Consider the following 69,801-nt stretch of genomic DNA (forward strand, 5'->3'; position numbering starts at 1 on the left):
AGACTATTTTTTAATTACGTAAAATTTTAAATATTATTTAAAAATGCAACAAAATTTCTAAAATTTAGAAAAAATGAAAGAAAAAAAATTACTCATATATAAAGCCTAAAAACTTAAAAAGTATAATAACTTACTTTAAATTCAAAATTTTGATAAAGATCGATCTCTCTCTTCCCCCTCTCAAAATTCAAAACTTAAAAATTCTTACATAAACAATGTTCTTATTTTTTCTTTACTTCTTTTCCCCCTCTCTCTGAAGCTCTCAGCAACTAGTGTTGCTGCTTCACTGCAGCAGCAACAGTAGAGGTTGTTGAATCTACTCGATGTAGGAAGAGAAAGAGAGAGGGAATGAGAGGAATTAGAAACTAAAAATAAACAATAAAAAAACTCATCCGAGGTCACTGGAGGTCAAGGTCATCGGATTTTTGTCGAAGAATATTGCTGGAGGTTGAGGTCGCTAGTGGAAGAAGTGAGAAAAAAAAAGAAAAGAGAGAAAAAGGGAAAGAAAGAAAAGAGAAAGAGAGGCAAATGGAGGGGTGGCGTCGTATCCCACCAGTTTTCGAGCGGACTGGTCGATACGGCCGATCTCGTCCAAAACAACTAAAACTAGGAACTATGAGAGAAATGGTTCTGTACTCATCTATTTTGTTTCATCTTCTACTTCATATGATGTCGCTAATTCTTCTTCTTCTATTGCTGCTTCTTTTTCTCTCTCTTCATTCTTTTTTTTCAATATAAGTCTCTCTAATTACTATTTAGTTAATAAAATAAGAAATCAATTGGAGATAATTGTGATATAGTTAGGATTAGTTAAATAACTAAAAATATGAATATGTATGATTATTATTTATTCTATGTAAATTTTAATGATGAAATATTAAAGTTTGCAATGTATAGAAAGAGTATAAAAAAAATAATGAAAGTTATTATATTTGCGAAAGTTGTTAATATGTTTTTTCTTCTTTTGTTATTTATTTTATTCCTTAATTGTTCTTTTTTTTTATACAAGTCTATCTAATAACTCTTTAATTAATAAAATAAGAGATTAACCGGAGATAGTGGTGAGATGATAAAGAGACTAATCTTAATTATTTCATCACTATCTCTAATTAATCTCTTATTTTATTAATTAAAAAGTGATTAGAGAGATTTACATAGAAAAAAAGAGAATGCTTAAAAGATAGAAACAGAAAAAGCAACAATAAAAAAGAAGAAGAATAAGTAGCAGCATAAAAGGAAGAAGAAACAGAATAAGAAGAAGAAAAGGGTTTTAGCATAGTTTTAAAAAAATATTCAGATAATCATTTGACATCCAAATTAAAACTGATTGGATTAAATAGGTAGCATTATGATTTACGACTTTTGCATTAAAAGTTTCTTTATATTAACAATCTATCTACCGTGGAACAAATAATTATAAAGTCAAAATTTTGTACTTAAATACATAATTTCGTACTTAAATGTAGGATTTTAATTATGCATAGTTTTGAAAAAAATATTAAAAAGATAATCATTTGACGTCTAAAATTTTTGAAACTATCTGGATAAATCGCTGACATCATAATGATTCATTTAGTTAGGATCTTTTCTTATTGCATTAGGTGTTTATTTTTATTAAAATAAAATTCCTATAGGTCGCGTTTGAACGCAGGTGGGGTCGCATTCAAACGCCCTTGTGAATGTCTGCATCAGATTCGCAAATATAAAGAATGCATATTGTGCGTTCGAATGCGGTCTAGCGAGTTCGAATGCCTGTATCGCATTCGCACATCCAAAGATGGAGCTTTTTGAGTGCGTTCGAATACGGTCGGGCGGGTTCGAACGCGATCGACGGGAATCCTCTAGAATTAGGGTTTCATATTGTTTTAGGATTTGTTGGCTAGCCTCTATAAATATGTGGAAGACAGCTAACTTCATTAGGCTATTCGATTATTGATTTCTTGCCTCCTATCTTCTCTCTAGACTTCTCCCTCCTCTCTCTTCACCATCCTTCTACACTTACAGTTGGTAAAGTTTCTCCTCGCTTCTAATCTCTCTCGTCTGTCGAGTCACCCTTTTCTTTGGGATCTCAACGACTTCGTTCCCTTCGTCTACTTCTTTTAATCACTTACACAATCCACCATCATCTCTATAACCCTAACATCTACTTCACCCGTCACCACCACCATCACCCATGTTATTCCATATTTTCATCTCTGTTACAGTTCTAATCTGCGAAGGGTGTAAATACAAAAGTTGTAGATCAGGAAGTTACGGATCCAACCCAATTAGTTTCGTAATTGTCTGACTACCGGAGAATATCTGACGAATATTTTCCCATGGTTGCGCGGACTGATTCTTATAATACATTCAGATCTTAAAGGAATCTTAGCGTAGCCTATCTTTGGTTCTAGATCTTATCAATTGGTATCAGAGCCTATCATTTGGTATCAGAGTCTATCATTTGGTATCAGAGCTTATTAATTGGTATCAGAGCCTACTGTTTGGTATGAGAGCTTATAAAATTGGTATTAGAGCAGGCGAACCTCAGACCTCCATTAATGGTTGAAACAAGGAAGATGACATAACAAGGAAACCTATGGAGAGCACACCGACAAGAAAAGACTCAATCCACAATGACCTTAACCGTGAGGCCGATTCCTTTGGAGCGACCACGACAGGACCGAGTCAACCAACGTCCATGGGTGTGAATATAGATGAACTTATGGGTATGTTCTAAACATTGTTACATAGAGTTGACAACATGCAAAAAGATCATAATGAATTCAAGGAATATGTCGTGAATCGATTGGGTTCGTCATCTCCTCGACGACAAATGGAGTTTCAAGAAGGACCAACGGTGGGACCCCATCGAACCGATACCCCACAGGTCCAAGTGCGTCATATGAGTGTCAATGATCCCCTCCTACCTATGCCTTCACATCATTCCCCACTTCCGTTACAAAACCTAAGATCGGCGGTGGTGGAAACCGAGAGGTGTGCGGCACTGGTGCGCTTCATCGATGAGGAGGATTAGCACTTTGAGGATGAGGTTGATCTCTATGGAGATGGTGATGAACGTGCTCGAGGATTTAGAGAGGGTGATCAACCTGCACAAAGGTTTATACCTGAACTAAAGATCTTTCGCGAACCCGACAAAGTTATTCGGGGGAGAACCGCACGTTTGGACTTTCCAAAATTTCAAGGCGGTGATCGAACGGATTGGGTGTTTCAAGTTGAACAATATTTTGATTGTCAAGTTACAACAGAAGATGCAAAAGCCCAGATGGCAAGCTTTCACTTCCAAGGAATGGCATTACATTGGTATAGATTGGTTATTCGTGGTGGTGGATTTATTGTCACGCCTCGATCCGAGAACATGATGGCCGTAAATCTCTAGGATTAAACCCGGAGAAAACACAAAGGCCCAAATAGTAATCAAATACTAAAATAGATTGACACAGTGAAAACGATACTCAATTTTTAGAGTCCTCATTAAGCGGCTTCTTAAATTTCTACAAAATAATAAGTCCTCATGAGCTAGATGCCCAGCAAGTAACCCACTCTATTAATAATATGTCTAATGACAAATATCAACATGTGATACATATAGTAGCAGAAAAAAAAATCATAATAATAATATATAAGCCGTCTTGAAAAATAAATAATTTTCTTGTCTCTTATATTGAATTTCAAAATCCATGTATACTAAATTAGAATTATAAATTATTCATATTAACTCCTTTTGAATAAATCAATATAAAATTAATCTCTACTGAAAGTGTATTTTCATGGAAATCAAATCATAAATTATTTATATTAACACAATCCGAATAAATCAGCATAAAACGAATCTCCACTAAAGTGTATCATCATGGAAATCGAATTATAAATGAGTTATAATATCTCATTTTAAATAAATTAATATAAAACAAATCAATCTCTATTGAAAATGTACTATCATGAAAATCGAATTATAAATCATTCATAATATCTCAATTTGAATAAATCAATATAAAAGCAATCGATCTCTGCCAAGTGTATTATCATGGAAACCCATCAAAACTAATAAAATGCCATATTGTCTCATTAATGGGTACTCTGATCCGTGGCCACATCGCACTACCTAGTCACCATCGGGATAGCGCCCGGGACTTTTCTAGATAGTCAATCCGTCTAGGGTCACAGTAGGTACTATACAGTGCCCTACTGACTTTTTCACTATCCATTGAGAAAGATTAGAGTCACCAGGACAAAAGTCCAGGAATCTTTTCCCTAATCCCGCTAGAGTCACTTGGTAGCACGTCGCAACGTTACATTCCAAAAATCTTTTCCCTGGACTTATCTTCTTGAAAACAAATTGGGTTCCAGATCTCACTTTTATCAGTATTCAACTATATTGATTCATTTTGAATCTCAAGTATCAATTTTCTCAATCATCAAAATTCTCAATTCTTCAAATACAATATATACACAAATAATCCATAAATTCAAATACTACTATTTTCTCTAATATATATATATAATATAAATCATTCTTAATAAGTCAGAAAACACGAATAAATAATAATCTAATATTTAATCTTGCAAAATTTCATGTCTCAAAAATAATATTTTACTTTTGATCATATTCTAAACAAATAAAAATCTCTTATATTTTATTTATAGAAAATAAAATATACTAGCATAAAGATCTCCTCTATTATTTTGTGAAAATGAAATATAATAATAAATTTTTTTTACAAATCCGAAATTCCTTTAAATTGAAGTAATTCTAATTTATATATTATTTTCTAGAAAAAAAAATAATATTAATTATTCTCAGGAATACGAAATCCATATAAATTGAAAATTTCCTAATTTATATCTTATTTTCTACAATAGAAATAGATATTAATTATTTTCAGAAATCTAAAATTCATTTAAATTGAATATTCCTAATTTATTTCTTATTTTCTGCAATAAAAATAAATACTTTGAAATCTAAAAAATAATAAAACAATAAAATTCTTGTTTTTTTCCAAGAACGATAAATATGAATTTTCTATAAAATATAAAATCTTAATATTTCCAATTCTTTATTGAAAATCGTTAAAACAACGAATTTCTTAACATCCGGTATAATTGACATCATCATATTGTAAAGTTTCTTATTCTTATAAAATTAAATACGATAAGAATAAACATAAAGATATTTATAATTCATCAATTCTATTTTTATATAATAAAAATTTTAAAAAATATGAGTGGGAATTTGCCTTGATCGTTCAATCCAAAATAATTTGATTTTTCCATCTTAATGTATTCGATTGCCTTCTCTTTCCTTTTCTTCATAAAATTTTTTTCCATCTATTTTCTATTTTTTTCCTCTCTAATCTCCCTCAAGAATAATATCATTTTTTCTTCTTTTTTTCCAGTGCCGGCCTTAACTTCTCTCTAACCATCTAGAACTTTCTTCTAAGCTTAAAAAGAATATATAATAAGAGTCCTATTAGAATAAGGAGTCTAATATCTTAAAGATATATCTAAAAATTTAATTTAATTTAATAAAAATTTTAAAATATAAAAGATAGAATAAATTTCTCATTATCTAAACTGTATATTTCTATTTATTTTATTTATTTATGTTCCAAAATTTTGGGTTGTTACATTCTACCCTCCTTAAAATAAGTTTCGTCCTCGAAACTTCGAACTTTAATAGATAATCATAATCAATAAATTTCTATAGTATCGATGCTTCAGCTAGTTCGGACATTCTAATAATTATATCAAATTTCTAAATCTTCATTTAACTCGTTACTTTCATTTAACTAAATATCTAGATGATAGCCGAGCTTTTATCTTTATCTTCTGATGAAACTTACAATTTAAAATTTGTTTCATAATATAGAATCCTTTTTTTTTTCTATTGCTCACTCAAAATTTTCTTTTTATCAATACAAAGGTCAAAATTTGATCAACTAATTAACATAGAGCTTCTATATGATTTCATGAAATTTAAATTGTTATGATTGCAATCCAATAATTTCAAAAGATACTATCATCAAATATACATCTTACTAATTCAGTTCCTCTAGAAGTTTCTCATAATTTTCAGCATTCGAATCATAATTGATCGCCTACATAATTGATCGCCTATCACAAAGAAGAGGAAATTTTAGATCTACTAATAATAATATCAATACTATCTCTTTCCGTGTATCATGATTGATATCTTAAACATAAATCCTTGTATCATCTCCTTAACAATAAATAAACTTAATATTCTCTTCCAAGTATAAGTCATCTACAAATTAAGCTAAATAAATTTCAACTAAAATATCTTCTCATTTTGACGTTATATTTATAAATCAAAATTCTAATGACTCTTCTATGATAGAAAATTATCAGATTATTTTATTCTCACCAAAATTCTCATTTTGACGTTATATTTATAAATCAAAATTCTAATGACTCTTCTATGATAGAAAATTATCAGATTATTTTATTCTCACCAAAATTCACATCAACATCCAAATGATTAAATAATATACTTTATTAAGTAATCAATATAGGCTAAAAAAATCTTACATGTGCTTCTTTCAAATCATTGATATTACATGACTAATATAATTCATCTTTTGCCTCCAAATCATTGATATTGTATGACCAATATAATTTATCTTTCCAAAATAAAAATTAAATCATCTAAAATTTTTCCACTATAAAATACCTTTAAAGATATCGAGTTATGCTATTATCTAATTTCTCCTAATATTCTTATCGATCAAGTCTATATAAGAATTGCCAAAATCATACTAAACCAAAAGGTTAAATATAATCACTTTCTATTGCACATTCACATTATTATTATTATTATTATTATTATTATTATTATTATTATTTTATTATTTTATTATTTTATTATTATTATTTTCAATACTAAATCTCAAAATCATGATACAATCTTAATATTAGAAATTTCATCTATATAATATTCTCATTCAAGTATCATTCTCCCTAATTTTTATAATTTTCTTATTCTATAATCCCAATGTGTTAATCATTTTATAGAGAAAATTCCAAAATATAATAATCTAAACATAAGTTCAAGTATCTCCGAACTATCATAGTCAAATCTCATTTATTTGTTCCATCCAAAATATAAGATTCAAGTCCTCAAATATAATTCCATTAGATGAATTTATAAAGTAATAATCCAAAATCAATTTCAATTATTTTCAAACATCAAAAATCAAATCTCGATCCTTTTCTAGAAGTGACTAGATCTTTAATTGAATACTATGACACCAAGAATTCATTGTTAAATATGATGCATCGGGTGTTGGCAAAAGAGCTGTACTAATGCAAAAAGGACATCCCATTACCTATCTTAGTAAGGCTTTATCACAAAAATCTTAGCAATTATTGACTTATGAGAGAGAGATGTTGGCAATTCTATATGCGATGACAAAGTGGAGGCCTTATTTGATTGGTAGGCGATTCATTATCCGAACCGATCAAAGAAGCTTTCCATACTTTATGTGACAGCGCATACACACTCCGGCACAGCAGCGATGGGTCACAAAATTACTAGGTATGATTATAAAATTCAATACAAGAAGGGAACAGAAAATAGAGTGGCGGATGCACTATTGCGCCAACCCGATACCGCTGAGCTTGCAGCCTATTCATCTCCTACCTTTCCTTTCCTTGACGACTTGAGGTATGCATGTACATCTGACCTAGATATTTTGAGATTATTGCAAGAAGTGATGGATGATCTGGAGCACCATCCCGAGTTGGAGAATCGAAGCGGTTTGTTATTGGACCGCGGATGCATTCGGGTGCTCGCAAATAATAAATTGTGGAAGAAATTGTTGGAGCATTTTCATCATACTCTAGAGGCTGATCATGAGGGTGTCTTAAAGACTTGTAGGATGATATCTCAGAGTTGCACGTGGCTAGGATTGAGATAGATGTGAGTAGTTTTGTCTGTGCTTGCGAAGTCTGTCAAAAGGCTAAAGTAACCACATTGAAATCGGCCAGATTACTACAGCCTTTACCTATACCGGACCGTGTTTGGGAGGACATTTCTACGGACTTCATAGAGAGTCTTTCGATGGTACGTGGTTATTCTGTTATCTTTGTGGTGGTTGACAGATTGAGCAAGTATGCGCACTTTTTAACATTGTCACATCCATTTTCAGCCAAGTCGGTGGCTGAAATTTTTGTTAGAGATGTTGCTCGTTTACATACCATGTCACGCACGATTGTCTCGGATCTTGATCATGTATTTATGAGCGGCTTTTGGACTGAGTTTTTAAGATTGTAGGGGATTCGATTAAACTTCAGTTCGGCTTACCATCCATAGACGGACGGCTAAACCGTGGTGGTTAATTGAGGCATTGATCTGTATTTGAGGTGCTTTGTGAGAAAGATGCCGAGAAGATGGTTGGAGTTCTTACCATGGGCGGAGTGGTCTTATAACACCGCCTACCATAGCAGCATTAGCATGACTCCATTTGAGGTGGTGTATGGACGCACGGCTTTGACGTTACGCACTTATGATCCGGTGGTATCGGTAGATAGGACGGAGGTAGACTTAGCATTGATGAATAGAGATGCCACATTGAGAAGGTTGTGTACTCATCTTAAACTTGCTCAAAATTGTATGAAGCAAGTTTATGATCATAGCCATAGAGAGCAGTAGTTCAACATCGGCAGTTGGGTGTTTGTAAGGGTGCAACTGTATCAATAAGTGACCTTGCGTCCAATGCGTAACCAAAAGTTAGCACATCGCTACTTTGGTCCGTTTTGGGTGTTGGAGCATATTGGTCCGATTGCATATTATTTGGAGCTGCTGGAGGGGTCGAGAGTGCATCCCATCTTTCATGTTTCATTGTTTCGGGAACACATTGGAGATCATAAAATTGTTGGATTGGTTCTATCGGAGCCATTGGAGGAGATAGAGATCGCAGAGGCAGTTCGAGTACTTGCTAGACGCCGACGACGACATGGGTACTAGATTAGAGATGGAGATTCTAGTTGAGTGGCTTGACAAGCCATCTAATGAGGCGACATGGGAGTTGGAGACTGATATCTTAGAGCGTTTCCCTGACTTTTCACCTTGAGGGCAAGGTAGGGGAAGTATGGTGGGCTGATACACTTAGTTAAGATCTTTTCTTATTGCATTAGGAGTTTACTTTTATTAAAATAAAATTCCTGTTGGTCGTGTTCGAACGCAGGTAGGGTCGCGTTCGAACACCCTTGTGAACACCTGCATCAGGTTCACAAATACAGAGAACGCATATTGTGTGTTCGAACGCGGTCGGGCAAGTTCGAACGCCCGCGTTCGAATGACTGTATCACGTTCGCACATCCAGAGATGGAGCTTTTTGAGTGCATTCAAACGCGATCGGATGGGTTCGAACGCGATCGATGGGAATTCTCTAGAATTAGGGTTTCATATTGTTTTAGGATTTGTTGGCTAGCCTCTATAAATATGTGGAAGACAGCCAACTTTATTATGTTATTGGATTATTGATTTTTTGCCTCCTATATTCTCTCTAGACTTCTCCTTCCTCTATCTTTACCATCCTTCTACATCTATAGTTGGTAAAGTTTCTCCTCGCTTCTAATCTCTCTTATCTATCGAGTCACCCATTTTCTTTGGGATCTCGACCACTTCGTTCCCTTCGTCTACTTCTCTTAATCACTTACATAATCCACCCTCATCTCTATACCTATCCATAACCCTAACATCTACTTCACCCGTCACCACTACCATCACCCACGTTATTCCGTGCTTTTGTCTCTACTATAGTTTGAATCTGCAAAGGACGTAAATACGAAAGTTGTAGATCAGGAAGTTACGGATCCAATCCAATTAGTTTCATAATTTTCTGACTACCGGAGAATATCTGACGAACAGTTTACCACGATTACGTGTACTGATTCCTATAATACATTCAGTTCTTGAAGGAATCTTAGTGTAGCCTATCTTTGGTTTCAGATCTTATCAATTGGTATCAGAACTTATCACATAATCTATAACTTTTTTATTAAGAGTTTTTTAGATTATGAATCTATCTACGGTAGAACGGATAATTCCTAGTTTAAGTATGAAATTTTATGTTGAAGTATGAAATTCTAATTGTAATTTAACTAATCATAATTATATCATTGCTATCTGCAATTAATCTCTTACTTTATTAATTAAAGAGCAATTAGAAAGACTTGTATAGAAAAAAAAGTAAGGGATAGAAGAAGAAACAATAATATAAGAAGAAAAAATATATTAACAGCTTTCATTAATTTCTAATTGTTTTCGTTGTTTTTTCCATACATTGCAATATTTAAATACTTGCCATTACAACTTATATAAAAACAAATAATAATCATGTAAAGTCGTGTTTTTGGTTATTTAACTATCATACTTATCTTACACTATCTCCGATTAATATCTTACTTTATTAATTAAAAAGCGATTAGAGAGACTTGTATAGAAAAGAAAATAACGATTAAGGAATAGAAGAAGAAGAAAACATATTAATAATTTTCGCAAATAATTTTCATTGTTTTTATTGTACACTTTCTATTAACCGTAGAATTTATATATTCACAATTAAAATTTATATAGAATCAAATAATAATTATGTAGAATTATATTTTATATTACAACTATCTTCAATTAATCTCTTATTTTATTAATTAAAGAGCGATTAAAGATTAAGAGAGAAAAAGGAGTAGTAATAGAAGAAGAAGAATTAGCAGCAACATATGAAGTAGAAGATGAAGAAAAAGAAGAAGAAGAAGAAAAAGATGAGTACGATGTTATTTCTCTTCTTATAGTGTCCCGTTAATGCTTAATGAGTCACTAAATGACAGAAATGACAAAGTTGGAAAACAAATAATGAAAAAGCCTCAAGTACAAAGAAAATCATAAATTATCCTGTCTCGCAAAATCGAAAACCAAGTTGGTTTTTGGTGCAAATAATCCTTGTTTTATTTACAAGTTAATTTTTAAAATTTTAAACTCTTGTACAGTTCTATTCAATTTTTAGCTATTTAAGTTTAATTTAGCTTAAATAGTTTTTAGCTTGACTTAGGCTCGGTCTGGCTTGAATAAAGCTCGACAATAGGCTCAAGCTCGGGCTTGGCCCAAATTGAGCTGAGCCGACCTAGTGGGCTCAAAATTAATTAAGCTGAGCCTAAACTGGAGCCCTCTCGTTCAAAGTCAGCTTGTTGATGTGGGCATCATCTATAATTTGACCAAAATAAAATTACTTGAGTCCAATTTTAGTCTAATGATCTAATTAGGCTCAACTTATTTTCACATTTAATTTATTGAGTTAATTTTTAATTCAAATAATCAATTGAATTAGTCAATTAATAGATATGGTAGCCTATACGCGGGGGATGTCTGTATTGAGTTATTACCTAAATTGGGTTAGTCAATTTAAGTAAGACTTAATCAATTAGGATCCTATCAGGAAATGAATTCCTATTAAAATCTCAATTGATAGTTATGGTAAGCTTATATGTGAGGGATGTCCACATTGATTAATTACCTAAATTGGGTTAGTCAATTTAGGTAAGATGATTATTTAGAGTCCTATGAGAAAATAAGTTCCTATTAGAATCAGCTAGAATTAAAGTTGTTAACCTTTTTAAGGGTTATTGCATGAGAAACAAGCAACGATTTGGAACAAGATTTATTTGAAATCTCTTATTTTCTCTCATGCGGTCTTCTTCTTCTTCCTTTTTCTTTCTCTCCCTTTCTCCTACTTTGTCTTAAGATTCTTCTCTAATCTCTTCTACTTCCTCTCTAAACCTCTCTCCTTCAATCTCTACCTTTTCGTTGGTTACTACTGCTATCCAAAAGATTCCAGTAGTGAAAGAGAATCTTTGGGTGCCCGGACGTGAAGAGAAGGACTTGGTTTCAAAGTAAAAGCACTACTATTCTATTTATTGATAAACTTAAACTCTAAAGTCTTTCTTTACACCATATTTTAGGCCTTTCTACTATCAACATACCTATTTGAAAGTTGAGGAAGTTACTGCCCTATTTGAGTGGTTTTCTCTCCTTCCATTTAGTAGTTATCATTTTAATCAATTAACTTCTTATTAGTTATTGCTTACTATATTTTAGGCCTTTCTACTATCAACATACCTATTTGAAAGTTGAGGAAGTTACTGCCCTATTTGAGTGGTTTTCTCTCCTTCCATTTAGTAGTTATCATTTTAATCAATTAACTTCTTATCAGTTATTACTTACTATATTTTTCTTTAGTTACTTGTTTAGATCGATTATTCTCCAAAACATCGCATTCATACTAGATTTGCATCACTTGTTTACACCCCTACTTATAACTACGGGCTGAATTAGTAAAGAAAACCACTTAACTACCCAAATCCCTAATTTAACAATTCACATTTTCCCTCTCAATAGTGGTGATCTCTCCTCTTCACAATGGTGGTCCTTTTCTCGATGGTAGTTGTCTCTCTCCCTCTCTTCCAGTCTCTTTCGTTTTCCGTCTTATTCATCAGCCTCTGGCCATCGTGGCAACAGACAAAGGTTGAACCCAAAAGATTCATAATCAACATATCCACCTATAGTAGTTTAGTCGCAGGGGCAGAGGTAAAGGCATCCTTTTGAGCCACGGGAGGCTAACTATTCCGAGGCTAGGTTTTTTGTAGTGAATCTTTCTCTCATTCGAAGCCCTCTACACCTTTCCCACTTTTCTCTCTTCCTCTTTTCTGTGGCACCACTCCTCTCTACACACACTGCTACCTCTACCTCCACCTCCACCTCCATCTCCACATCCTACCTTTCTCCTATCATTCTCTCTTTCCTTCTCTGGTGGACAGCCACATACTAGCGTATCAGGTATCCTCTCTGCCAGTCTCCATCACCTCCAACCTCTACACGATGCATCACATCAGAGAGTGTTAGTGTAATTATGTGAATTATGTTATCATAATAAGGTAACTTGCTGTGATTTGATCATTTGAATTAATGTAAATGCGTAATCATTTGTGAATCAGTGTAATTTGATTGTGATCATGTTCTTTTACTAGATTGACATATATTATTTTGAACTAAGTATGGTTTTTTGGGAGGATCTTTCTTGTATTGTTTGAAAAATAATCATCATGGAGAAATCATGTATTTATATTCGTAATGTTGTTTAAATTTTTGCCAAATATAATCTTCTTTGTATTGTTGATGTAGGGAGATGGAAAGATTATTAACTTGAATGCAACGACCACAACCTTGGAGCCGGAGTCCAGCATTACTGGAGGTCTTTCTATTCGTAACAGGGAGAAAATACTATATAAACCTACTGATGGGAAATCTGTTTTAGGTATATTTTTGTAATCCTTATTATCCCGGTGTTTTTTATCCACTATATGTTTTTATTAGAGGGTGTGATGAATTAGTTATATACTGTATTTGGTCGACTCCAAGCTCCAAAATTAGCAAAACTATATAGTCAATGTTAGATACAATTAAACATAATTAATATTATAAAATTCTACTAATATGTAAAAGATGCAAAGGAAACACATTAAATAAACCAAAAGAAAAAAAAATGTACGAATTTGTTGTAGGCCTACTTTAATTTTGTTTTGGGGGCATTGTAAAATATTGGAAGTCATGCAGGTGCTACAAGTGTTCTGATCTGAGAAATTCATACTTGATTATAATTTAGTGGATAATCAAAATTAAGAACTGCAAAGATCCATGTATCGTATTTGATTCCAATTGTTTCAGTAGCTAGGCATCTACAATTTTCAACACTCAATCTAGTCTTTATGCTATCTGGCTACGCCTAGGCCCTATGCTGGTTTGGATTATGCGGGTGATAGAGAGACTGTGCCCTGGTGTCACCTTATGTTGCGCATGCACAACTTTCTAAGGCACCAGTGAATCATAGCTTAGCAGTTTAGACAATGGACATGTAATGACTAGCTAGTTGAGCATTTAAAAATGTAAGATTGTGGTAACCTTCTTATATATTTTGTTTTGGTTTAAGTTTCATGCATCCACATGATCTTGTTGAGTGATCAATATAATCCAAATAAGTTAAAAAGAATTTTCCCTTTTCATTTTCCCTCTTTTAGTGTTTGATTTTGTCTGAACCATGTATACACCAACATGTGAATATACTTATTGTGAACCATGTATGCACCACCATGTGTCCAACTATCACTTATACATACTTTGCTATACCGGCATGCTTGCATACGATGAGTTCTATAGTTAATTGATTGTTGCTGTAATAGTATTAGTCAAGATTCTCAGTATCGGGATCGATATCGGCTGTCCAGAAAAATAATACGTATCAACCGTATTGGCCGCTCATATCAAATCAGACTATTTTTAATTACGTAAATTTCTAAATATTATTTTAAAATGAAGAATTTTTTTAAAAAATTTAGAAAAAATGAGAGGAAAATAAGAAAATAAAAGTTACTCAAATATGAAGCCTAAAAACTTAAAAAATATATTAACTTAAAATTCAAAATTTTGATGAATACGGAGCTCTCTCTCCCTCTCTTCTCTCAAAATTCAAAAGTTACTTAAAAAATACTCATATAGATCAGATTCTCATTTTTTTCTTTACTTCTTTTAATCTCTCTCTCTCTATCTCTTAGACTCTCAGCAACTAGTGGTGCTGCTTCAGCAACCATCAGTGTATTTGCTGCTGCCCTCATTAATAATAACATCACAAACCCGCTGATTGATAATGCATTTTATCTTGCAAATATTATGTAGTTGCTTAGGTAGGATCTTCCTTTGGAGCATAGAATAATTTTTGGACAATCAAAGAAACTTTTTCGTTCTCATATGTTTTACGAGCCTCATCATCTTCATATTGCTCTTCTTCAAACAAACCATCATTGCCAGTGAGATTGACTAGTCATCATTTAGGACATTAATTTGAACAATGTTCTTACTTCTACACATCGATGACACTTTATAGGATTTGTAGCGATATATATAGGTTCCACCTAGCGTTGTTCTCAGTTGGTTTTAATTGTAATGTTGCCGAATTCTGTAAGGTAGTTTGTTGAGAGGCATATTTGCACTATTTGGTTTCTCGGTGGACTAGATTGAGTAAATGGATGGAGTGAAGTACATACTTGATTTGATGATGGATCCATTGAAGTTATCTTATAAGAGAATATATTGTAGCGCATATTTTTCCCACTTGATTGATCTAATTGATCCTTTATCTATGTAGCCATTTTGTATTGCATCATTACGAGTGAATATTGGTTGAAGCAAAATTCGATCATAAATCATTGGACTAATCCCTTTGATAAATCCCGCTGCATGTTGAGCTTCTGTGTCAGATAAATGGTTCCGTGCAGAGTCGATACAATTTGATGACATAGTCACAAATGGAACCTATAATTTTGATATTGTTGGAAAAGCTATTGACCATAGTTGACATGAAGGAAACTGGAACGCAACAATTGCTTCATTCGAGTTCAATATCTGATTTGTGGCTTGTTTAGTCACACACGAGTCGTCTGTAGTTGATCCTACCATGCATATGCTTCTCCCTTTGGCTTGTATGCTATCAATTTAACTTTCGTTTTACTCTTTGATCTCTATGTAATCAAAATGCTCTACCTTTGAATTCTAGTCAAGAAAATCTTTGATATATAATTGACCATATAAATGACGAAGAATCTATCGTTATGTAAAAATCCCTATTATGTTCTTGTGAATCACAATGTGCTCTCCCCATCCTTGGATTACGCTCAAGAAAGATAACTTCTATTTCCTCATTGCTAGAAATTTCATCATAGGCTAGACGACAAGCATGGGTGGTGAGTCTCCTACCCAACTCGTTTCTAAAGAAGGCTTGATGTTGGCTTTGTTGATCACTAGTTGTGCAATTGCCACCTGCAACTCATCTACTGAAAGTTGAAGGTTGAGGAAGTCAGTCATATTCACAACCTAAGTTGTTGCTAGTTTATTAGAAGCCATCGAGTATCATGTGCTTTAGGTTGGTGCTTCCAACAATTTTGCTGCGATTCAAGCAATGTTGACCATGACAAGATCTCCCTTAGACAAAGATGACTCTGATACCAATTTGGCGCAGCTGATGTTGAAATTTTGTGATCACTGCCACAAAATAGAAGAAAGGATAGAGGACAAGAAAATAAGTAAAATAGAATTGACAATCAATTTCATCAAAAATAATGTGTTCTCGATCATGCACCATCCCTCTTTAAATAGAGAACAATCTTTAAAGCAAATAGAACTAAAACTACTAGGAATCCATCCAGGGAAACTGAATAACTAGGAAAGACACGCAAAATAGGAAAACCCTTAGAGATTAGGAATCCTATATGAATTAGGTAGTTTGGTCACTTAGCAACTTGACGTGAATAAGTTATGTTGATTCTAGCATTTGCACCTTTAATTCTAGACATTTTCTTTTTTCCTGGAGTAATTAGTTAAGTTATGATATTTGGCACTTGGAATTAATCCTAGAGTATTAATGTGAACCCATCTTGCTCAAGCAAGTGGCCTCAAGACATTTATTTATATTACATGCTGACCTATCATTCTGATCCTTTTGAACTAGTGCATGGCAAAACATGATACCCTATGCTTGTGTATGACATTCTACGCTATTTTACATAATTGTCATTGAAAACTTTCAAACGTAATAGTTTCCACTACATTTTTTAAAATGTCATAATTGCTACTAGAATCATTGTACTCTTTCAAAATTGTCATCATTATAAACTTGAAAGGTATACTCAAATGGTGTTCTTAAATGGGGGTTGTTAGTCTAAATGATCTATCAAAATAATGAAAATCTTTTTCCTTGAAGTTAGGAATGTTATATAAATATTAATCAGATTAAAAATGTATTATGATACTGGATCTTGATCCAGATCCTCCTATAATATCATACTGTGTAGCATTAGATAGTTTTGACTTGTCCAAATGGCTTATACGGTGGTAATTTTGTATCTAGTCTTTGACCATATCAATTAAATTTGAACTGTGGTTAATCAGATCAACTTCGCAGACTGAATTTCTGTGGCAGTTTGATATCATCCATATCTTGGATGATATAGTGGCAAATGGGATGTTTGAAAAGCTTTCAATATCAATAATGTAAATAACTCTAATATTAATTGTGCTATGGCCTATTCATTATTTTCTATGTTATGTAACATTGCTATTATGAGAAAGTACTTTGAACGATAATGAATTCTTGAAGAATTGGTTTGTATTTATGGGCCTAATCTTTTTTTGCAGAATTGTTATCATGGATGAAGCACATGAGAGATCATTGGATACTGATGTATTGTTTGGTATATTGAAGAAGGTAGTTGCCCGGCAACGCGACTTTAAGCTTATTGTGACATTCTGCAACTATAAATGGACAGAACTTCTCCAACTTCTTTGGAAAGTTAGATATGGTTGTTTGCTCAAGAAAGTTTGCAGCTTATGCTTGTCCTATCATTTTCTGTATTATATGTTACTAACTCCTTTTAAATTCTCTTTTCTTCTGCAGTGTGCCTATATTTCATATTCCCGGCAGGACATTTCCTGTAAACATCTTGTACAGCAAAACACCTTGTGAAGATTACGTGGAAGCTGCAGAGAAGCAGGCCATGAACATTCACATTACTAGTCCTCCCGGTGATAATCTGATCTTTATGACAGGGCAGGAAGAGATAGAAGCTGCGTGCTATGCTATTGCAGAGCGTATGGAACAGCTGATCTCATCTGCTCGTAAGGCAATCCCAAAGCTCTCTATACTGCCGATCTACTCACAGTTGCCAGCTGACCAAGCTATAATTTTCCAGAAAGCTGAAGATGGTGCTCGTAAATGCATTGTGGCAACCAATATTGCTGAGACATCACTCACAGTGGATGGCATCTTTTATGTCATAGACGCTGGATATGGTAAGATGAAGGTATACAATCCAAGGATGGGCATGGATGCTATCCAAGTGTTTCCAGTCAGCCGAGCAGCTGCAGACCAATGTGCTAGACGAGCAGGAAGAACTGGCCCTGGGAATGTAATAGGCTGTTTGGAGAGTCGGCCTACCAAAATGAGATGCTACCAAATCCAGTTCCAGAGATCCAAAGAACCAATCTGGGAAATGTTGTATTGTTACTCAAGTCCCTAAAGGTTGAAAACTTTTTGGATTTTGACTTCATGGACCCACCTCCGCAGGAAAATATTCTCAACTCTATGTACCAGCTCTGGGTGCTGGGTGCCTTGAATAATGTTGGTGCCTCACAGAGATTGGCTGGAAAATGGTGGAGTTCCCATTGGATCCAACACAGGCCAAGATGTTATTGATGGGGGAACAGCTTGATTGCATCAACGAAGTGCTGACAATTGTCTCTATGCTTTCAGTGCCATCAGTGTTTTTCCGACCAAAGGATCGAGTAGCGGAGAGTGATGCAGCTAGGGGAGAAATTCTTCGTCCCAGAACCGGACCACTTAACACTCCTTAATGTTTACCAGCAATGGAAGGCAAACCAATATCGCAGAGATTGGTGCAATGATCACTTTTTGCACGTTAAAGGGCTCCGAAAGGCAAGAGAAGTAATGGTCCCAGCTGCTAGACATACTGAAGTCCCTGAAGATTCCTCTGACTTCATGTGGGATGGAATGGGATATAGTGCGGAAGGCAATTTGTTCTGCATATTTCCACAATGCTGCGAGGTTGAAAGGTGTTGGTGAGTATGTAAATTGCCGGAATGGAATGCCATGTCACCTGCATCCCAGCAGTGCCCTCTATGACTCGGATACACTCCAGACTATGTCGTTTATCACGAGCTTATTCTAACAATTAAGGAGTACATGCAATGTGTCACCGCGGTTGAGCCGCATTGGCTTGCAGAATTAGGCCCAAAGTTCTTCTCTGTTAAGGATTCAGGACACATCTTTGCTTGAACATAAGAAGAAACAAAAAGAAGAAAAGACAGCAATGGATGAGGAAATGGAGAATCTGAGAAAAGAGCAAGCTGAAGCTGAAAGGATAAGTAGGAAGAGAGAACATGAGAAGAGAGTGAAGCAGCAGCAACAAATCGCGATGCCAGGTTTGAAGAAGGGATGTACGACGTATCTTACACCCAAAAAGTTGGGTTTGTAGATAACTTGATTGCCTTCGGTTCCATTGTACAATATAAGATCAGGATAAAAAGATCCATATTAATAGAGTCGCAGATGTCATTAACTCTTGTTGCATAAAATATCTGTATCTTTATAATTTTTTGCTCTAATGTGATGCGATCACATAAGAAGAAAAAACAAACAAGAGTCTGTAGAATGGAGAGATGTTCAAGATCAACTGATGGCTTATAAGAAATTGTACCATAAAATTTAGCTGCGTTGACTGTAATATAACTTGAGGAGTCGAAGGAAACACAGGAGATGGATTTTGATCTAACTTGAGTAAAACAGGTAAAAGAAGTTTATGTTTCGGAGTGCAAAGTGCACCAAAGTGTTTTAACCTTATTGGATGTTTCAGAGTGCAATGAGTAAAACTCTATATTGTTGACCAAATTCTCTTTACTGATATACTTGGGTATTCTTGTGCTTTGCATGATTACTCATCTCTACCTCTCCAGTACGTAGTTACTTTAATAAAAGATATTTCTCTTTGTATTAAGTTAAAGAGTGTGGTTGATTTTAATAAATAAAGTTTCAGCATCTCCGAGGAGGGGCCTCAAAATATAGAGCCAAGACTCCATGCACGGCGCTCTATATTTATTATGTAATTAATATAATATATATATTTATATATTATATTTTAAATTATTTAATAAGTTATTTTAATATTATTACTTTTAATAAAAATATATGATTAGAAAACTCTGGTCGATATCTTTATAACAAGACTAATATTCATTAGTTTCATAAATAATTTTAAATTATTATTTTTAATTAAAAACATTGAAATTATATTACACGAAATAAAAATAAAATAATTTAAATAATTTAATATTAGACTCATTTTAAAAATCTCGATTAGAAATTTTAATGGTACTATTTTTATTAAAAATTAATTAGCAAAACTAATTATATATTTATTTTAATTAATTAAATTATTTAATAAAAAATATAGACGAAATTTAAATTTTTGGATTAAGCTTTTGTAGGATAAAATTGATATTTTTAAAAGTTAAATAGTATTGGAGCTGGGCTCCGAGGGCTCCAAATTTGGAGCTAAGTGGCTCCAAGTTTGGAGCCCCATTTCGAGCCTGGTTGAAACTTCACCGGGCTTCAAATTTAGAGTTTTAGAACTTGGTTACTCTATTTTGTCAAAAAATTAGAAAGAAAAAAAAACAAAAACTTTAGCATTGGAGTGAAACTTTTGGTGAGAAAACGTAACCTCGCTCTATTTTCTCCGGAACAAGAGGAGAAAGAAGTTCAGATATAATATCTCTCCCAATCTTTCTTTATTTCCTTTTTCTCAATTTCTTATCCCGACTTATCTACGGCATCAATCGTGCAATACTGGTAGCGGCAACCCACAAACACATCCAAATGGTAAGCCAGTTGTCACATGCTAAAAAAGAATCATAGTTTGACTAGATTCTGAAGATATGAAAAATCAAACGTTAAAGTCAAATTCTAAATCCAAATAAAATTACAAAATTCTAATCCTAAGAGGTTTAAAAAACTGATTATAAATCATATTTAAAAAAGTAAAATCAAGTAGGAAATAAAATTTGAATACTATTTAAACTAAAAAACCGAACTCAAGTCAGTGACAATGTGTATAAGGATCAAATTTCTTTTAGCAAAGCATTAGTAGTAAAGATTTTGATGCCTTCTAAGGATGTACTAAAATAGCTCAAAGCACAACAAGACCATCGTTTTCTCTTAAGAGATTTTGTTATGAGTAGGATTGTGTCAAGTTGGTCTAAAGTTCTTACTAAAAAGGAGCTTAGAAAACAATACTAAAAAAACACCTAGACATACATGTATGTATCTAAATCTTAGGTAATGATATCACTCATTTGTTTAAGTAAAAAGCAAAAGAAATATTAAAAAATAAAAGTAAAGATGAACGTCAAAATTTTAACGTGAAAAAACTATGGATCCAAACTCAGATCACAACCAATCACTAAAATAATAGAAGTTACAAGACTGATTTATAAAACAACCCGTGGATCCCCACGACTTTGTTCCTTTCAGTCTTGCTCGCTAGAATCCATGATTCACCACTTCTCGTGATTGTTATCCAATCTCAGTAGCCCTCGAAATTGATCTTTCGTCTAAATAGCCCTTAAGACAAAAGTTTAATGCCTTGTTTCTTTTCTGGTGGGATATGAAGACGGAAGCATGAGGACTGAGATGAATAGCCCATCCGAAGAGTCGGACCTTGTTGGTTGAAAAAATGATGTAGTCTTAAAAATTCTTCTTCAAATTGCTTCACCAACATACCTAGAGTTAGGGATTTATAATGCTTTTATAATGTATCCAAGATAGAGTCAATTCCAACTCATATTCGTAATCACGAAAGTCCAAAAATTGCATATTTCACAAGTGCGTTCGAACGGCCTGACTTGATCTCAGGTGCGTTCAAACGGGCCCAAAGTGCATTCGAACGCGGTGGTTTGATTTTCATAGGTCGCGTTTGAACGCTAAAAAATACTCCTCTATATATGTGAATGCGCTGTGAATGTATGTAGAGTGCATTTGAACGGCCTTTGCCTACATTCGAACGCGCGCAAAAACAACACTCTCTGTCTATGCGAATGTCTGTACTCGCATTCGAACAGCCCGAACGTGTTCTCTATATGTGCGAACACATGTGTTCGCGTTCGAACGGCCTGAATGTGTGAACTCCTGAGAGCGCGTTCGAACGCGGTGTGAATGCGAATATTTTTCTCTTTTGATCTTGCAATTCTTCAATCCAAACACTTTCTAGACTTATACAAATGCTCATGTACATGTATAAAAACATTTAGAATATTTTGTACATAATTGCCAACACTAAAAACCTAACAAATACTACATCAAATGTCTAAGAAACTAAATTCAATGTTTATATCTTTCACATTTGCCTTGCTGCTGAATTTTTTCTTATTAGATCTATAACTTTATTATCTAAAGAAGATGACAGTGTCTTTAGTTGGGCCAAAAGATATAAGGTTGTAGTAGGTATTACTCAAAAGCATAATTATCTGCATGGCAATGGCAATAATCAACCTGCTATTCATAAAGATGTGAAGTCATGCAACATTCTCTTAACCAGAGAATTCAAGCCAAAGGTAATTACCCTAAAAATATTTTGATTTCTAAATCTTCTAACTACATGATCGCTTGCCAACAATTCCCATATAACAATTCTCTTGGACATTTGGGTTAGTGAGATATTTTATGATTTTTAATAACATTAGCCTCTATAGTGATGCAAATAAATTCTCCATCTTTTGTACAATTTTCAAACTCTTTTTTTTCTCAACTAATTACCTTATATTTTTTTCCTCTCTTCTTTATTTCTTCTCCACTTCTCCGTCTTCTATCTGTTCCCAATAGAAAATAAATTTTTAATAGTTAATCTATTTTGGCTTATAATTGCGTTTGAACTCCCAAATAACAATAATATGGGTTGGCAATGAAACTTGGAACTTTAGGTAAGCTCAAATTTCATTACGAAATAAGTTAAAAAGAAATTAAAAATCACAAGCAGAAAGATACAACACCCGAGAATTATTGAAAAAGATTTTTCGTAAATGGCGTTGATGCTTTTCTATATTTGATGGGAAAGAGGAAGTATTTACATACAACACTGGTTTAATTTTAAAAACTAATTAAGAAAACCCATTAAACTATTAACTTACTCTCCCACGGTAAAAGCTGATAGGATGCGGATACGGGTCAATCAAGTGTAAATCTATATTTTGGGTCCAGATATAAATATATAAATAATAAAATTTAAAATTATATTCCAACTAAAATGATACAAATAATTTTCACTGGTATAATTTCTCACTCATTCCACTGGTTCTATATAACCACATTTCGGTGAGACATGGCAAACCGATTTATTAATCTTGCCAGGGCTCCATGAGCAACCTGATTAAGAGTTGGAGGATCCTTTTTTATTAAATTTAAATATATAACTATATATAGATTAATCACCTAACTATATGCATTTTAGTTGTTATTACTAGTTTTAAACTTATGATGCATCTATCAATTTATATAAAAATTTGTCTTATCTAAATTTTCTTAATAGTTAAACATATAGTTTTATGAAAATATATTAAAAAACTTTACAAATCAACATTAATCTAGCGATCAGTTAATGTGCAACCCACTTAAAAAAAGACCAAAGAAGTCTCTCCTACTTTAAATCTAATCTTATGATTCACTATATAAACAATAATAAAACATATAAAATAAACAAAAATATGGGTTTGGGGTGTTTGGGAGAGTGGTTTAATTTCCCCCTCGCTCCCCTTATTCTACCTGTACTTCTTGAGATTCTTATCATAATTTGTAGCAGTCTTCCTCCATCACCATTGCAAAGTACTGCAAAAAGAAATTGCCTCAGGATTGCTTAATTTTTGCCTTGATTAAAATGGCAAGCTTATTTTTAAGAGAGAAGATATGTAGTCTGCCAAGTTTTTAATGTAAATGCGGTATCGATTGTGAATTGGTGTAATTTGATTGTATCATGGGTTGCTTACTATATCTACATATTATTAATTTGAATTAAACTTGGTTTTTTTAAGAAGATTTTTCTTGAATTGTTTGCAAATAATTATCACAGAGAAATTACGTATTTATATTTTTTATGTTGTTTAAGTTATTGCAATGTATTTATATAATCTCCATTTTTATTAATTTTAAATATAAAATTATATATAGATTAAGCACCTAATTATACGCATTTTAGTTCTTAATACTAGTTTTAAACTTCTATGCATAAATTTATATAAAAATTTGTCTAATCTAAAATTTCTTATATATAATTAATGAGCATATAGTTTTATGAAAATATAATAAAAACTTTACGCATCAACATTAATGTAGCGATTACTTAATGTGGACCCCACTTAAAAGAGTCTTATGTAGGTGAGAGAAGTCTATCTTACTCTAAATCTAATCTTATCTACGAGTTATTATATAACTATAATTATACATATAGAATAAACAAAAATATGGTTGGGTGTGTGAGAGGGTTCAATTGCCCCCTCACTCTCGTCTCCGATCTACCCCTAGTTCTTGATACTCTTATTAAAATTTGTAGCAGTTGAAGAAATTGCCTCAGGATTGCTTAATTTTTGCCGCGGTTAATGACATGCGTATTTTTAAGAGAGACGATATGTAGTCAACAAGTTTTTGATTTTTGATTTGGTTTCTCTATGAATATGATTTATTTCTTTGCCTTATGTTTATCTATATTAATGTAAATGTAGTAATCATTTGTGATGTATCATGTTTTGGTTACTACATCTACACATATATTAGTTTGAAATAAATTTAATTTCTTAAGAGGATTTTTTTTAAATTATTTGTAAATAATCACCACGAAGAAATCACTTATGTCTATTTTTTATGCCACTTAACATACCGAGTGTACCATTACTGAAAGTCAAGGGAAAATATACTTTAGGTATGCTTTTGTAATTTTTATTATCCTGTTATTTTTGTACGATTTAGTTCAACCACAAGCTCCAATTAAACATACTCTAACGGGTTTTATTTGTCAATATTGGATACAATTAAACATACTCAATTTATAAAATTTAAGCACGGCTAAGTATCCATATCCAAAATGTATCGATGGGCCGGATATGTACACGAAATATTTTTAGAGTATCCTTAATTAAAATAATTAATTTTTATTTTCGGATACGGGGGTGTATGCGACGGGATACAATTTTAGATACATTTTAGATTTATTTAGATAATCAGGGGTTAATTTTATAAAAAGATGGTAGCTCCTCTAAATATTATTTTTAATTTTTTTAGCTTTATAATAAAACGACCGTTCAATGTTGAGCATTTTATAAAATAAATTTTTTATTATTTTTATCTAAAGATCAAAATCAAATGCTAAACCTATTAACCTTTTGCATAGGAGTAAAGTGTCATAAACCTATTTTAGAATAAAGTTTTTTGTCGTCTATTTGATCAAAAGTTTGATTATTTGGACATGAATATGAAGTTTCACGGTAGTCAAACTGCTCACAATGCATTTGGTTCTCTAACAGACCGCTTATGAGATGCAGGCAGTTGCATAGACATAGAGGAGGCTTATGAGTGCAGGATAAATTCATAATATTTAATTACACTTTTACCCCCATGTATTTTGATCTAGTACTATTTTGCTCCATTGTACTATAAAGCATATAAGTATCTTAAGACTTTTAAAAAGCTACAATTAAACCCATCTATTAATCTGAGTTAAAACTCACACGACAAGTACATAAACAATATGTTATTTTCAAATAAACTAAATTACCCTTATGAAGTAAAAAAAAAATTTCAGACAATTTTACACTATCTCCTTCGAAACTAGAAAACCTTTCCCTCTTCTTTCCCAGGCCATCTCCTTCCCTAAGTCCTAAATTTTTTTATTTGGAATTGCAGACAATCCAGCTGATATGTTGACAAAAGTAGTGACAAAAATCAATTTCCAACATTGCTTGGATTTGATCAATGTCACTCACTATTGACCAAGTCTTAGTTTGGGTCTTAGGATGCGAATTCATAGGCGAAGCACCCTTTGGAGGATTAAGTCACTTTGGGATGGTGGAGAGTGATTTGTTATGAGTTTTTTTTGCCAAGGTGGATAATTATTAAAAATTAGCTCAAATTCAGTTTTTAGTAAATTTTAGCATGTATCAGCATTTGTGTACCAATGCGTTCGAACGAGCTCTGGGGTCATTCGAACGCAGGTTCCAGATAGAGATTGGGTGATGCAGGTGTTCGAACAGCATAACCATGTTTGAACGCAAATCTCAACCCGCGAGCAGTTTTGATGCAAGCATTCGAATAGTCCAGTCACGTTCGAATGCAAGTCTCAACTCGAGAGCAACTTTGATGCAGGCGTTCGAATGGGACCCTCCCGTGTTCGAACGCAATGCAGAAAAGCCCAAATCTAAACCTACCTATAAATACTGAAGTGTGTTTTTAAAGCTTGGTAGTTGGAAGAATATTTAGGTTGAGCCACCATTGTATTGAGAGTGATTAGAGTTGTTAAACTCTTTGTAAGTGAGGGATTTGCAAAGTAAAACAGATTGCTCCGCCCGTAGATATAGGCACATTGCCGAATCATGTAAATATTGTCTCACTCTCTCTCTCTCTCTCTCTATTGTCTCTGCTACTTTCATTCTAGAGATTACTTATATTAGGGTATTTAATCCGTGATTAGAACTTGTCTATTGCTATTCTATCACCATTAATACCTCCTTGGAGTTTTTCCCAAAACTTGGATTAGTTTTTCATTAATATTCCTCTTTGTTATATTTGGGGTGAAAGTTTTGCTTCCACTTCCTTCACCCATTTGGTTATTTGCACAACACCCCAATGCTGGTGACAACATCACCAGATGCACGCTTGGTTTCTTCATGGCTGGGGTGGTCATACACCTCATTCTATAGGTAAGAAGGTGGTCTCTTTGCCAAAAGCTAACATTTTCTTTTCTTCTTGAAGATGATCAACATTTTAAACTTTAGATTGAGAGTATGAAGAATTATACATGTTTGAATACAGCTTCTCCTTGGGACAATGTTTCTCCTTCTCCTGCTCCAAGACGTGCCACTGGCTCTTCAAAAGAAGCTCCACATTCACGCCTAGGTGGAAGATACCATCAGCTAACCTTTTCAGCTTCAATAAATTCCAAGGTTTTGTGGCATTACGCTTCACCTTTAAACATAATATGGAGGAAGGACTTTCTCCTTCTAAAATGTGTTTTAACTTGAATAAGCACTGGCTTTTATAGGATATTAAAGATGAAAGGAGCTCTTTAACTACTGATAAAACTTATGAGCTAACAGAGGAAATACTGCAGGAGATGGACTATAATGCTGACTGTGCATGGTATTTCATTTTCTAGTTTTTAATATTTTATTTTACTTTAAAACAAAATATGTCTGATATATCTTTCACTGAACCAAGCTGTTTCAGATGGACTTATGATGTTTTGTTCGGATGTCTCTTATGTGTTACATAATTATTCTGAATCTTCTCAAAGAGAACTTGATTGTTTTATTGAAAACAATGGGTGACTTCTTTGACAATGAAATGAACCATAATGTGGAGTTACCATGATTTCTATATACCATAGTTTTTGTAATGAAAAATTGAAAATCTTATTCAGAAATTAGAGTTGTAATGATCTGTGATGTACCAAGTTATACTTTATGCTTTATGTTATAATATATAATGCTCTCATCAATGCTGGGAAAAGATTTTCATGTCACTTTATGATTATTGCTTAGGTACCATACGGAAAAGCGATGGTAATATTTCTTATTTTGGTGTTGAGCCGTAAAAAAAGACAGAATTAGCAATAAAGCTGATAATTATTTTCTTTTCCTCCTTTCTGTATCTATTTGTGGCTTGCTAGTTGGCTAGATATTCTTAATGTTCCACTAATTTTTGAAGCAACCTAGGTTGCTTCATACATGATGACTCTGCCAAATTGAGTCTTTAATGTGGCAATTGGTTTGTATTTATACACAAACTCGCATATATAAACACGCACATACGTGTAATTGATTTCTATACTTGATTTGAAGATGCTCTTGCAAAAGGGTCACAATGTATGTTAAAATTGGTTAGGGTGGCACATGCACGTCATGTTAACATGCAAAATATTGCAGTCTTATAGTGGTCAGCGTTATCTCACTGAAGTGGTACACTAATCCCCAAAAAAAGTAACGGTGGGACATAATGGGTAGGACAGTAAATCTATGAGACCAAAATACTTTAGTAGCACGCTAATGTCTTATGACTTAACTTTCAAATATAACGACCTGAGAATCTTTATCATGTTCATAAAAAAAAAATTGCTATTCACTGCAAAATGCTTATTTTAGTATCTATTCTTAATAGCTAGATAACATCTGGTTACTTAACAACATTGAGATGTGGATAACACTTTTAAAGACATCATCATAAGAATAAGACTATATTCTCTAAATTTCAATGTACATTTGTGGTCAGGTGGAGGTTTCGATGTAAATTTGGTTCTTACATCCGTCTTAGTAAAGTTGATGATATGTCTAATATGGATGGCAGTGCTGGGCTGGCATACCGACACATGGCACGAGAGGTGCCGTACAACAACCATCCTAATAGTTTCGCCGCTCGCCGTCGAGCTACCCGTTGCCGATCGTCGTCGCCGTCACCCAAGCACATCGGGTGCCCTCTCTCTCTCTCTCTCTCTCTCTCTCTCTCTCTCTCTCTCTCTCTCTCTCTCTCTCTCTCTCTCTCTCTCTCTCGATCTCGATCTCATCTTCTCCCTCAGGCTAGGGCACCCGATGTGCTCGGGCGACGGCCATCGGCGAGCGACGATCGACGACGACGAAGGTGAGTATCTCGATTTTTTTTCTTCTACTCTTACGGCACGGCAGGCAAGTGCCGCAGCATGTGCTGGCCGGCACGGTCCGTGCCTATTGCACGGCCATCGTTGATGTCTAATCCTTTGGAACTTTGGAGTTATGAAAAACATTTCTGATGTATCTTTATTGATTGCAGACATGCAAAGATGGTACTCTAATGACCCTTGCACAGAGCAAGAAGTTATCACAGTTGACTGCTGATAATGCGCAATGGGAAGACCGGCAGTTGTCGAGATCTGGAATGTAAGAGGAACTGAGATCCAGACAAAATTTGAAGACGAGGATGAGGGGAAAGTAATTCTTCTTGTTCATGGTATGTTGGTAGTTTTTTTTCCTCTTTAATCATTAATATGGCTATCATATGAGTTACAAACTTTTTATTCCATAGCATGTCACAACTTTCATCAGCAGAATATGCATAGTTGCTAAGTGTGCTGAAAGAAGAACAATATAATTCTGATGAAAAAATGCTGGGACATTTTTGTTTGGTTATAGTTATTTATTTTTCTCTTTCCTTCTGAAAGATAATGAGTAAGTTGTGGTCTTGTGGGATGCAAAGTTTGTTATTTCTGATTTCAGTATTCCATGACTTGACAATTACTTAAACAGAATCTTGTGGAAGTTTCAAAACGTTAAGTTGTAATGATGATATTTAGGCTTTTCCTGAGTTAATAAATTAGTTTCCTTAGCTCAATAGGTAAATGGTTTGTGTATATATTATAACAATGCTGCAAAGATGGTAAATTAAGAGAAGTTTCAACTTTTTTATCATCTTTAAGAATATAAGTGAGGTTATGGACACTGTTTCTTCTGAAAACTAACGTCTCACCTTTCAGCTTCTTTTTATCTCCCTAAGCATTTTTTTTTTTTGTGTGTGTGTTTGCTTGTCTGCTTTGATGGCTTGTAATGACTTCTTGCCCTTTCTTGAAATGAGCTATTTTGTATTATTTACTACTGAAAATGTAAAAGAGATGGAAAAAGAATCTTTGTTATCCATTAGAAAAGGACTGACTATAGAGTAGCATTTTCTTTTTTGTGTGCTTTGGTTGCCTGAAATGACTTCTCATCTTTTTCTTGGAGCAAAGGGAATTCTCACTTGATTAGCGGTTAATATATTCTTTTTTGGAAATGCTAATAATCTATATAAATGAAGATTTGATCTAACCGAACATTTTCTGTTATATTTTGTTTGACTGGAAATCAATTTTAATCAAGTGCTCTGGGGTTTTAGACTTTTAGTTGTGAGCTTAACTGTTTGTAGTACAAGGATAAATTAAGCATCTCTTCGATAATGTGCATCAAACTTTTATGGAAATTAAAATTTTGGGATTCAGGCTTCTGTTTGAACACGACCATTAACTGTATTGTATAGCATTTGAACAGGGTCGCCCATAACGCTCGATATAGAGTTTCGGTTTGGACCTAGGCTTCAAATACCTACATGGGCCCCTTTTGTTCTTCATCTTCCAATCTCTTGCACAAGCTATTGGATATCTAGATGTCTCATTAGATGTTCTTAATTGTGCTAATGGAAGCAACAAACTGTCCCTAAATTACATTTATTGGAACTTGCGACAAGCTAGGTGCTGGTGTCAGTGGTTTGCACACAAACTGGAACTCGTCTGAAATTTGTATGTGTAGAACTTAGATATATAAATAAGAGATCCTGGAGTGATTCTCAAGTGGGCTTGGCATTTTTAGTATATTCTCTTCAAGTGGTGGTTTTTGTGTCAATCTCATCACATTGGGATTTGAGATATCAATAGGCAATATAAAAAGGGAAGTTTGACTTGTTTAACTTGGAAGGAGCTTGTTGTAATCAGATTAGTAGGGGTGAAACATTTAATGAGTAGAAATTTGCTTGAGTTTAAGAGTATCTAAATGCATTCTTATAAAAGATGAAATGTATGGAATCAAATCCTGATTTGATGATTAAAACATAATAGGTTTGGCTTGCATAATGTAGAGTATCATTTCTCTTCCTCTTAAGATCTGAAAATTAAAATATAATAGGTTTGGCTTGCATATTGTAATGTCATTTCTCTTCCTGTGATGATTTGATGGTTAATGACTCATATATATCTATTATCAAGGTTTTGCTAATTCCTAATATTTCGTAGTCTGAGGGGAGCTTGGTGGAAAGTATCAGTCTTGCTATTTTGAGGACCATGTTTAATATCCTGATAAGAGAATTACAATGTAAGAGGAGTAGAGGGCTGACGAAAAAGATAAAACGTGGTCTTGAATCAAGTTTTGATGAAAGAGTCGGAAACGTGATAAAGTAGGCTTTGGCTTGCATATCATAATGTCATATGTCTTGCTTTTAAGTAGATATATATATATATTTATAATCCACCTATTCACAGGTTCCATGATTTTGCTAAAGGCAAAGGATCCTAGGGGGTGGAGATCCTGAGCACTTGTGTTGCCACAATTCTATGGAATAGAGTTTCTAGTTCTCAGTTAAGCTTATCTCCTTTCGAGAAGTTCAATGAGATTTTGTAATCTGAAGCTCGAGCAAGTGCTGTTGTGTAAAATGGAAATGTAATATACATCCTATTAGTGATTCGATATCTAGATTACTTGAAAATAATATCTTACTACATAGGGTCCGACCAATGTGGGGTCTAGGAGACAATGTGTACATAGTCTTGTCTTCATTATCAAACAGATAGTTTTGACTAATGTGATGCAGACCGACTTGGGGGGGGTAAAAGCTCGGCGGCATAAGGTGGAGGATGATAGAGTGGAGGTTTAATAGTTGATGAAGGTGGCTCGGTGGCTTGCAAATGCAATAAATGGTTAAATGATTGACCTACGAGCAAAAATGAGAATCTTACGGGAAATAGAGATGACTAAAACAAATAGAGGTGAAAAGATGAAGAGATGAAAGAGAGGGCTAATGCCAAGAGAAATAGAAGAAAATGTAGTTTATTCAATAATTCAAAGAATGCTTAGGATATAAACCATAAAGCTCTATTTATATGAATAAAACAAACGGTCCTAAAATTGATAAGAAACAAATTAATTTCAAAATCTCCCTCGGATTGGATCGCCATTGCGCTCCAAATAATGTTTTTATGTAAAGAAATTCTAAAAATGGAAAGCGTAGATCATGATGTCATCGGTCTAATCCATCTGATTTCATACTTTTTGGACGTCATATGAATTATGCCAATTATTTTTCTGGAATTGCGCAGACTGTAAATTCTTGCAATTCAAGGCCATAGACTAATTTTCGACTTGGATTCATATCAGACTTGGATCCTATCAGAATGCCTTCTATATATCTGAATTATATGCATTAGCAAATTAAGTTAATATGGATACATTAGTACCTTGACATCATGGATGGTACCGGCACGTGACACTAGGAGTGCTGTATGGCACCCCTCCTAATAGCTTTGCCGCTTGTCATCGACCTCGTTGTCAAGCTACTCGTTGATGATCACCGGTTGCCTTCACCGTCACCGTCACCTGAGCTTTGTCAGATGCCCTATCCTAGGAGAGAAAAAGATTAAGAGCGAGAGATGGGGGGTTAAAAATTTAAGTTGTGATGCATCACTTACCAATAAAATCATCAGCAGCTTATATACCCATGTACATTTTTTATTTCCATGGCACAAAAAATACATATAATATTATGGAAAAAACCTATTTTCTTGGTAACTCGAATAAAAGAAAATTGGAAATTCAGTATATTTTAACATCTGACTAGAGAGACTTGTGCAACTCTTAAATTTCCTCACTGGCTATCTATGATTTGTTTTGGTCATGGATTATCATAGTTTGACACAGAATGAACCTTTTAGACATGAATTATTTACTTCTAACAACACAAAGCCTCATTGCCTGTATGGAAGGATTACAGATACAAAGCAAGTTGAACTTGTAATACCACTAAAAGATCCCACATTAGATATGATTATAATATCACGCAAGGGTTTTACTTTGGTTAGGAAACAGGTACTCATAGCATCATAATTGTTGAAACTTTTATGAAGCAATAATGTTTGATAAAGTTTACATTTGATTTGATGTTCTTTTTTACACTTCAAAATTATCAGGTTGATACAAATATAGTAGTAGCAGGTGAAGAGGGTGAAGTTGATTTTAAAGAGCTTGGTGAAGTTGATTATCAGGTTAACCCACACCATTCTCTTTTCTGTGGAGCTTGGGGTTAATCAAATAAAAATTACATAACTTATTTTTTGCGCCCTCCAACATATCTGATGTGGGATGAGACTTTGTATCTGTTAGATAATAATATTGGAAGTAAATATATCATACCTACCTAGTAGGTTCATTATGTGCCAAACTATGATAATCCATGACCAAATTAAATCCTAAACAACACAAATATCTCTAAGTCACATTAAAATAAAAAATGGACATAGTCATATTAGCTGCTGATGAATATAGTATTTCCATTCATACGATATATATAGTATTTTCTCTTTATTAGAAATAGAAAGAGCACAGTAATGCTGGACTTAGGCTCCGAGGTTGTTGTCATTGCATTTAAATCAATAATATTTTTATCTCCCTACATCAATAATATAAAAAATATGATATTTTAGAGAGCAAAAAAAATTTAATCAATGTAAAAAATAGAAAATATGTGATTTCTCTATAGTGATTATTTGCAAACAATTTATGGTGATTATTTGTTGGATGGTGAATAAGGCGAGAGAGACTGACGGAGAAAGACCACTAAGAGAGAGACCACCGTAGTCAAGAGGAGAGATGTCATGGTCGGTCGAGAAGGGAATTGTTGAATTGGGATTTAGGTTTAGGGATTTGGGTAATTCGGTCTTATTAATTAGCTTAATTACACTTTGTCCCACTATATTTTGACCTAGTATCATTTTGTCCTCCTGTACTATAAAAATGTATAAATAACTTCTATATTTGAAAAACTACAACCACTTAGATACCGTTAATGATACGCTAAAATTATCTTTCTATCGGTTTTATTTGTTGATAACTTAAAAGTACCTATCTACCCTTATCTTTTTTTATTTTTCTCATTCTATAACTCATAAATTGGAGAAGAGACAGTACTGCTAGAAAGACTCGCTGGACTCGTCATTGTATTTAAGTCAATTATCTTTCCATCTCTTTACATCAACAAGATAGATGTGGTTATATTTTAGAGGGCAAAAAATTTAAGAAACTTTAAAAAATATAAAATATGTGATTTCTCTATGGTGATTATTTGCAAATAATTCATAAAAGTCTTCCTAAAAAAACCAAATTTAATTCAAACTAATATATGTAGATGTAGTAACGAAAACATTGTGTGAGCTAGCCCAAATCATTCTCTCCTCTATCTCTAATACAATTTTACAATATTGAGTATGATTAATTATGTCCAACATTGACCATATAATTTTTGTATTTTTTAGAGGAAAAAAATTTAAACAACATAAAAATATAAATTACGTGGTTTTTTCGTGGTAATTATTTCCAAACAATTTATTAAAAATCCTCTTAAGAAGACCAGATTTAATTAAACTAATAATATATGTGTAGATATAATAACCAAAATATTTTATCGATTGTGTCGGTGCTTTCTAGCATATTAGTACAATTTTATAATTTTGAGTATGTTATGTTGTTTTCGAAACGCCAATGAAAAGATATAGTAAATAAAAAATAATGAGATAATAAAGATTACAAAAGCATACCTAAAATCGGTTTGGGGCTGAGATAGACTTTGGGCAGAATATAGAGGTCAATTCTAAACGATCTAATTGTTGGATGAACTTGAAATTTAGATATGTTCTCTCTCTCATAGAGAGCTTTCCAATAAACCCAAGATCGTAAGAATCAGATAGGTAGATAGTGAGACGTTGATCAAAACATGGACACTGGTCGGAGATGGCAGACTAGCTCTAGGTGATCTCTAAAGTTTTTTGGGGATTCCGTGGCCGAAGATAGTAGAAGGTAGGTTTAGGGAAGGAAGTATATTTATTGTTTAGGTTTACCGATCAAACTTAATACCAAAAGATGCCCCTTTTGATCACGTCAAATGCAATGTCTTAAGCTGCATATTGAATTGTTCAGCGTTTTATATAGAAGTTGAATGTTAAATTAATTAGCAGTTTATTCTTTTGTTAAATTATTGAACAATTCGGTGTTTTAATTTTAAATCTAATAGTTTTATCGTGTCTCCTCTATGTCCACCGCTCCCTCTCCAATGCCGATACTTTTCGCATCTGCCATTAAATTCTCACCTTCCAAGGCGTCCATGAAATTCTCCTATGGCAATGCCTTTTTTCTTGCCAGCCCCCAAATGTATTGATGCCCTTATTCTCGTAATGGACTCGGTCTTTATTCTCACCACCTATTGCTTCGAGCCATATTTTAGTGAAATAAAAATTGTCTTCAAAATCTTTGCCAAATCTCAAAATCAAAGCACAGTTAAAGCAAGAAGCACACTCGTTGATCTTCTGTCTACTCTTTGTTTTCATCCTCCGAGAGCCAAAGCCCGGCCTCATGAAGCCAAACAAAGTGTAAGAAGAAAATTTTTTATGTGAAATTCTCAGATTTGATTTGATTTTTTTTAAATCACCTTTCCGTTCCTCGATCTTTTTCAAATTGTAAGGAGCGGGAGAGAAGATAGAAGACAAGGCTAAGTACTTGGTGGTTGATAAGAAGTATTTTGTGTATATTCGATGTGGTCAGAGATGGAGAAAGATGAGGTTGAATGTATTAGAAGAATTGATGGCAATGGTAAAGCTCATTGGTGAATGGGGAAGGAAACTATATGATATTCTCAAGGGGACCAAAGAATCTCAACCTCTAACGCTAACCTATTTGCGATAACAAATAACATAAACTAAAAGCATATAATTTTATAGAGGATTCGGAAGCACATAGTATACCCTATGACAAACTATTTTAGTATACCCTAAAGGCATCAAAATCTTTAAGAAAGTTGACCCTTGTGCATATTGTCACCGACTTGAGTTTATAAAAATATGATTTATAATCAGTTTTTAAAACCTTGTAGTATTAGACTTTTCTAATTTTATTTGGATTAAGAATTTGACTTTGACGTTTGACTTTTCATATCTTAAAAACCTAGTCAAAAGATGCCATAGATAAGTCTGGATAAGAAATTGTGATACACGTACTTGGGAAAGGAAACAAAGATAGAAAGATTGAGAGTGATATACCGTATCTGAGTTCTGATTAAGAGAAAATAGAGGGAGGTAAAGTTGGCTTTCTCACCAAAAGCTCCTCTCCAATGCCAAAGGACGCTTTGGTGCATAACAAAGCTTAAAATAAGTCATAACTCATAAACACCTCATGTGACTGTTTTTCAATTGAAAGAAAAAGGGACAACAAGGTGACAGAAGGTGTTAACTGCAGAGTTCTTTTATTTTTTTTATTTTTTGGAAAAATTAGTCTTAAGATGAACCACACCAAGAGAAACATGTTTTACTGAAGCAACTACGTACCGGAGAGGTGGAGCTGAGTAATCATGCAAAGCACAAAAATACCCAAGAGAATTTGGTCAACAATATAGAGTTTTACTCTTTGCACTCTGAAACATCCAATAAGCTCAAAACACTGGTGCATTTTGCACTCTGAAACATAAACTTATTTTACCTGTTTTACTCAAGTTATATCAAATCCATCTCCGGTGTTTCCTTCTACTCTTCAAGTTATATTACAGTCAACGCAGCTAAATTTTATGGTACAATTTCTTATAAGCCCTCAGTTGATTTTGAACATCTCTCCATTCTATAGACTCTTGTTTGTTTTTTCTTCTTATGTGATCGCATCACATTAGAGCAAAAAATTATAAAGATACAGATATTTTATGCAACAAGAGTAAATGGCATCTGTAACTCTATTAATACGGATCTTCTCATCCTGATCTTATATTGTACAATGGAAAAAAGGACAATCAAGTTATCTACAAACCAAACTTTTTGGGTCTAAGGTAAGTAGTAGATCCCTTCTTCAAACCTGGCATCGAGACTTGCTGCTGTTGCTTCACTCTCTTCTCATGTTCTCTCTTCCTACTTATCCTTTCAGCTTCAGCTTGCTCTTTCCTCAGATTCTCCATTTCCTCTTCCATTGCTGTCTTTTCTTCTTTTTGTTTCTTCTTATGTTCAAGCAAAGATGTGTCCGAATCCTTAACAGAGAAGAACATTGGGCCTAATTCTGCAAGCCAATGCGGCTCAACAGCGGTGACACATTGCATGTACTCCTTGGTTGTTAGAATAAGCTCGTGATAAACGACATAGTCTGGAGTGTATCCGAGTCCATAGAGGGCACTGCTGGGATGCAGGTGACATGGCATCCCATTCCGGCAATTCACATACTCACCGACACCTTTCAACCTAGCAGCATTGTGAAAATATGCAGAACAAATTGCCTTCCGCACTACATCCCATTCCATCCCACATGAAGTCAGAGGAATCTTCAGGGACTTCAGTATGTCTAGCAGCTGAGACCTTACTTCTCTTGCCTTTCGAAGCCCTTTAACATGTAAAAGTGATCATTGCACCAATCTCCGCGATATTGGTTTGCCTTCCATTGCTGGTAAACATTAAGAAGTGTTAAGTGGTCCGATTCTGGGACGAAGAATTTCTCCCTTGCTGCATCACTCTCCTCAACTCGATCCTTTGGCCGGAAAAACACTGATGGCACTGAAAGCATAGAGACAATGGTCAGCACTTCATTGATGCAATCGAGCTGTTCCCCCATCAATAACATCTTGGCGAGTGTTGGATCCAACGGGAACTCCACCATTTTCCAGCCAATCTCCGTGAGGGCACCAACATTATTCAAGGCACCCAGCACCCAGAGCTGGTACATAGAGTTGAGAATGTTTTCCTGTGGAGGTGGGTCCATGAAGTCAAAATCCAAAAGGTTTTCAACCTTTAGAGACTTGAGTAACAATACGACATTTCCCAGATTGGTCCTTTGGATCTCTGGAACAGGATTGGGTAGCATCTCATTTTGGTAGGCCGACTCTGTAAACAGCCTATAACATGTCCCGGGGCCAGTTCTTCCTGCCCGCCCAGCACGTTGGTCTGCAGCTGCTCGGCTGACTGGAAACACTTGGAGAGCATCCATGCCCATCCTTGGATTGTAGACCTTCATCTTACCATATCCAGTGTCTATGACATAAAAGATGCCATCCACTGTGAGTGATGTCTCAGCAATATTGGTTGCCACAATGCATTTGCGAGCACCATCTTCAGCTTTCTGGAAAATTTTAGCTTGCAGGTCAGCTGGCAACTGAGAGTAGATCGGCAGTATAGAGAGCTTTGGGACTGCCTTACGAGCAGATGAGATCAGTTGTTCCATACGCTCTGCGAGAGCATAGCATGTAGCTTCTATCTCTTCCTGCCCTGTCATAAAGATCAGAATATCACCCGGAGGACTAGTAATGTGAATGGTCATGGCTTGCTTCACTGCAGCTTCCACGTAATCTTCACAAGGTGTTTTGCTGTACAAGATGTTTACCGGAAATGTCCTGCCAGGAATATGAAATATAGGCACACTGCAGAAGGAAAGAGAATTTAAAAGGAGTTAATGACATATACCACAGAAAATGATAGGACAAGCATAGGGTCCAAAACTTTCTTCTGCAAACAGCCATATCTAACCTTCCAAAAAAGTTGGAGAATTTCTGTGCATTTAAAGTTGCAGATGTCACAATGAGCTTAAAGTCACGTCGCCGGGCAACTACCTTCTTCAATATACCAAACAACACATCGGTATTCAATGATCTCTCATGTGCTTCATCCATGATAACAATTCTGTAAAAAGAAAAATTAGGTCCATAAATACACCCAATACTTTAAGAATTTATTGTCGTTCAAAATACTTTCTCATAATAGAATGTTACGTAACATAGAAAATAATGAATAAGTCGTAGCACAATTAATACTACAGTCATTTACATTATTGACATTGAAAGCTTTTCAAACATCCCATTTGCCACTATATCACCCAAGATATCAAATTGCCACAGAAATTCAGTCTGCGAACTTGATCTAGTTAACCAAAGTTCAAATTTAATTGAGATGGTCAAAGGCCAGTTTACCATACCACTTTACAAGCCATTTGGAACAATAAAGTCAAAACTACCTAATGCTACTCAGTATCATATTATAGGAGGATCTGGATCAAGATTCAAGTATCATAATATTTTTTAATCTCCATATTAAAATTTATATATCATTCCTAACTTCAAGAAAAAATGATTTTCATCTTTTTTAGATCATGAAGACTAACAGCCCCCATTTAGGATCATATTTTTAATATACCTTTTAAGTTTACAATGATAGTATTTTTGAAAGAGTACAATGATTCTAGTGATGATTATGACATTTTCTTAGAATGTTGTCGAAACTATGACATTTTAAAGTTATCAACGCCAAACAAGCGTAGGGTATCATGCATGGATCCTAGTTTCGGCAGATCCTGATACCCAATCCGTTTCGAGTCGGGATTAGCCATATCGGCTAATCCTGAGACAGGTACGAGTAAAAGAGAAAGAAAGGGGTAGAGCGAGAGAGAAAGAGAGGGAAAGAGAGAGAGGGGGAAGGAGGGAGAGAGGGAAAGAGAGTGAAAGAAAGGGAGGAAGATAATTTGTGGGTTGCCGTCATACGAGGGAGAGGGAAGAAGAGAGGGGGAGAGAGAGATGTGGAGAAAAAATAAAAAATAAAAAACTATGCTGGAGAGAGAGAGTTGGTAGTCAGTGTGGGTGAGTGAGAGGGAGAGGGAGACGAAGGAGATGGTTAATAAGAGAGAGAGAGAGAGAGAGAGAGAGAGAGAGAGAGTGGGAGAGCAAGTTAGTGGGGGAGTGAGTTTGATAAGAGAGAGAGTTAGTAGAGAAGAATTTGATAAGAGAGAGCGTTAGTAGGAGAGAATTTGACAAGAAAGAAAATTAGTGGGAGAATGTATGGAAAGAATTTTTTTTTTTGTGAGAGAGGGAGCATGAGAGTGACAAAAAATGGGATAGATATAGATGAGAAAATAGTATTTATTTTTAGTTTTTAAACTTTATATATAAATAATTTATATTTATATCTTATTATTATTATTATTTCTAAAAAATATAGAATTTTTTTGTGTTTTAAAAATTATTTTAAATACAAGCCAATACGATCGATATTGCCTGCCAATACAGTTGATATATATCGTTTTTTTGGACAGCTGACCTAAGTCCTAATTCTGATACTTAAAACATTGGTCTAATACTAAATTATGACAAAAACTTGCCATGCAATAGTTCAAAAGGATCAAAAGGATAGGTCGGCATGTAATAGAAATAAATGTTTAGAGGCCACTTGCTTGAGCAAAAAAAGTTCGCACTAATACTCAAGGATAAAATCCTAGCAAGGTTTCAAAACTAGATATAGGGATCAGAATCGACTATTAGAAAAACTGATACATATCTACCATATTGGTCATATCAGCGACCCATATCGGATTGGATTATTTTTAGTTACGTAGAATTGTAAATATTATTTATAATGCATGAAAATTTCTACACATTTATAAAAATAATAGCAAATTAAGAAAATAAAAATTAGTCACATATGAACCCTAAAAACTTTTTAAAAAATTCACTCAAAACTATAATAAATTTTATTGAATTTAACAAATTCTTATACTCTTAAGTTACTACTGTAGAACAAAAGTAGTAAGAAAAGAGGAGTTAAAAAGTGGGTGAGAAAAAAAAACACACCCCCAAGTTCACCAAAATATAGAGTAGCCAAAGGGGATCACTAGATTGGCTGGCAAATAAACTCGATGAAATGTGAGGGTGAGAGGAGAGTATGTAACAAAAAACAGGTAAATAATAAAAAATTTGAAAAGAAGGTCGTTAAGGACATCAAATTACTAATGCCTCCTATGTTAGATACATTTTAGATTCAACTTGAATGTTTGAAAAAAAAATAGTTTAGCCGATACGGCCAAAACCAGCCAATTCTAGATCGAAACCAGCCACCAAGCTGGTTTCGGGTCCAAATCGGCCGATTTTGTGATCTATGATTCCTAGTGCCAAACATCATAACTAAAGTAATTACTCCAAGAAAAAGGAAAATGTATAGAATTAACAATGCATCCTAGAATCAATGTGATTTATTAGCGTCAAGCTGACAATACTTTTCGCAATAAACAAGTTGAAAAGTGACCAAACTACCTAATTCATATAGGATCCCTAATCATTTTCTTATTTTGTGGTTCTTTCATAGTTATTTAGTTTCCCTGAATGGATTCCTAGTAGTTTTACAAATCTATTTTTGATAAAACTGATTGTTAGTTTTATTTTACTTATTTTCTTCTCATCTATCATCTCTTCTATTTTGTGACGGTGACCATAAAATTTCTCCATCAGCTGTCCCAAATTGGTATTAGAGTCCTCTATGTCTTAGGGAGATCTTGTCATGGTCAACATTGCTTGGATCGCAGCAAACTTCTTGTACGCGCCAACCAAAATCACATAATACTCAATGGCTTCTAATGAAACTAGCTACAACTTAGGTTGTGAATATGACTGTCTTCCTCAACGTTCAACCCTCAGTAGATGAATTGCAAGTGGCAATTGCACAACCAGTAAACACCAAAGCCAACACCGAGCCTTCCTTAGAAACGAGTTGGTTAGGAGACTCACCACCAACCCTTGTCTACCACCCTATGATGAAAATTCTAGCAATGAGGAAATAGAAGATGCCTTTCTTGAGCATAATCCAAGAAGGACGGGGAGAGCACATTGTGATTCGCAAGAACATATAGGGATTTTCACATGACGGTACATCATTCATCTTTTATATGGTCAATTATATATCAAAGATTTTCTTGACTTGAATTCAAAGGTGGAGCAATTTGATTACATAGAGATCAAAGAGAAAAGAAAGTTAAACTGATAGCATACAAGCAAACTGATAGCATACAAGCTAAAGGGAGGAGCATATGCATGGTAGAATTACAGATGACTTGTGTGCGACTAAACAATCCACAAATCAGATATCGAACTCGAATAAAGCAATTGTTGCAATCCAGTTTCTTTCATGTCAACTACGATCATAGCTTTTCCAACAATATCAAAATTGTAGATTCCATTTGTTGGCTATATTATCAAATTGTATCGACTCTGCACAGAACAATTTATCTGACACAGAAGCTCAACATGTAGGGAGATTCATCGAAGGGATTAGTCCAATAATTTATGATCGAATTTTGCTTCAACCTATCTTCACTCTTAATGATTTAGTACAATGGCTACAGAGGTAAAAGGATCAATTAGATCAATCAAGTAGGAGAACTATGCGCTACAATATATTCTCTTCTAAGATAACTTCAATGGATCCATCATCAAATCAGGTATGTATTTCACTCCATCCATTTACTCGATCTAGTCCACCGAGAAACCCAATAGTGCAATCAAATATGCCTCTCAACATACTACCTTTCAGAATCGGCAACATTACTACTAAAACCGACTGAGAACAGCATTGGGTGGAACCTATATATCACCACAAATCCCATGAAGTCTCATTTATGTGTAGAAGTAAGAACATTGCTCAAATTAACGCCCTAAATGACGACTAGTCAATCTCACTGCCAATGATGGTTTGATCGAACAGCAATATGAAGATGATGAGGCACATAAAATATATGAGAATGAAAGAGTTTCTTTGATCGTCCAAAAACTATTCTATGTTCCAAAGCAAGATCCTCCCAAGCAACTACATAATATTTGCAAGATACGATGAATTATCAATCAGCGGGTTTGTGATGTTATTATTGATGAGGGTAGCAATGAAAATATTGTCTTAGAGTGATGGTTGACAAATTAAATCTACCCACTCAAGATCATCCAGACCCTTATTTATAGATAGATCAATAATGTTGGCAAGACAAAAGTGACCAAACAATGTCTTATCACTTTCTCCATCGACCAATTTCTTTAATGTGGTCATCAAAGATGTTTGCAATATATTTATTGGTCGCCCATGGCAATACAACGTCAACTCTCGGATAAGATCTTTACTTTTAACAAATATGGAGTGAAAATTATTCTCACCCCGAATGAGATACATGTACCAATTGCACACAAGTGAATGAAGCTTTTCTCTTGGTCAATAACATGAGCATGTGTCACAACAAATTAAAGAAGTCATGACTTTGATCATAAGAGAATAAGGTAGAACAACCCAAGGTAATTCCATTCCTTGATGAATTTTGTTCTTTGATACCTGATGAACTTCATAAAGATTTGCCCTCGGAGCAAGACAAACAACACCATATTAATCTCATTACTAAAGCAAGTTCAAATCTACCAAAACAAAAGGATATAGCCCTTGCCTAAGCTGAGTTATAATAACATGAAAAGCCGATCAACGAGAAAGTTACCATTTGAGATCATCTTTGGCAGTCAGCAAATCATCTAGTGGATATTGTTCTTTTATTAATAGCAGCAGATAAATCATCAATCTACTTTATATCAAATCAATGGGTAGTTTAGTATTTTTTTATTCTTACCTTCACTTTATATCACATTAAAGATAATTATTATACTCAAGGTTCTAAAACTCGGTATTGTAATCGGGATCGACCATTAAAAGAAAACGATATGTATCGATCATATCGGCTGTATTGGTCGTATCCGTCACCGCCCGTATCGGCCCGGACTATTTTAATTACGTAAAATTATAAATATTATTTAAATACAGAAAATTTTCTAAAAATTTATAAAAAAATAATACAAAAATAAGAAATAAATATTAGTCACATATGAACTTTAAAAACTAAAGAAAAAACTCACTCAAACTATAATGAATTTTGACTTAAATTAGATAAATTTTTATATTGGTAAATTATTACTGCAGAACAACATAAAGAGAGATCTCTCTTCGTTGTTATACTATAGTAGTAAGAAAAGAGAAGTCAAAAGTGGGTGAGAAAAAAAAATGAGAAAAAAAATATACAAAAAAAAAACTCATCCAAATTCATTGGAACGGCTACCAAATGAACTCAGTGATGTGTGAGAGTGAAAAGAGAGTGTGTAAGAGATAGAGAGTAAAAACTAAAAATTTGAAAAGAAAGCAGTTGATGACATCAATAATTAATGTCTCCTATGTTAGATATATTTTAGATTCGACCTGAATTTTAAAAAAATATGAATTTTAGCCGATATTGTTGTTTTCAACCGATACGGCCGAAACTGGCCAAAACCAGTATGATCGGGATTGATTATAGCCGATCCCGATCCGACTCAAAATCGTCCAATTTTGGGATCTATAATTATACCCTTATTTCAAAATAGAAGTGAGCATAGGAACAATTATTCCTTAAAGAGATCCCTAATTTTGGTAATAACTATAACCCTATTCCAGCTGTGAACGAGGCATAAAATTTTGCATAAATCATCAAAAACTCATCAACATTACTAGAATCTCATCTAAATGTGTGGGGCTCTTTAAAGCCAAAGTCCCCAGTAAGTTGTTGAAATTTTCACTCCCATCCTAATCATACTGGAGTAGTATATACATAAACAGACCACGAGATCAAACTGTAAACATCAAGTATAAAATTTCTCCACTATATTGAGTGACTTGATTCCAACCCATTAGAAAAGAACAGCAGGAAAGGGACGTTAAGCTGATCAAGTAGATATAAAGAAGATGAGATATCACTGTCTGTTCAACTTTATTGACAACATTACTGTCATAACTGCATAAAATACTTTAGGACTTTGTGTTGTTTCAGCCTTTCAGAAGTAAGAAAAGAAAGAATAGCATACCGGTATTTATCAAGATCAGCATCCTTCAGTGTTTCACGTAGAAGCACTCCATCTGTCATATACTAGAGAAAATTGGAGGCACAGTCAAAAGATACATCAGGAAAGCTTGTAAAGTATGTTAAAATTTCACATTGCCAAAACCAAGTATTAATACATCAATTCTAATATGACAATTAACCATGGAAACACGAGCTTTAATAAACATGAAATCCTTCAATATAATAATAATTATTATCCTTCAGCTTTTTTATGTTTCTTGAAACTCTATGAAGGAAAGAGCTCTAATCTGTCTAATAAGATATTCATGCAAACTGTTTGAAACCATTGTGATCATTCTTCCTACCTGAAGCAAGTGGAAATAGACCACAAAGTGCAGATAATGTAGAATATGCAAGTCACAAGACAAAATTACAATCTACAAGTTACAAAAATCTGAGATGAATAATCACCTTTATAATAGTATTTGGACCAGTAACATCCTCAAATCGAATAGCATACCCAACTTTATCACCTAACTCTGTCTCCATCTCCTCGCTGACACGTTTAGCAACGCTCATAGCTGCCACACGTCGTGGTTGTGTACAACCGACAAGGCCACTATATGTATATCCATCTTCATGTAGATACTGTTAAAACTCTAAAAGTCAGATACAAAATAAATACGGGATAATCAATAAATCATAATTAGATAGTAGAAAACTGACCTGTGTTAGTTGGGTTGTCTTCCCAGAACCCGTTTCTCCAACAACAACAATTACCTGATTTTCACGTACCACCTAGATAATAGTATGAGAATCTGAAGTTAGGCTAAAAGTTGCAACCAAGCACTTGCATTCCGATAAATGAGCACAAAAACTGCAATAGGCCAATGAGATGACAAATATAGAATCCAGCTCAAGAACACTACTATCTAATATTCTGCACAAGAAAGAGTTAATTATTAACTTGAATCGAGTCTTTCATTTTAAGCAACATGAAGAGTACAGTCTGCAAGAATCATAGATGGAAAAGGATAAAAAAAAGTATAAAAATAACATATAGTATAGACACAGATTTCATGGAAATAATGCCAAGTTCGGTTTTAAATCTTTTTGGGGATGAGGATGGTGATCTTTCGAGTGAGCGCACAACACTATTTTGTGCTCCTCTTGAAGTCCTACACTAGCAGATCTGGAAGCATAGGAACAATGCTCTGTTTAATAACATAAAAGTTTCTTCCCGAAAGGTTTGGGACCTTTGGGTAAAGTCCTGAAATCTAACCTATCCATATTTCAATTGTATATCGTTGCTCATACACCCACTACTGCTAGGCCTCATTCATTGGCAGCCACTACCACTTAAGTGGGTCAAGAGAACAGGTCCTTCATTTGGCCAGGAGTGGATTTTGCAGCTCAGCAAGCTAATTTGCAGGAAATCAGTGTAACTCTCGCAACATAAGCTGGGTTTCTACATAGACTTATTATGGTTACGAAGAATAATTGTCACCAAGATTTGGATCGAGATGGATTTTTTGTTGTTGGTCAATATTCTCAATGAAGTTCACAAACCTCTATAGTTTATTGACTCCACTGTTGATAATATATGTCTTCTTATCAAATAACACAAAAATTGTAAAATTTGTCATGTTTCTTGAGAAGCCAACAAATCTACTGATTAATATATTATACATGTATAAAAATGAAAAGCATCATAAGCGTAATACATCAATTGTTGAATCAGCAATAGCAAATTTCAGCATTTCTTTTATGGAGTCCTCATAGTTTGACACAAGAAGCAGATCAATGGATTGGCAAATTCATTTCCTATTCTTCACAAAAGTTTTCTCAGTTAATCGTTTTTTCTAGCTTTACCAATATAAGCACTCAACAGATGCATCATAAAATATCCATGCGCATCTTCAAGAAAGATATCGAAAATATAAAGAGAACAACAAAGAGAATAAAACTCAAAAGTGTTATGCATTTAAGGCAAGTCTCTAAGGGAAATGCTAACCTGCAACAATTCCTCACATATAATATATTGGGAGATATTACCAAATATACAAATAAAATCACACAAAAAAAAAAACATATACAGAGAACAGCAAAGAGAACAGCAAAGAGAATAAAAGTCAAAAAGTATAATGAATGCAAGACAAGTCTCTAAGTGCCAACCTGCAACAATTCCTCACGCACAGAGTATATTGGGAGATATTGCCTTTGCTGTGCAAGAGATTTTGACTTGGCAAACTCACTGACAGCTTCACCTTTGACTTTCATATGTTGTGCAAATTTTGCTTCCTCTTTAAAATCAACTTCACCCTCTTCACCTACTACTGCAGTATCTGCATCAACCTGATAGTTTTGAAGTGTTAAAAAGAACATCAGTCTAAATGTGAACTTTAGCAAACATTATTGCTTCATAAAAGTTTCAGCAATTATGACGCTATGATTACCTGTTCGGCCGTCTTCTCGACACCTAAAATATCACCAAGTTTTGATCCCGCAAGCTCCCAAAAGCGTTGACGTGACTTATTCATACTTTGCTTTTCATGAATTTCCTTAACCAAAGTAGAACCCTTGCGTGATATTATAGCCATATCTGATGTGGGATCTTTTAGTGGCATTACAGGTTCCGCTTGCTTTGTATATACAACCCGTCCATCTAGGAAAGGAGGCTTTGTATCTGCAAGACAATAACATAAGAAGTAAGTATATGATGCCTAGAAGGTTCATTCTGTGTCAAACTATGATTAATTAATACATGACCAAAAAAAAAATCCTATATAACAATGCTAGAAGACAAACAAATAAATACTAACAAAGGACGTCTAATATATAACCCTTCCATCTAGTAAAGGATGCTTTGTATCTATAAGACAATAATGTTGGAAGTAAATATATCATGCCTAGAAGGTTCATTCTGTGTCAAACTATGATTAATCCATGACCAAAACAAATCCTAGATAACAATGCTAGAAGACAAACAAATAAATACTACCAAAGCAACTAGACGTCATATAGCACATTTAGATTCTCATCATGCAATTGCTTAGCATAATAAGCCAGTCAGGAAATTTAAAAGTTGCATAATTCTCTTTAAGTCAGATGCCAAACAATACTGGATTTCCAATTTTCTTTTATTCAAGTTACCAAAAAGATAGGCTCTTTCCATAATAGTATAGGTACTGTCTGGCCCGTGGAAATCAAAAATGGACATAGTCATATAAGCTGCTGCTGATTTTATTTACCAATAAATCAACAGTGGAAGGAGGTGATGGAGACTATATTACGATATGTCAAGGTACTAATGCAACCATATTAACTTAATTTGCTAAAGCATATAATTCAAATATATAGAGGGCATTCTAATATGATTTAAGTCTGATTTAAGTCTGAGCTGGAGATTAGTCTAAGCCCCTGAATTACAGGAATTTACAATCTGGGCAGTCCCAAAAAAATAATCAGCAAATATTTATACAATGACCAAAAAATATGAAACCAGATGGATTAGATCGATGACGCCATGATCTACGGTTTTCCTATTCAGACATTCTCCAAATTAAAACTCTATCTGGAGCAAAATGATGATCCAATCCAAGGGAGATTTATGAACTGTTTAGATAAGCTAAATAGTTTGTTTTATAAGGTTTTAGGACTCTTTATTCTATTTAAATAAATAGAGCCTTATGATTTGTATATTAAGCATACTTTAAATTATTGGAAAAACTACTGTTTCTTCTATTTCTCTCGGCATTAGCCTCCTCTCTCATCTCTAACTTCTCCTCCTCCATCTCTCCTTGTCTTAGCCATCTTTACTTCCGTACAGTTCCCGTCTTTGCTTTTATTAGAACTATAAGCTAATCACAGCCTTCACCTATCTACCGCATCTGCAAGCCGCTAAACCATCTTCTGTCAAACCACCTCCATCAACTACTCAGCTTACACTCCATCATCATCTCCACTCTACACCAAGCCTCCATCACTAATCGTATCAATTTGGTATCAAAATCGAGTACCCCCAAATCGGTTTGCATCACATTATGGGAGTGACACAAAGACTGCCACTTGAAGAGAATATACATCAAATGCCAAGCCCAATTGAGAACCACTCCAGAATCTCTAATTTGTATATCTTCTAAGTTCTACATATACAATCGGACAAGTTCCAGTTTGTGTGCAAACCACTAACACCAGCGCCAAGCTTGTTGCAAGTTCCAATTAAATGCAATTTAGGGACAGTTTGTTGCTTCCATTAGCACAATTAACAACATCTAACTAGACATCTAAATATCCAATAGATGGTGTGAAAGATTGGAAGATGAAGAACAAAAGGGGCTCATGTAAGTATCTGAAGCCTAGGTCCAAACAGAACTCTATATGGAGCGTTCAAACAGAATACAATATGCACGATCCCGTTTAAACACTATATAATACAGTACACGGTCATGTTTAAACAGAAACCTGAATCCCAAAATTTCAGTTTCCAAGTACTACAAGCAGTTAAGCTCACAACTAAAAGTTTAAAACCCATAGCACTTGATTAAAAATGATTTACAGTCAAACAAAATACAACATAAAATGTCCGGTTAGATCAAATCTTTATATATAGACTGTTTGCATTTCCAGAAAAAGAATATAGCAACGATATATGATACAGCTAATCAAGTGAGAATTCCCGTTTCTACAAGAAAGGACGAGAAGTCATTTCAAGCAGTCAAAGCACACACACACAGAGAAAAAAGAAGATGCTACTCTACAGACCTTTTCTAATGGATAACAAAGATTCTTTTTCCATCTCTTTTACATTTTCAGTAGTACATTAATACAAAATAGCTCATTCTCAGTAGTACATTAATCTTGTTCACCGAGGATTTAACGAGTATAGAGTTGACTTTTGATGAAAGAGTTAATGGCAAGAGTAGTGTACATATATCAAGTCAGACAGCAGTACACCAATAGAACACCGTCTCTATTTGATAGGATCTCTACAAATGGAAGAAAGTTATTCCATCATCTATACCTGACAAGGAAAGCCATAGGGAGATGAAAAAGAAGCTGGCCTCCAATGACTCAACCTGAACTAGGTAGTCCAGACACTCTTAACAGACATGACCCTTCCATTCTATAATAAATTGAATGCCCCAACAATTGAGATTTGATAAAATACATCTGACAAATAGCAAAGGTTATGTTTATGACTACCACTACTTGCTTTCATTGTTCTTTTCAACTAACTACCGAAAGGTGAAAAGTTAGTTTTCAGGAGAACCAGTGTTAATAACCTCATTTATATTCTTAAAGATGCTAAAAAAAATAAAAACTTGTCATTTTACGATCTTTGGTACAATTCTTTAATCGCCACTAACATGCAGCATTGTCATAATATATACACAAACCATCTGCCTATCGAGCTAAGAAAACTAATTTACTAACACAGGAAAAGACTAAATATCATCATTACAACTGAAATTTTTGAAATTTCCACAAGATCAAGCTTAAGTACTTGTCAAGTCATGGAATACTGAAAACAGAAATCAAAATACTTTGCATCCTACAAGGCCACACAACCTACTCATTATATTTCAGAAGGAAAGAGAAAAATAAATAACTATGACCAAACAAATTCCCAGCATCTTGTAGTCAGAATTATTGTTCTTCTTTCGACACACTTAGCAACCATGCATATTCCACTGATAAAAGTTGTGACATGCTATGGAATAAAAAGTTTGCAACACATATGAAAGCCATATTAATGATTAAAGAGGGAAAAAAATACCAACATACCATGAACAAGAAGAATTACTTTCCGCTCATCTTCATCTTGAAATTCTGTCTGGACCTCAGTTCCTCTTACAGCTCCAGATCTCAACAACTGCCGGTCTTCCCATTGCGCATTATCAGCAGTCAACTGTGATAACTTCTTGCTCTGCGCAAGGGTCATTAGAGTACCATCCTTGCGTGTCTGCAATCAACAAAGATACATCAGAAATGTTTTCATAACTCCAAAGATCCAAAGGATTAGACATATCATCAACTTTACTATGTAAGACGTATATAAGAACCAAATTTACATCCAAACTCCACCTGCCACAAATGTACATTGAAATTTAGAGAATATATTCTTATGATGATGTCTTTAAATGCGTTATCCACATCGCAATGTTGCCAAGTAACCTGATATTATCTATAGCTATATCTATTAAAAATATATATTAAAATAAGCATTTTGCAGTTACTGGCAATTTTTCTTGATGAACATGCTAAAGATTCTCAGGTCATAGGACATTAATGTGCTACTGAAGAAATTTGGTATCATAGATTTACTGTCCAATCCAGCAATGACCCACCATTACTTTTTTTTGGGATTACTCGCATCAGAATGCAAATTCTTTCTAGACTAGCATTGTTACATTAATAATAGAATGTGAAGTGTGTTCACCAAGCAAGAAATAAATACTGTTGATGTCAGAGGTATTCGACACTTTACATGACAGATTTTCTGTTCAAATACTGAATTGTACCGATTGAGTCATTAAATATTGACATGGCAAACACCATAGATAGGGGTGAACCAACATTTGGCAACAACAGGACAACTGTAAGAAGGCCCTCTTCTTTCAGAATGCTAGAAATGCAGCTCAGTGAGCATAAAAAAGGTCGGCAAGAGATGCACAAAGCAAAGCATATCAACCAGTACACAGGTCAATGCTTTATAGGCAATAGATGAACTCCCAATCCCTTAGGAGGCTCAAAAAAACCAATAAATTAATATCACTGACACTATTCCACCAACAAAAGCAGTTTGTGAACCATTATAGATGCCACGCATGTGCAGTCTCTGCACAAAAAATCGACCAGCACAACAGCACATGGCCTGATGCATCCTAAAAATTTTCTTCGGCTGTCATACAGAACATAAAAATTAGAGCCTCACATAGTTGCAAATATTTATCTTCCATATACCTTATTAGGAACTTTTATTTATTTTGTGTATATTGGTTTTATGAATTCAAAAGTGTGACCTACAGCATGACCACCTGCAATAGCTACTGATTTAGAAACAAGTCTGAGTTGTTCAGTAAGATGACACTGACCATGTCAGAAAAGGTTTCTAGGACTGCAATATTTTGCTTGTTGACATGATGTGTATATATGCTAACCAATTTTAAGGCATGGGTGACCTACAGCACGATCGCCTGCAATAGTTACTGAATTAGAAACAATTTTGGGCTGTTCAGTGAGATGTCAGTGACCACTCCAAGACTGCAATATTTTGCATGTTGAAATGGCATGCACGTATGTGTGCCCTACTAACCAATTTTAACGTATGTTGTCACCCTTTTGCAAGAACATCCTGAAATCAAGTGCATTTATGTGTGTGTTTATATATGTATAAATACAAACCAGTTGTCACACTAAAGACTCAATTTGGCACAGTTAATCATGTATGAAGCAACCTAGGTTGCTCCAAGAAATAGTAGAACAATAAGAATATCTAGCCAGCTAGCAAGCCACATTGACAGATAGATAATCAGGTAAAGAGATATTGAAAGGAGAAAAAGAAGAATACTTACCAGCTTCTTCGCTATTTCCGCCTCTTTCTTTTGATATGAAGACTTATCACCAAAATATGAGTTATCATTATCAAACATCGTGGTGTGCTCTTCCCTATCATACCTACATAATAAATGACAAAGTGACATGAAATATTTGTCCCCAACATTGATAAGAGCATTAAACCATAAAGCTGAAAGTAGAACTTGGTAAATCACAGATCATCAAAACTCTAATCTCTGAATCAGATTTTCAATTTTTCAGATTACCAAAACAGATACAGAAACTATGGTATATAGCAAATCACGGTAACTCCAAGTTATGGTTCGTTTCATTGTCACACAAGTGGCCCATTGTTTTCAATAAAACCATCAAGTTCTCTTTGAGAGGATTCGGAATAAACCAATAGAATATATCATAGAGTTCTAACATTTATGCAACACAAAAGAGACTTCGAACAAAACATCATAAATGCATCTGAAATAGCTTGAATCAGTGACAGATATAACAGACACATTTTGTTTTAAAGTAATTTAAAATATTAAAAACTAGAAAATGAGATACCATGCTCGATCAGCATTATAGTCCATCTCCTGCAACATTTCCTCTGTAACCTCATAAGCTTTATCCGTAGTTAAAGAGCTCCTTTCATCTTCAATATCCTATAAAAGGCAGTAATTATTAAACTTAAAACACCTTTTAGAAGAAGAAAGTCTTTCCTCCATATTAGGTTTAAAAGTGAAACTTAATGCCACAATACCTTAGAACTTGTTGAAGCTGAAAAGCTTAGCTGATGGTATCTTCCTCCTGAGCGTGAATGTGGAGCTCCTCTTGAAGAACCAATGGCACGAATTGGAGCAGGAGAAGGAGAAACATTGTCCCAAGGGGAAGCTGTAGACAAATATGTATTATTTTTTATACTCTCAATCTATCGTTTAGAATGTTGATTATCTTCAAGAAAAAAAAATCATTAAAGAAAATGTTAGCTTTTGGCAAACAGACCACATTCTTACCTGCAGAACGAGGTGTATGACCACCCAGCCATGGAGAAACCAAGCGTGCATCAGGCGATGCCGCCGCCAGCATAGGAGATGGTGAAGGATGATGCCTACGTGATGCACGGCTGTCCCAAGAATCTCGACGCGGGGTATCTTCCCATTCCCATCGACCATCATCCCAGTCAGATCTGGCTGAAGATCAAGATATAAGAATACTTTCATCAGACTAAGAAAAAGGAAAAGCTAGTTTAAAATCATGATGTAACAGCAAAATTCACCTGGTGTTCTTCTTGAGATGTGCCCATGTCGACTGCGCTTACTTGCATAGTCTATGGATGTTGACCTCTCGCGCTCACAATATCCTTTGTCAATATGATGTCCTTGTTTTCTATCCCACTCATAATTATCTGAACTGTAAGATTGAAAGCTCGACGAACTTCTGGGATTCTGGGACTTCAAAACACAAGGAAAAAAATAATAGGTTGCTTGATGAAACTACTACAATGAGGAAAAAAAACCTTTAAATGACTCATTTGACCCAATCGTACTGCAAATTCTGACAACATAGTAAAACAGTAACCTACCTCTTGCCATGGGGAATTGCTCACTCGCCGTGTACGAGAAATGTAGCTCCGTTCATCATCGCTTGTTAAAGTAGATTCTGAAATATAAAATGGATTTATTTTAGTATCGCAATGAAGAAAAAGACAACAACAAACACAATTCTTGAGCTCTTGACTTCCTTCCTGACTTGAGTATGGTTTCTACTAAAAACTGGAAAAGGAGAGAAAGTCCAGCAACATGAGCTAGTATTTTTGTTATACACTCTCTGCTGCTACCCTATTTATAAGTTCGACTCTATAAAGCATTAAATTGCTCTTAATTTCTCTCTTGCTTTAGCACAAATAAAGAAAGGAATGTGGCCACAGAAGGAACGAACTTTAGAAAAATTATATACTGGTACTGATAGTTGTAATACTGCTGGTTATCTTTAAAACTTTAGTAGTTTGAAGCTTTATAAGTCTTAACTTGTACACTAGTAAAGCAACAATGATTAATCAAAAACTTCATAAATAGTTCATAAGAGTGCTGGAAAGTATCATGTACATCATAAATAAAGACTAATTACCTGAATGTAATTGCTCCTCAACAACAATTCCTCGGTAACAGCGAGAAGGACGTTCACTTTGAGGTAAACTATCACTATCATTTTCAATGAAGGAAGCAGACTGCTCTTCTTCATCTATGGAAGTAACAGATGAAATTGTTCTTTTTGATGGAGCTTTAAACCCAACATCACCTTCCAGCGCTCTTTTCTTGCTCGCAAGAACATCCAGACCTGTTTTAGATCACTAAAAAGAGTTAGGAGACTATAACAATTGCCATCCATGAAGCATGTTTATTCTGTAAGTGTTGTCACCTCATGTTGCATGGATGTACACAAGACAAATACTGACTGAACAAGAGTACAACATACAGATATACATATAGTTAATCTCTGTATAGGGTAAAAGAAGAAATACCAAGAACTACATTAGAGAAAGCTGGATGCAACTTTGCAAACCATGTAGAATAGTAGAAGAGTTATTATCAGAAAAAAGACATTAATCCCACAAAAACTAGTCAAATGCTTGTAAGTACCTAATAACTAATACTGCTACACCAGCAACCAATTTGCTACAGGACTCATCATATGCAGGCATGCCAGTATAGCAGGGTGTGTGTATGTGATAGTTGGACACATGTTGGTGCATACATGGTTCACAATAAGTATATTCACAAAGAACTATAAGTATATTCACATGTTGGTGCATACATAAGACGAAATCAAACACATAAGAGAGGGAAAATGAAAAGGGCAAATTCTTTGACTTATTTGGATCATATTGATAACTCTACAAAGATCATGTGGATGCATGAAACATCAGTCATAACAAAATATATAAGAAGGTTACCACAATCTTACATTTCCTAGCTAGCCATTGCATCTCCATTGTCTAAACTGCTGTCTAGCTATGATTCACCAGTGCTATAGAAAGTTGTGCATGTGCCACATAAGGTTACACTGGAGCACAGTCTCTCTACCACCCACATAATCCACACCAGCATAGGGCCTAGGCATAGCCAGACCACAAAAAGACTAGATTGAGTATTGACACAAATTGTTGATGCCAAGCTACTGAAAAAAAAACGGAATCAAATTCTATACATGAACCTTTGCAATTCTCTATTTCCATTATCCACTAATTCATAATCAAGTACGCATTTCTCATATCAGAACACTTGTAGCAACTGCATGACTTTCATTATATTACAATGTCCCCAAAACAAAATTAAAGTAGGCCTTCAGCAGTGTTCTTTTTTTATTTTTTTTTATTTTTTTTTATTTAATGTGTTTCCTTTTCATTTCTTACATGTTAGGATTTTATAATATTGAGTATATTTTGCTGTGTCCAATGTTGACCATATAAGTTTGGTATTTTTGGAGATTGGGGTTGACTAAATACAGACTATTTATATAACTAATTCTTCGCATGCTCTAATGAAAAAATATAGTAGAGAAAAAAAAACAACGGGATAACAAGGATTACAAAAGCATACCGAAAACAGATTTCCCCTCAGGAAGTCTATATAGTATTTTCTCCCTGTCAGGAATACAAAGACCCCAAGAAATGCTGGACTCAGGCTCCAAGGTTGTCATCATTGCATTCAAGTCCATAATCTTTCCGTCTCCCTACATCAACGATACAAAAGAGATTATATTTTAGAGGGGCAAAAGTTTAAGCAACATTAAGGATATAAATACATGATTTCTCCGTGATGATTATTTGTAAATAATTCAAGAAAAATCCTCCCAAAAGACCAAACTTAATTCAAACTAATATATGCGTAGATGTAGTAAACAAAACATGATCACAATCGAATTACACTTTACATTAATTCAAACAATCAAATCACAGTAAGTTACACTATTACAAAATTGAGTTACCCTATTACAGTAACAAAATTCACATAATTACACTAACTAATACTCTCCGATGTGATGACTCGTGCAGAGGTTGGAGGTGTGATGCAAATTTAGTATGAATGCAATGTTTTGAAGAATAATCGACCCAAACAAGTAACTAAAGTAAAATATGGTAAGCTGATAAAAAGTTAATTGATTAAAAGGAGAAAAAATCACTCAGATAAGGCAGTAGCTTCCTCAACTCTCAAATAGATACGTTGATAGTAGAAAGGCCTAAAATATGGTATAAGGAAAGACTTTAGAGTTTAAGTTTACCAATAAATGGAATAGTAGTGCTTTTACTTTGAAACCAAGTCCTCCTCTTCATATCCGGGCACCCAAAGATTCTCTTTCACTACTGGAATCTTCTGGAGAGCATCAGTAACAAATGAAAAGTAGAGATTGAAGAACGAGAGAGGTTTAGAGAGGAAGTAGAAGAGATTAGAGAAGAATCTTAAGATAGAATAGGAGAAAGGGAGAGTAAGGGAAAGAGAAGAAAAGGACCACAAGGGAGAAAGTGAGAGATCTCAAATAAATCTTCTTCCAAATCGTTGCTTATTTCTAATGCAATAACCCTTAAATATGTTAACAACTTTGATTCTAGCTGATTCTAATAGGAACTTATTTCTTAATAGAACTCTAATTGATCATCTTACCTAATTGGGTAATAAATCAATGTGGACATCCCTAATATATAAGCATACCATAACTATCAATTGAAATTCTAATAGAAATTTATTTCCTAATAAGATCCTAATTGATTAAGTCTTACCTAAATTAACTAACCCAATTTAAGTAATAACTCAATGCGGACATCCCTCGCATATAGGCTTACCATATTTATCAATTGACTAATTCAATTGATCATTTGAATTAAAAATCAACTCAACAAATTAAATGTGAAGATAAGTTGAGTCAAATTAGACCAATTAGACCAAAATTGGACTCAAACAACTTTATTTTGGTCAAATTGAATATGATGCCCACATCAAGGTGATGGAGACTGGCAAAGAGAGAGAACGTGAGAAGGTAGTAGGTGGCAGTCTACCAAAGGAGGGAGAGAACGATAAGACGAAGGTGAGGTGGCAGCAGTTGTGGAGGCAGCACAAAAGAGAGAAAGAGAGAGGAAAGTGGGAAGGTTGTAGAGAGAGAAAAGTCGTGGTGGCCGAAGGCCAGTGAATGAGGCGGAGAACGAGAGAGACTAAGAGAGAGGGAGAAAGACCACTAACCGTCTAGAAGAGAGAACCCACCGTCGCAGAGAGGGGAGAGATCTCCGCCGGTCGAGAAAGAGAATGGGAATCGTTGAATTCGGATTTATGTTTAGGGATTTCGCCATTTGGGTAGGTCAAGGGTAAAAATGAATCGGATATGAATCGGATAGTGCTCAACCCACATCCGAATCCATATTTTTTATCCAGATATGGATTTAGATACGGATATTTGACGGATAACAAAAATTAAAACCATATCCTAAGAAAACGGGTACGGATCGGATTATTTTCGGATACGGATAAGGTAGTTTTCGGATACAGATTGGATTATTTTCGAATAAATTTTCGGATCTTAAACGGATACATATCAAATTTTAAACAAATTATGACCTTCTACCTTAGACATATCTCGTGTAAGTTTCCATATCATATTCATTCTTAAACGGATACATATCAAAATGTGCAAACAATAGGCAATTAGTAAATCTTGTTACCTACTTCCTGACTACAAGCCTAAATCCCATCTTATGTGGGATATAGGGAGAGAAATACAATCATGCATATTAGAGCAGCGAAAGTACAACTAATAAGAGTGAAAATTACGGTTTAAGTCCATATATCATTCTACTCTAAATGGTCTAGAAGTTAGATCTATGAAAATAGAACTAAAGTAAGACTCTAATTCTAATATTTGTTAAATCTCTTTGTGCTGCCAATCTATGTACTAATTTTGGATTATAACATTCAACAGTAACAGTAGTTGAAGTATGTTGTAACTTACGACATACTTCAACTAAATGTGCTAGAACATTGTGCAATAGTATGTTGTAACTTACAACATACGTCAACTAAATGTGCTGGTATCACCTACCTGAGTCTTAAAAATAAAAACATGAAGCCTTTCCTTTTCTAGAGCCTACAGTCGCAGGAACATTGTGCAATAGGATGCCCTTTTGCTTTTGTGCATTATAGGTTAACAAAGTGATAGGCTTTGCAATCCTTTACCTGCAAAGAAAAATCTTGGAACTTACATTCTCATCTAACTTCTTAAAGTTGTATCCAGTTCAGAATATTATCTGACACATGGATCCTTATCTGATAATTTCCCCATTCTCATACAATTAAGTTTGAATGGTCTAGATTTAACCTTATTAGCTAGACCCAATACCAGATCAATCTAAATTGCAAAATTGCCAATTCTTAAAGAGATTGACCGACCAACTCCAACTACATGGAATTAGAACAAAATTGCACATTTTGAAGTAGGGTATTAATCCAAAACTATAACAAAGTGCAGAAACAGAGGAGATAAGAGAGCATATATGGTAGTACCTGACTATAAACCTTGTTGATCCAGGACCACCTTGTCTATCAGCTCGAGGAGGAAGGGCCGGAGGAGGGAGGACCGAGCTCGAGGAGGGAGGGCTTGTGGAGGGAGGACCGGAGGAGGCCGAGCTTGGTGAGGCCGATCTCGAGGAGGGAGGGCCGGAAGGTGGAGCTTATTGTCGCCGAGCTCGAGGAAGGACCGAAGGAGGTGGAGCTAAGTGTCGCCGATCTCGAGAAGGGAGGACCGGAGGAGGCGAGGTTGGAGACGCCGCGACCGGAGAGTTGATGGCGTCCGTGACCGGTGATAGGAGATTTGGGAGATTTGGGAGAGACGGGAGATAGAGAGATAAGAGAGGGTAGGGTTTAGTTCGGTATTTATATAAGCGGATAAATGGATATCTGTTATCCGAATCCGAATCCGTATCCGATAAAATTAACTATATCGGTATCCGTATCCGGATCTGGATTTTTTTTCTAAAAGGCTATCCGTATCTGGATCTGGATCTGGATCCAGACATTTTTGTAAATGGCTATTCATATCCGTATCCGGATCATATAAGATTTTTCTTTCCGAATCTGATCCGATCTGAATCGCGTAGCGGGTCGGGTCGGACTTATCCAACCCATTTTCACCCATTACTAATAGGGCTGCCAAAATAATCAAGCTCGCTCGATCGGCTCGGCTCGGCTCAAATGCTCAATCTTTCAAAATATACTCAAAAATAATTTCGATCCAAACTTAATCATGAGTCAGAAAAAATAATTATAATATATATAAAATATGAGTAATATGTTTTATATTATATTATATTTTAAATTTTATTTTAGTGGATTATTATGTACTCTAATCTTATAAAATTTAGTTCTGAATTTTGATCGTATCATACCTTTTCTAAATACATAGACATTTTTATTAGTTTATATTTTTGAATTAGGTCTTATTATAAGTTTAATTCAAGCCTAAATTAAGCTTAATTTAATTCAAGCTTGAACAAGCTTAAAATTTCGCTTGAATTGATTAAGGCTTGAAATTACTTATTAATCGACTCATTTAAACGCAACCTTTGTTCGAGCTCGAATTGAACTTGAAATTGGCTCGAATTGAAATTATTTCAATTCAAGCTTGATCACAAACTAGGATCGAAAATATTTTTGATTCAAGCTTGATTAGATATAGGTTCCATTATACCCCCCCCCCCCCCAATCGATGGTTTTCTTTATTAATTTAGCCCTCGCACTCATAAGCCTCTTTCGCATCTATATGATTGCATATATCGTGAGTTCAGAACGCTGTTTTGTGTACATCTTACAGGTCAACACGAATTTAATGGTACCATGCTCTTAAGTCAAGCTTGCTGAAGTAAACCAACTCTATGAGTTCGTCCAGCAGCTCCTTGATCACTGGTCTTTGACGGTGATCACATTTAAGACTCGGTAACCGACACAAAACTGACTCCCGTCTTTCTTTCAAACCAGCAATAGGGGCGATGAGTAGGCACTCCTACTCGGCTAAATCATCCCTTGCTCTAGCATCTTGACTACCAATTTGTTGATCTCCTCCTTCCGGACATATGGGTACTAATACGGCCGAACATTTGCTAATTCAACCCCTAGAATGATCTGAATTCAATGGTCATGGTGACGAGTCGGTGGTAGTCCTCGGGGCTCCTTGAAGAGGTCGTTGAATTCCTACATCAGCTTCTCTATATCAACGGGTATTCCATTGGGCGGTGGATGTTCTGGTTTAGCAATAATCATTTGCTTGAGTAGAGCTTGATCCCCTGCACATGGAACCTCTAGGTGCGTACTTCACATTATGGGAGGGCCTCAGGAGTGCCTTAGGAAACAGTAGCTCTAGGTACGCCGGCTGCGTTTCCTATCGCTATGGTAGACCGACCTGGGTTGCGACTATCTCGACATGTCCAGTTTTGTTTGATGTGCATCCTCATTGCTCGGTGTTTGTCTTCCATTAGCTTTGCTCCTCAAAGACCTCCTTTAAGGTTCGAGGCCTTAAAGCCCTCACGTTGGCTTGCATGTCTCCTTGCAGCCCCGAGATGAACATGCTGTGAAGTTGTTGATCGGTCCATGAAAGTTGGCGGCAATTACTGATTCTCTCAAATTCTTCTTGGTATGGTCTAGCTGTGGTCCTTTATACGATCTTTGAGAGGAGAGCATCGAAGTCTTCATACCCCGATGCTCCAAATCACCGAGTGATATCAGTGCAAAAATTGGCCCACCTTTCAATCGTATCACACACATTGGCTGCACGAAACCAATAAAGTATCATATCTTCATAGTGAAAACTCGCAGGTATCACCTTATACTCTTTCGCTGTACCTTGGTACGCGAAAAATTGTTTCGCCTTATACAACCTATCGACTGGATCACCACCTTTTAACTTTGGAAAATCGAGATGCACAATTCGCCCACGGATACTGTTGTCTTTGTCTGGATCATATCCAAGCCCTTGTCTAACCTAAGGAGAATGTATCATGAATGATTGATGATCCCTCCTTCGGTTAATGTTAACCCGACGCAGTTCCAATTCGTCTTGCTCCGCCCAAGGGTCTAGACCTCCAAGATGATTGTCGTTTAGGTTTGCCCGATGGACGAGCTCATCCGCAAATTGGCCTGGTGAAACCACCCTTGTTGGCCTCTACTCAAAGGGTTGTGGCAGCAAAGGTTCTTGCTCGTGAAGGTTCTGAACCAGTGGCGGCAGGTTCATGGTGGTAGACTCACGTTGGGGGGTCGTCGGTGCATTTCCAATCGCCATAGCTTCTCTTGTCGCCCATATTTCCTGTATCATCTCCATCATCATCTGATTATTGATGTCCATCTGTTGGGAAAGTGATCCGATCATGGCTTGAACGCTAGGCTCTTTCATATTTAGATTCGGCCGGACGGTTCCACAGGTGGAGGTTCCCGTAGTCTGTTCCCCCTCCTCCATTGGAGAAATCTCGTTCACCTTGTTTTGCCGTGCGACCGTAGCTCCGTGTCATCATAGGAATCGCGTGTCCGAGAAACAATGACTCTGATACCACTTGATACGATCTCCCCTAAATTAGGTTTGATCTATCTCGTTATCTAGTCTGGGCAGAATCTCGCACGGAATTTTAGAAGAGGATTCATAAAGATATAGTTGTCGGATCAACGTGAAATTTTGATAGGTCGTAGCCCTGGAAAAGCGATTTCCAACGAATCTAATTTCATTTGAATCAGATGTCGAGATTTGAAGATATCTTTGAATAAGTGGGCAAACATCAGGGAGTTCGTTCTTTGGATTGGTGGATGGGGGCACAAGATCCTAGGTGGATTATGGAGGTGGTAGGTCAGAAGTAATGGATGGCACCGGCAAGGAAGGTGATGGGGGAAAGATTATAGATGGTGGAAAGGGTTAGAGCAAAGGTAGAGAGATTTGAAGAAGGGAGAGGAGAGGGCCGCCCCTACGGGACTAGGGTGAGTAGCCGGTCAAGGGAGGCTAGAGGTGATAGAGCCGTGGGATGAAGGAACGAGAGAGAATGAGAGGAAAAAGATTAGGGCAAAACTAAATTCATTCAATATCCTCTTTTTGGTTGCCATTCACATCTTAAGAAGCTAACTAAATAAGTCAAAAATGATAATTTCTTACAAATTATGTTCTCTATATTTGTGAACGCCTGTAGGCATTCGTAAGCGTGTTCGAATGCACCCACCCGCGTTCGAACGCAACCTACAAAAATATTATTTTTCTGTGAATAAAACACTAACACAATAAGAAAAGACATTCGTAAGGTGTATCCATGTTCGAGACGACATCGGTAAAGTCTGAATCGTATCAACTCAATTGTGTAATAGTGTAACTTACTATGATTTTATTATTTGAATCAATGTACATAAGGTAATCGTCTATAAATTAGTATAATTTGATTTATCATGTTTTGGTTACTAGATCTACACGTATGTTAGTTTGAATTAAATTTGATTTTTTCAGGAGGATGTTTCTTGAATTGTTTGCAAATATCACTATAGAGAAATCACGTATTTTATTTATTTTATATTGCTTAAATTTTTTGCCGCTCTAAAATATAATTTGTGTAAGGATATAGAAAGATTATTGACTTGAAAGCAATGACCACAACTTTGGAGTCTGATTCTAGCATTAGTAAGTGGTCTTTCTATTTCTAATAGTAAGAAAAAACTATATGGACCTGAGAGGAAATCTATTTTAGGTTTGCAAATAATCACGGAGAAATAATGTATTTTATATTTTTTATGTTGTTTATATCACCAGCATACTCGACTGAAATCATCTCTAGATAAGGTCATATAATCATGCTGGAAGCCAAAACATGCATATACATAATTATATATATATATATATATCCTAATTGGAGAAAACAATTTAGGGATAAGACTACTTACCACAACTGAAATTACCAAACAACTACTTATTCACGTTGCTAAAACAACGATCAGTCCTCGATTGCTAGGTCTACGGGGCCTTGAACACGGGGGGTCGGAATCTGAAATTGTTTACGACATATAATGTCAGTCTTTCCACTAATTAAAATTAACTTGACTAGAAAAAAATTTCTCGTTGTAATCATATACTCTTAATTTCTATATTTGTTTTGGTATTATGAACAATAATTATATTATCTAATAATGTATATGAAACATAATTATCTGCCTATTATTCTCTTTGCTAATTAAGAAAATAAGCATTAAGTTACTGCAAAGAATTACATAAGAATATACATACATAACACTAATAATAATTACTATACCAAACTAGGATCAATACAGTAATTTATGTTGCATGTATTTTGTTAAACATGATATAATTAGATTTAATTCATATAAATTAAATACATTAGATTAACTACAATAATTAAATAACTAATAACAAAATCAAATATAATTAAAATAGTAATCAATAATGTATTTTTTTTAAAGAAAAACTATACAATAGTGCTGGGCTGAGCCCAACACCTTAACACAGCAAGTGCTAGGCCCCGTCCAGTACCATGCGCAACAGGGTGCTAAGCCGAGCCCAGCACCTTGCGTTGTAAGGGTGCTGGGCCGAGCTTAGCACCTGTAGGGTGCAACCTGCCCGAGAGGAGAAAAGAAGAAGAAGAAGAAAAGGGGAAAGGGGCTGGGCCGCCGGGGAGTGGTACGACTGCTGGTGGCCACTCAGTGGCCGACCTCTCGCTGGCGGCTCAATCCTCCGATGGCCCCGAGAGGAAACGATAAGAACTAAAGAAAGAGAGAGGGAGAGAGAGGGAGAGAGAGAGAGAGAGAGAGAAAGAGAGAAAGAAGGGGAGAGGGAGACTCATTGGTGATTAGAAGGCCAACGACGACTCTTCTCGACGGTCGGTGGTTGCTAGGGAACTAGAGGGAGTCAGAGAGGGATAGTTAGAGAGAGAGAGAATAAGAGAATAAGACGAGAGGAAGGAGAAAATTAGAGAGAGAGAGAGAGATTAGGGTGATCACGCAACTGTGGCGGAGTGGCCGGTGGGCTCGGTCCCACCTCCACGCATCACCACGATGTGGAGAAAAGTGGCTCGGTAGAGGTGTGTCCCACCTCCACCGCTGCCACGGCATGCACAGCATGCTACGCACAAGGTCGGCCATAGCGTGGCCGATTGCATTGTGCCCAACTAATCATATTTTTTTACTACTTGGGTTATTACAATTTTACATGTAAAAACACTAATTGGTACTGACGTTTAAGTTTTATATCATGATCTGAACTTAGTGAGGAAGGTGGAAGGGCTTGGCAATGATGAAACTGGTTTGGGGTTGAGATAAATTTTGGGCGGAACTGTAGAGGTTGATTCTAAACGATCTAATCGTTAGATGGACGTGAAATTTGGATATATTATCTCTCTCGTAGAAAGCTTTCCAATGAACCCAAGATCGTGAGAATCAGATAGGTAGATAGTGAGACATTGATCAAAACATGGACACTGGTTGGAGATGGCACACCAGCTCGAGGTGATCTCTAAAGTTTTTTGGAGATTCCATGGCTGAAGATAGTAGAAGGTAGGTTTAGGGAATGAAGTATATTTATTGTTTAGGTTTACCGATCAAACTTAGTACCAAAAGATGCCTCTTTTGATCATGCCAAATGCGATGTCATAAGCTACATAGACAACTATTGAATTGTTCAGCGTTTTATATAGAAGTTGAATGTTAAATTAATTAGCGGTTTATTCTTTTGTTAAATTATTGAACAATTCTGTGTTTTAATTTTAAATCTAAAAGTTTTATTGTGTCTCCTCTATGTTCACCACTCCCTCTCTAATGCCCATAATGTTCGCCTTTTGTCATTAAATTCTCGCATTCCAAGGCGTCCATGAAATTCTCCTACGACATTTTTCTTGCCAACTAATGTATTTTGTTAGAGTATTTTCTTATTACATTAATTATTTATTTTCATTAAAATAAATTTTCTACAGATCGCGTTCGAACACGAAAGGTGGCGTGTTCGAATGTCTTTGTGAACGCCTGCATCAGTTCGCAAAAACAAAGAATGCGAAATGTGCGTTCGAACGCGGTCGGGCACGTTCGAATGTCTGCATCAGTTCGCATCCACAGAGAACGTCTTTTGTGATTTCAAATGTGCTCGACCCCATTCAAACCCGATCGGTAGGAGTCCACTAGAATTAGGGTTAATAATTATTATTTTGGCTTATTGGCTAGCCTCTACACAGGTGTGGATGGCAACCAAAATTATTATGATAAATGAATATTAGTTTCTATCCTCCTCTATCCTCTCTCTACTCTCTCTACCCTAATCTCCCTCCACCCTCTTCACCAACCAGCCACCTCAACCGTTGGCAAGGTCTCTTTTAGCTTCTAACCTCCCTCATCTACCAAGTCATCCCTCCTCATTGGAATCTCGACCACTTCTTTCCCTTCGTCCTTATCCCTTAAACTACATCAACTATCCACCCTCATCTCCATTATCATCCATAACCCTAACATCCACTCCACCCGTCACCATCACCTGATATGATCTCTCCTTTTGGGCTAAGGCTCTGATACCAAGCTTGATGCGATCTCCCCTTAGGCTAAGGTCTGATCTCTTCCGATTCTCAGATCTGGACTGATTTTGGCACTGAAATTTGTAAATAGATCACAAAAGATATGCCGTCGGATCGATGTTAAATTTTGATATGTTGTAGCCCCGAAAAAGAGCTTTCCAAAAAAATTTGTTTTAGACGAATCGGATGTGGGGATCTCGAGATATCGTCCGATTAGTGGACAAAGGTCAGGGTGGTTTGTTTTGGATCCGTGGATGGCGGCACGTGATCCTAGGTAATGGTGGTTGGTGGAGGACCGGCATTAATGGGGTGGCACCGGTGAAAGTGGTGGAGTAAGGGTTATGGTCGATGGAAGGGTTAGGGCAAGTGTCAGATAGATTGGAAGAAGGGGGAGGAGAAGGCCACTCCTAAGGGACTAGGGTGATTGGCCAGTCGAGGGAGGTCAGAAGCGGCGTCGCCGGGGATTGAGGGAACAGGAGCAAAGAAGACGAAGGAGGCAAGGCATAACTCAATTCTCAATTCAATAATGACCTATGGTTGCCATCCATATCCTTTTAGAGGCTAACAACAACTCAAAATTAACCCTAATAATACAATTTTCGCCGACCGAGTTCGAACGGACCGTGTTCGCTCCTCTGGATTTGCGAACGCAATATAGGCGTTCGAACGCGCGATCGAACACCCCTGTCAGTACTTGCGAACGCGATGCAGGCGTTCATAGTGCGTTGGAACGCATAGCGTTCGAACGCACAGTGCACTCTCTTCACCCACATTCACAACTCCGTTCACAAACTGCGTTCAAACGCGACTTACAAAAAACTTATTTTAATGGAAATTAAACACTAAAACATGAAACAAAAACACTCCTAAAGTGAATCCAAGCTCAAGACGACATCGGTGAAGTTCGAATCGTATCATCACCATCATCCCCACTCTATCATATTTTAATCCCAGTTATAGTTCGAATCTGTGAAAGCGTAAATACAAAAAACATAGATCATGAAGTGTTGGATCGATAAAATTTAGTTTTGTAATTTTCTGACTACGGGAGAATATTTGGTGAATATTTTCCCTTGGTTACACAGACTACTTCCTACAATCAATTCAAATTTTGAAGAGATTGTTCCGTAACTTATCACCAACCCCCAAATATATTGATGCCCTCATTCTCGTAATTGACTCGGTCTTTATTCTCACCACCCATTGCTTCGAGCCATATTTAGTGAAATAAAAAGGGTCTTCAAACTCTTTGCCAAATCTCAAAACCAAAGCACGGTTAAAGCAAAAAAGCACACTCGTTGATCTTCTGTCTCCTCTTTGTCTTCTTCCTCCGAGAGCCAAAGCCTCGACTCATAAAATCAAACAAAGCGTGAGAAGAGACATCAATTCTTATAGATATTTTTTATATTTTCTTTATCAAGAATTTTTTATGTGAAATTCTCAAATTTGATGCAAGAGGGTAGACTCGTGGCATATATGAGCAAGGCATTATCAAACCAGTCATGACATCTATCCACCTACGAGCGCAAAATGCTAGCGATTCTACATGCCATTACCAAATGGCGACCCTACTTGATTGGCCAACGATTTACTATCTGCACGGACCAGCGTAGCTTACCCTACTTCATGGAGCAACGTGTGCATACCCCAGCCCAACAACGGTGGGTTACGAAACTCCTTGGGTATGACTACGAATTAGTCTATAAAAAGGGGATCGAGAATTGAGCGGCTGATGCCCTTTCGCGGCAACCGGACACAAGTGAGCTTGCCTCCTTTTCAGCACCGACATTTCCTTTAATTTCATATATGTGGGGAACCAATGCAAAAGATCATACCATGGAGGAGTTTGAGTCAGAGTTCAAAGATCGCTTCCCAAATTTCAAATCTTGAGGACAAGGTTGCGGAAACGTGGTGGATTGATACGATTCGGACTTCACCGATGTCGTCTCGAGCATGGATACACTTTAGGACTGTATTTGTTTCTTGTTTTAATATTTAATTTGTAAGAAAATAAGTTTTTTGTAAGTCGCGTTCGTGTTCGTGTTCGAACGCGGGTGAAATGCGTTCAAACGCGATTGTGAACGCGGTTGTGAACGTGGTTATGAGAGTGTGCATTGTGCGTTTAAACGCCACGTTCGAACGTGTTGTGAACGCCTGCATTGCATTCGCAAATCTAGAGAAGTGGGAAACAGGTGCGTTCAATCGCGCGTTCGAACGCTTGCATCGGGTTCGCAAATATGGAGAAGTGGAAAACAGGCGCGTTCGGTTGCTTGGTCGAACGCCTGCATCGCGTTCGCAAATCTAGAGAAGAGCGAACTCGGTGCATTCGAACGCGTCTGCGAAAATGTATTGTTTAGGGTTAATTTTGAATTGTTTGGTTAGCCTCTAAAGGATGTGGATAACAACCCTAGAGTTATTATTGAAGAATTGAGTTTTGTCTTGCCTCCTTCGTCTTCTTTGCTCTCGTTCCCTTAATCCCTGACGACGCCGCTTCTAACCTCCCTCGACCAGCCAATCACCTTAGTCCCTTAGGGGTGGCCCTCTCCTCCCCCTTTTTCCAATCTATCCAACACTTGCCCTAAATCTTCCATCAACCATAACCCTTCCACCACCACTTTTCACTGGTGCCACCCTATTATCGTCGGTCTGCCTCCAACCACCATTATCTTGGATCGCGTGCTCTATCCATGGATACTGATCAAACCTCCTAACATTCGTCCACTAATCGGACGATATCTCAACATCCCCCATCTGATTCGCCTGAAACTTGATTTATTGGAAAGCTCTTTTCTAGGACTACAACATATCTAAATTTTACGTCAATCTGACGACAGCATCTTTCGGGATTTCATTATAAAGTTCTGTGCCAAATATAGTCCAAATGAGAGAATTGGGAGAGATCGAACCTTAGCCTAAAGGGGAGATCGTATCACTTTCCAGTTGGGCTCGAGTTTGCTGGAACCGATTCGTCAAAGAGAGATCGACTCTTAGTTGGCTAGTAGCAACTAGTCCCCTCCTCGTCAGCCTAGGTCCCCCTCCCCATCTATCCCTTCTCTTTTCTCTGTCCTTAGTCTTCCTCTTTGTTTTGTCCTCCACAAGCTTAGCACTGCAACAATAGTATACCCAAATTCTTTTTCCCTTCTATTAGTTACTTATTTTGTTTAGTTGATTTAAATTAGATTTTAAATAGTTAATTATTTTATAATATATACTTAGTAACATGGATATTAAATAAATATAACCAGTCTAAAATTAATTAATTATAGTTATAAGTATTTGCACATAAATATACCAATAACTTATGTACATATATTTTTTCGATAAATACATAGATTTAGTTTTTTTATATATGGTAATATTCATAATATATATATATTCTAACAATTTATTATATATGATTATATATAATGAGATAATAGGCTTATTTTTTTAATTATTTTACATAATTAAATAAAGACTAAATTATATGCAGTTTGTAATTAAGCAAGAAAAGAGTAAGAATCGCACATTAATTATAATTAGATTTTATCTATACTTATATTTTTATTTTTATTTTTATTTTTATCTATATATAGTTAGCCTTTTATTTTTTTATAAAAAAGAGAACAACTATCTTTATTCTTTATTCTTATTTTATAACTAGCAATTTATAATAATAATAATAATAATAATAATAATACATTTATAGTATAAGAAATCTATCTATAATATAAATAATAACCAATAAATATAAAATGAGTAATTATAAACCATCATTATACATTATACGAATGGATTCTAATTGAACAAACGACTAACTTATAGTAACCCCGTGAGCCATACTAGCGATTGGTTAACGCTTGGTTGATGAACAAGTGAGATACATGTTTTATGTATTTTCTAGTTAAACTATAAGTAGTCTTACCCCCTAGACATTTGTCTTATATTAGGATATATTATATATTTATATGTATGTATTTTGGTTTGACTTCAAATATAATTATATGATCATGTATGTATATCAAATAGATCTCTAGCATTGATATGCATGTAATAGATATATTATTTGAGACTGTATTGTATCATATTTCTCTCGACTTTTTTATCACCTAAATTTTTAAGTTGCATGAGTTATTATGGTACTAAACAAAATACATATGATATATTATTTAGCAGGAAATATTGTATAAATTCTAATTGATGAGATAGTTGGTCGAAAACATAAGGATACTTGAGTGAGCACGAAATTAGGGCGTGCTTGGAGTTGAATGATCGCTAGATATCCGCGATCATGTGACCTTACATCTAAGAATAGAAATTTGTGTGCACAACAGACCGGACACGTATTGTTCTTTAGGACATACATGACGAGTTA

The 69,801-nt window shown here is 35.3% G+C and overlaps 1 protein-coding gene and 1 pseudogene across 1 annotated transcript; one reads left to right on the forward strand and one right to left on the reverse strand.

Moving 5' to 3' along the window:
• LOC140795994 (pre-mRNA-splicing factor ATP-dependent RNA helicase DEAH7-like) overlaps positions 1–19,396 on the forward strand; it is a 22,303-nt pseudogene extending 2,907 nt beyond the window's left edge.
• A 16,989-nt stretch (positions 19,397–36,385) lies between these two features.
• On the reverse strand, positions 36,386–58,767 carry LOC140796377 (pre-mRNA-splicing factor ATP-dependent RNA helicase DEAH7-like). Its single transcript, XM_073149383.1, is given in 18 exon segments — positions 36,386–37,066; positions 37,069–38,084; positions 38,191–38,343; positions 44,343–44,404; positions 44,792–44,968; positions 45,047–45,118; positions 46,496–46,675; positions 46,777–47,006; positions 50,108–50,285; positions 51,898–52,000; positions 52,442–52,539; positions 52,638–52,768; positions 52,891–53,067; positions 53,154–53,328; positions 53,460–53,536; positions 54,005–54,214; positions 55,477–55,609; positions 58,426–58,767. Coding segments are annotated over 17 exon segments (3,738 nt in total). The 5' UTR covers positions 55,595–55,609; positions 58,426–58,767; the 3' UTR covers positions 36,386–36,485.
• Between the last annotated feature and the right edge of the window lie 11,034 nt (positions 58,768–69,801).

Source organism: Typha latifolia, chromosome 10 (genome assembly GCF_019914945.1).
Source record: "Typha latifolia isolate L0001 chromosome 10, TyphaL0001v2, whole genome shotgun sequence".
Taxonomy (NCBI): Eukaryota; Viridiplantae; Streptophyta; class Magnoliopsida; order Poales; family Typhaceae; genus Typha; species Typha latifolia.